Source organism: Rhododendron vialii, chromosome 2a (assembly GCF_030253575.1).
Source record: "Rhododendron vialii isolate Sample 1 chromosome 2a, ASM3025357v1".
NCBI classification, from domain to species: domain Eukaryota; kingdom Viridiplantae; phylum Streptophyta; class Magnoliopsida; order Ericales; family Ericaceae; genus Rhododendron; species Rhododendron vialii.
In genome coordinates this window covers 35,161,612-35,233,700 of record NC_080558.1, presented here as the reverse complement: position 1 = coordinate 35,233,700, position 72,089 = coordinate 35,161,612, and the positions used below count along the sequence as shown (strand labels likewise).

General features: G+C 38.3%; 3 protein-coding genes across 4 annotated transcripts in view; 1 reads left to right on the top strand and 2 right to left on the bottom strand.

Moving 5' to 3' along the window:
• The window catches only part of LOC131316107 (DEAD-box ATP-dependent RNA helicase 21-like), a 37,873-nt gene extending 15,285 nt beyond the window's left edge, over nt 1-22,588 (bottom strand). Inside the window, exons 1-4 of one of the 2 annotated variants that reach the window (XM_058345386.1) lie at nt 20,631-22,588; nt 20,172-20,267; nt 19,223-19,703; nt 18,820-19,130 (exon numbers count right to left, since the gene is read on the bottom strand). In XM_058345386.1, the coding sequence (XP_058201369.1) occupies nt 20,745-22,565 (1,821 nt within the window). In that variant the 5' untranslated portion in view covers nt 22,566-22,588 and the 3' untranslated portion in view covers nt 18,820-19,130; nt 19,223-19,703; nt 20,172-20,267; nt 20,631-20,744. Of the gene's footprint in view, nt 1-16,622; nt 19,131-19,222; nt 19,704-20,171; nt 20,268-20,630 lie in introns of those variants that run through there. The other variant, XM_058345387.1, reaches the window with a different exon arrangement.
• Nucleotides 22,589-39,344: 16,756 nt separating this feature from the next.
• On the bottom strand, nt 39,345-40,060 carry LOC131316463 (uncharacterized). Its single transcript, XM_058345843.1, has 2 exons — nt 39,605-40,060; nt 39,345-39,500 (listed from the first exon to the last, which is right to left on the bottom strand). The coding sequence occupies exons 1-2, from the start codon at nt 39,893-39,895 to the stop codon at nt 39,447-39,449; spliced, it is 345 nt and encodes a 114-aa protein (XP_058201826.1). The 5' UTR covers nt 39,896-40,060; the 3' UTR covers nt 39,345-39,446.
• A 5,037-nt stretch (nt 40,061-45,097) lies between these two features.
• Nucleotides 45,098-56,384, top strand: LOC131316416 (single-stranded DNA-binding protein WHY2, mitochondrial). The gene is made up of 9 exons (XM_058345768.1): nt 45,098-45,250; nt 46,543-46,608; nt 48,425-48,540; nt 48,648-48,745; nt 48,915-49,007; nt 50,822-50,916; nt 51,091-51,158; nt 54,314-54,402; nt 55,991-56,384. The coding sequence occupies exons 2-9, from the start codon at nt 46,568-46,570 to the stop codon at nt 56,108-56,110; spliced, it is 720 nt and encodes a 239-aa protein (XP_058201751.1). The 5' UTR covers nt 45,098-45,250; nt 46,543-46,567; the 3' UTR covers nt 56,111-56,384.
• The last annotated feature ends 15,705 nt before the right edge of the window (nt 56,385-72,089 follow it).

Sequence of the window (72,089 nt, the reverse complement as noted above, 5' to 3'; positions counted from 1 at the left end):
ATCAAGTGCTCATCGCACTCTTGAACCAAAGCACCAAAAAAATTACCACATTGATATCTTTTCTCCATCAGAAGAATTTTTTTTTCCCCAACGTCTTATCACATACATTTTCCTATCCTATAACGGAATTCAAAAGTCAACGTTCCACAAACTCACTCTTGCAGTCACAAACACGTATTTCCAACATTCTATTCACAATAATACCTCACTACAAAGATCTTTAAACAAGGACTACTTATTTCAACACCTAACTAGTACTCCAACAGAAATGGCCAAACAAGACAAATGCATATCTCAAAAGAATGCATTTTTTCATCAACTACCAAGGATTTAGAAACGACGCTCCATGGACAATGAAAAGACGATTATACAATGACTGCAAACAATCTGATAGCTCTATGTTCACAATATACTAGGTATATCGTAAGTAATGACCAAAAAGAAATCCTCAAATCACACAACAATAAATCTCCAATCTAAAACCAATCATCCCAAGGTTAAATTAAAGTTTACCGCCTGACAACCACGGATCAGAAGTATGACCACAAAGAAATCACTTCGAATACGAATATAAACCTTACCATAAGAAACTCAACTCACAATAATTCTGTTATGGCAAATCAACCCAACAATAAAAGCCAAATTTTAAATGAAAAACTAATAATTGAAAAAAGAAAAGTCAGTGTGTAACTTCCTTCCCCACTTTAAATCAATTTCGTCCTCGAAATTATTGGTAACCTCATGCATAAAAAGATGGGTATGCTCACGCATCTCATTTCTAGGCTTCCAAGTAGCTTCTGCCACCACGTGATTGTGCCACAATACTTCAACCATTCAAATCCTTTTTCTTTTTTTTTTGGCCAAGTACATTCTCCTTTGTGTATCAAAAAAAATCTCTGTAGATTGTCCATAGGTTAAGTCACGGTGAAAATAAAGCGTCTTGTAATCAAAACAGGGAAGGAATATGCACATATTTCACAACACTGATATATGAAAATATTTATGAACTCTAGCCAAACTAGACAGCAACACCAAAAGATGTCACCCCACCAATGTTGTCCAAACCCTAAAAGGCCCAACATAGCGATGAATCTATTTTTCCTTGTACGAAGTCGAATCACGCCTTACCAATGTCAAGAAATACCAAATCTCCTATTCTAAACTCCAATTCCTTCAACAATTAATATCCGCATAACTATATTTTTTTCATCTATTTCAGTTTCTATTGCATCAATAATCTTATCAACTAAGACGATCACCGTAACTTATGGTATCAAGTCGCCTAAGAAATTCCGAACCTCTAGAACTTATTTGTTGTCCATCGTCGTATGAAATTAAACAAGTTACTAACCTCGAACGCAAATGTCCCGACACTAACCAATATCTCAATTCCTTTGAGATATACGAAAATCCAAAAATATCAAACCAACCCAGTGCTCATCCCTATCTTGAACCAAAGCAACAACAAACTACCACATTGATATCACTTCTCCAGTAAAAGAATTTTTTTTTTCCCCAACGTCTTGTCACATATGTTTTTCTATCCTATAATGGAATTCAAAAGTCAACGTTTCACAAACTCACCCTTGTAGTCACAAACTCGTATTTCAAACATTCTATTCAGAATACTCCCTCACTTCAAAGATTACTAAACAAGGACTACTTATTTTAACACCAAACTAGTACTCTAAAAAGAGACAGATGCATATCTCAAAAGATATGCATCTATTCATCAACTCCCAAGGATTTAGGAATGAGGCTCCATGGACAATGAAAAGACAATTACACATTGACTACTAACAATCTAATAGCTCTATGTTCACAATATACTATATATATCGAAAGTAATAACCACAAAGAAATCCTCAAACCACACAACAATAAATCACTCCAAATAAATCACCAATCTAAAACCAATCATCCCAAGGTTAAATTAAAGTACTTTTACCGTCTGACAACCATGGAATAGAAATTTGACCACAAAGAAATCACTGCGAATATGAATATAAACCTTAACATAAGGAACTCAACTCACAATAATTTTATTACGGCAAATCAACCCATTTTAAATGATAAACTAATAATTAAAGAAAGAAAAGTCAGCGGGTAACATCCATCCCCACTTAAAATAAATTTCATCCTCAAAATTCAATACTAACCTCATGCAAAAAAAGATAGGTAGGCTCATGCATTTCCTTTCTAGGCTCCCAAATAGCTTCTCCCACCACGTGATTGTGCCAAAATACTTCAACCATTCAAATCCTTTTCTTTTTTATTTAGCCAAGTACATTCTCCTTTGTGTATCAAAAAATCTCAACAGATTGTCCATAGGTTAAGTCACGGTGAAAATAAAGCATCCTGTATTCAAACCAGGGAAGGACTATGCATATATTTCCACAACACCGATATATGAAAAATTTTATGAACTCTAGCCAAACGAGGAGCAATACCAGGAGATATGCCACCCTAATGTTGTCAAAAACTCTAAAAGGCCCAACATAGCGATGACTCTATTTTCGCTTTTACGAAGTCGAATCACACCTTTAAGAAATATCATATCTCCTATTCTAAACTCCAATTCCTTCAACAATCAATATCCGCATAACTCTTTTTTTTCATCTAATTCAGTTTCTATGGCATCAATAATCTTATCAACTAAGATGATCACCGTAACTCATGGTATCAAGTCGCCTAAGAAATTCCGAACCTTTAGAACTTATTTGTTGTCCATCGTTGTTTGGAATTAAACATGTAACTAACCTCGAACGCAAATGTCCCAACACTAACCAATATATTAATTCCCTAAAGAAATATGAAAATCCAAATATATCAAACCAATCAAGTGCTCATCGCACTCTTGAACCAAAGCACCAAAAAAATTACCACATTGATATGTTTTCTCCATCAGAAGAATTTTTTTTTCCCCAACGTCTTATCACATACGTTCACCTATCCTATAACGGAATTCAAAAGTCAACGTTCCACAAACTCACCCTTGTAGTCACAAACATGTATTTCCAACATTCTATTCATAATACTCCCTCACTTCAAAGATCATTAAACAAGGACTACTTATTTCAACACCTAACTGGTACTCCAACAGAAATGGCCAAACGAGACAAATGCATATCTCAAAAGAATGCATTTTTTCATCAACTACCAAAGATTTAGAAACGACGCTCCATGGACAATGAAAAGACGATTATCCAATGACTACAAACAATCTGATAGCTCTATGTTCACAATATACTATGTATATCGAAAGTAATGACCACAAAGAAATCCTCAAATCACACAACAATAAATCTCCAATCTAAAACCAATCATCCAAAAGTTAAATTAAAGTACTTTTACCATCTGAAAACCATGGAACAGAAATATATTCACAAAGAAATCACTGCGAATATGAATATAAACCTTAAAATAAGGAACTCAACTCACAATAATTCTATTACGGCAAATCAACCCAAAAATAAAAGCCAAATTTTAAATGATAAACTAATAATTGAAGAAAGAAAAGTCAACGGGTAATATCCTTCCCCACTTAAAATAAATTTCGTCCTTTAAATTCAATACTAATCTCATGCATAAAAAGATAGGTAGGCTCACGCATTTCCTTTCTAGGCTCCCAAATAGCTTCTCCTACCACGTGACTGTGCCAAAATACTTCAACTATTTAAATCTTTTTCTTTTTTATTTAGCCAAGTACATTCTCCATTGCGTATCAAAAAATCTCAACAAATTGTCCATAGGTTAAGTCTCGGTGAAAATAATGCATCGTGTAATCAAAACAGGGAAGGACTATGCATATATTTCCACAACACCGATATATGAAAATTTTTATGAACTCTAGCCAAACTAGGAGAAATACCAAAAGATATGCCACCCCAAGAATGTTGTCAAAAACCTAAAAGGCCCAACATAGCGAAGACTCTATTTTCGCTTTTACAAAGTCAAATCACACCTTACCAATCTTAAGAAATATCATATCTTCTATTCTAAACTCCAATTCCTTCTACAATTAATATCCGCATAACTCTTTTTTTTCATCTAATTCAGTTTCTACAGCATCAATAATCTGATCAACTAAGATGATCACCGTAACTCATGGTATCAAGTCGCCCAAGAAATTCCGATCCTCTAGAACTTATTTGTTGTCCATCGTTAATTGAAATTAAACAAGTAACTAACCTCGAACGCAAATGTCCCAACACTAACCAATATATTAATTCCCTAAAGATATATGAAAATCCAAATATATCAAACCAATCAAGTGCTCATCCCACTCTGGAACCAACGCACCAAAAAACTACCACATTGATATCTTTTCTCCAGCAAAAGATTTTTTTTCCCCAACGTCGTATCACATATGTTTTCCGATTCTATAACGGAATTCAAAAGTCAACGTTCCACAAACTCACCCTTGTAGTCACAAACTGATGTTTCCAACATTCTATTCAAAATACTTCATCACTTCAGAGTAAATTAAACAAGGACTACTTCTTTCAACTCCAAACTAGTACTCCAACAGAAATGGCCAAACGAGACAGATGCATATCTCGAAAGAATGCATTTATTGATCAACTACCAAGGATTTAGAAACGACGCTCCATGGACAATGAAAAGACGGTTATACATTGACTACTAACAATCAAATAGCTCTATGTTCACAATATACTATGTATATCGAAAGTAACGAGCACAAAGAAATCCTCAAATCACACAACAATAATTCTCCAATCCAAAACCAATCATCCCATGGTTAAATTAAAGTTTACCGTCTGAAAACCACAGATCAGAAGTATGACCACAAAGAAATCCCTCCGAATATGAATATAAATCTTACCATAAGAAACTCAACTCACAATAATTCTATTATGGCAAATCAACCCAACAATAAAAGCCAAATTTTAAATGAAAAACTAATAATTGAAGAAAGAAAAGTCAGTGTGTAACATCCATCCCCAATTTAAATAAATTTCGTCCTCGAAATGTATTACTAACCTCATGAATAAAAAGATAGGTATGCTCACGCATCTCCTTTCTAAGCTCCCATATAGCTTCTACCACCACGTTATTGTGCCACAATACTTCAACCATTCAAATCCATTTATTTGTTTTGGCCAAGTACATTCTCCTTTGTGTATCAAAATAATCTCAGTAGATTGTCCATAGGTAAAGTCACAGTGCAAATAAAGCGTATTTCAATCAAAACATGGAAGGATTATGCATATATTCCACAACACTTATATATAAAAAAATTTATGAACTCTAGCCAAACTTGACAGCAACACCAAAAGATATGCCACCCACCCAATGTTGTCCAAAACCCTAAAAGGCCCAACATATCGATGACTTTATTTTTCCTTTTACAAAGTCGAATCATGCCTTACCAATGTTAAAAAGTACCAAATCTCCGATTCTAAACTCCAATTCCTTCAACAATTAATAGCCACATAACTATTTTTTTTTCATGTAATTAGGTTTCTATGGCATCAAAAATCTTATCAACTAAGATAATCACCATAACTATGGCATAAAGTCGGCTAAGAAATTCCGAACCTCTAGAACTTCTTTGTTGTCCATCGTTCTAAGAAATTAAACATGTGACTAACCTCGAATGTAAATGTTGCAACACTAACTAATATATTAATTCCCTAAAGATATACGAAAATTCTAATATATCAAAGCAACTAAGTGCACATCCCTCTCTTGAACCAAAGCACCAACAAACTACCACATTGATATCACTTTTCCAGCAAAAGAATTTTTTTTTTCCCCAACGTCTTACCACATATGTTTTCCTATCCTATAACGGAATTCAAAAGTCAACGTTTCACAAACTCACCCTTGTAGTCACAACTCGTATTTCCAACATTCTATTCAGAATATTCCCTCACTTCAAAGATCACTAAACAAGAACTTATTTCAACACCAAGCTATTAATCCAAAAAGAGACAGATGCATATCTCAAAAGAATGCATCAATTCATCAACTCCCAAGGATTTAGAAACGAGGCTCCATGGACAATGAAAACACGATTATACATTGACTACTAACAATATGACAACTCTATGTTAACAATATACTATATATATAGAAAGTAATGACCACAAAGAAATCCTCAAACCACACAATAATAAATCACAACAAATAAATCTTCAATCTAAAACCAATCATCCCAAGGTTAAATTAAAGTACTTTTATCATCTGACAACCATGGAATAGAAGTATAACCACAAAGAAATCTCTGCGAATACGAATATAAACCTTACCATAAGAAACTCAACTGACAATAATTCTATTACAGCAAATCAACCCAACAATAAAAGCCAAATTTTAAAAGAAAAATTAATAATCTAAGAAAAAATGGTTAGAGTGTGTAACATCTTTTCCCCCTTAAAATGAATTTCGTCCTCGAAATTTAATACTAACCTCATGCATAAAAAGATGGGTATGCTCACGCATCTCCTTTCTAGGCTCCCTAGTAGCTTCTCCGACCAAGTGATTGAAACACAATACTTCAACCAATCAACTCCTTTATTTTATTTTTTGGCAAACTACATTCTCATTTGTGTATCAAAAAATCTCAACAGATTGTCCATAGGTTAAGTCACGATGAAAATAAAGCGTCTTGCAATCAGAAAAGAGAAGGACTATGCATATATTTCAACACCACCGATATATGAAAAATTTTATGAACTCCAGCCAAACTAGGCAGCAACACCAAAAGATATGCCACCCCACCAACGTGTCAAAAACCCTTAAAGGCCCAACATAGCGATGACTCAATGATCCCCACTGACGAAGTTGAATCACACCATACCAATCTTAAGAAATACCATATCTCCTATTCTAAACTCCAATTCCTTCCACAATTAATATCCGCTTAAGTCTATTTTTTCATAGAATTTAGTTTCTATGTCATCAATTTTCTTAACAACTAAAATGATCACCGAAACTCATGGTATCAAGTCGCCTATGAAATTCCGAACCTCTATAACTTATTTGTTGTCCATCGCTGAATGAAATTAAACATGTAACCTTGAACGCAAATGTCCCAACAATAACCAATATATCAATTTTCTTAAGATATAGGAAAATCCAAATTTATACAACCAACCCAGTGCCCATCCCTCTCTTGAACCAAAGCACCGACAAACTACGACATTGATATCTCTTCTTCAGCAAAAGAATTTTTTTTTCCCCAACGTCTTATCACATATGCTTTCTTAACCTATAACGGAATTCAAAAGTCAACGTTCCACAAACTCACTATTGTTGCCACAAACTCGTATTTCCAACATTCTATTCAGAATACTCCTTGACTTCAACGATCATTACACAATGACAACTTATTTCAACACCAAACTAGTACTCCAACAGAAATGGCCAAACGAGATAGATGCATATCTCAAAAGAATGAATTTATTCATCAACTCCAAAGTATTTAGAAACGAGGCTCTATGGACAATGACAAGACGATTATACATTTAGTACAAACAAGATTGCTCTATGTTCACTAAATACTATGTATATCGAAAGTAATGGCTACATTTATTGTTGTGTGATTTGAGGATTTCTTTGTGGCCATTACTTTCGATATACATAGTAATCACACAACAATAAATCACGGCAAATAAATCTCCAATCTAACACCAATCATCCCAAGGTTAAATTAAATTACTTTTACCGACTAACAACCAAGGATCAGAACAATGACCGCAAATACATCACAACAAATATGAATATAAACCATACCATAAGGAACTCAACTCACAATAATTCTATTACAGCAAATCAACCCAACAATAAGAACCAAATTTTAAATGAAAAACTAATAATTGAAGAAAGAAAACTCTATGTAACATCCTTCCCCCCTTAAAATAAATTTCGTTCTCAAAATTGGATAATAACCTCATGCATAAAAAGATGGGTATACTCACGCATCTCCTTTCCCTGCTCCCGGGTAGCTTTTCCCACCACGTGATTGTGCCACAATACTTCAACCAATCAAATCATTTTCTTTTTCTTTTATGGCCAAGTACATTCTCCTTTGTGTATCAAAAAATTTCAATAGATTGTCTATAGGTTAAGTTACGACAAAAAAAAAAGCATCTTGTAATCAAAAAAGGAAAGGACTATGCACATATTTCCACAAAATCGATATATGAAAAATTTTATGAACTCCAGCAAAACTAGGCAGCAACACCAAAAGATATGCGACCACACCAACGTTGTCCAAAGCCCTAAAAGGCCAAACATAGTGGTAACTCTATTTTCCCTTTGACGAAGTCGAATTACACCTTACCACTCTTAAGAAATACCATATCTCCTATTCTGAACTCCAATTCCTTCTACAATTAATATCCGCATAACTCTCTTTTTTCATCTAATTCAGTTTCTATGGCATCAATAATCTTATCAACTAAGATGATCATTGTAACTCATGGTATCAAACTGCCTAAGAAATTCCAAACCTCAAGAACTTATTTCTTGTCCATCGTTGTATGAAATTATATATGTAACTAACATTGTACGCAAATGTTCCAACAATAACAAATATTTATCAATTCCCTTAAGATATACGAAAATCAAAATAAATCAAACCAACCCTTTGCACACCCCACTTTTGAACCAAATCACCAACAAACTACCAAATTGATATCTCTTCTCCAGAAAAAAAAATTTTTTTGTCCCAATGTCTTATCACATATGCTTTCCTATCTTATAACAGAATTCAAAAGTCAATGTTCCAAAAACTAACCCATGTGGTCACAAACTCGTATTTCCAACATTCTATTCAGAATAGTCCCTCACTTCAAACATCACTACACAAGGACTACTTATTTCGACACCAAACTAGTACTCCAACAGAAATGGCCAAACGAGACAGATGCATATCTCAAAACAATGCATTTATTCATCAACTCCTAAGGATTTAGAAACAAGGCTCCACAGACAATGAAAAGACGATTATGCATTCACTACTAATAACCTGATAGTTCTATGTTCACAAAATACTATGTGTATCGAAAGTAATGACCACAAAGAAATCCTCAAATCACACAGTAATAAATCACTGCGAATAAATCTCAAATCAAACACCAATCATCCCATGGTTAAATTAAAGTACTCTTACCGACTAACAACCAAGGATCAGAAGTATGACCACAAAGAAATAACAGCAAATATGAATATAAACCATACCATATGGAACTCAACTCACAATAATTCTATTACGGCAAATCAAGCCAATAATAATAGCCAAATTTTAAATGAAAAACTAATAATTGAAGAAAGAAAAGTCTGTGTAACATCCTTCCCCCTTAAAATAAATTTCGATCTCGAAATTGTATACTAACCTCATGCATAAAAAGATGGGTATGCTCACACAACTCCTTTCTAGGCTCCCAAGTAGCTTCTCCCACCACGTGATTGTGCCATAATACTTCAACCAATCAAATCCTTTTTTTTTTGGGCCAAGTACATTCTCCTTTGTGTATCAAAAAATCTTAACAGATTGTCCACAAAACCGATATATGAAAAATTTTATGAACTCTAGCCAAACTAGGCAGCAACACCAAAAGATATGCCACCCCACCAACGTTGTCCAAAACCCTAAAAGTCCCAACATAGCGATGACTCTATTTTCCCTTTTACGATGTCGAATCACTGCTGACCAATCTTAAGAAATACCATATCTTCTATTCTAAACTTCAATTCCTTCTACAATTAATATCCGCATAACACTCTTTTTTCATCTAATTCAGTTTCTATGGCATCAATAGTCTTATCAACAAAGATGGTAACTGTAACTCATGGTATCAAGTTGCCTAAGAAATTCCAAACCTTTAGAACTTATTTCTTATCCATTGTTGTCTGAAATTATATATGAATGTATGAAATTATATATGAAACTAGCCTCGAACACAAATGTCCCAACATTAACCAATATATCAATTCCCTTAAGATATACGAAAATCAAAATATATCAAACCAACCCTGTGCTCACCCTTCTCTTGAACCAACTCACCAACAAACTACTACATTGATATCTCTTCTCCATCAAAAGAATATTTTTTTCCCCTATGTCTTATCACATATGCTTTCCTATCTTATAACGGAATTCAAAAGTCAACGTTTCACAAACTTACCCATGTAGTCACAAATTCATATTTCCAACATTCTATTCAGAATAGTCCCTCACTTCAAAGATCACCACACAAGGACTACTTATTTCAACACCAAACTAGTACTCCAACAAAAGTGGCCGAACGAGAAAGATGCATATCTCAAAAGAATGCATTTATTCATCAACTCCCAGGGATTTAGAAACGAGGCTCCATGGACAATGAAAAGACGATTATACATTGACTACTAACAATTTGATATCTCTGTGCACAAAATACTATGTATGTCGAAAGTAATGACCACAAATAAATCTTCAACTCACGCAACAATAAATCACTGCGAATAAATCTCCAATCTAACACCAATCATCCCAAGGTTAAATTAAAGTACTTTTACCGTGACAACTAAGTATCAGAAGTATTACCACAAAGAAATCACAGTGAATATGAATATAAACCATACCATAAAGAACTCAACTCATAATAATTCTATTACGGTAAATCAACCCAACAATAAAAGCCAAATTTTAAATAAAAAATTAATAATCGTAAAAAGAAAAGTCAGTGTGTAACATCCTTCCCCCTTAAAAATAAATTTCGTCCTCGAAATTGGATTCTAATTTCATGCATAAAAACATGGGTATGCTCACGCATCTCATTTCCTGGCTCTCGGGTAGCTTCTCCTACCACATCATTGTGCCACAATACTTCAACCAAACAAATCATTTACTTTTTTTTTTTTGGCCAAGTACATTCTTCTTTGTGTAGCAAAAAGTCTCAACAGATTGTGTACAGGTTAAGTCACGACGAAAATAAAGCGTCTTGTAATCAAAATAGCGAAGGACTATGCATATATTTCCACAACACCGATATATGAAAAATTTTATGAACTCCAACCAAACTAGGCAGCAACACCAAAAGATATGCCACCCCACCAACGTTGTCCAAAACCCTAAAAGGCTAAACACAGCGATGACTCTATTTTCCCTTTGACGAAGTCGTATCACACCTTACCAATCTTAAGAAATAGTGTATCTCCTATTCTAAACTCCATATCCTTCTACAATTAATATCCACATAACTCTCTTTTTCATCTAATTCAGTTTCTATGGCATCAATAATCTTATCAACTAAGATGATCATTGTAACTCATGGTATCAAGTTGCCTAAGAAATTCCAAACCTCTAGAACTTATTTCTTGTCCATCATTGTATGAAATTATATATGTAACTAACCTTGTACACAAAAGTTCCAACACCAACCAATATTTATCAATTCCCTTAAGATATACGAAAATCAAAATATATCAAACCAACCCTGTGCATACCCCCTCTCTTGAACCAAATCACCAACAAACTACAACATTGATATCTCTTCTCCAGCAAAAGAATTTTTGTTTTCCCAATGTCTTATCACATATGCTTTCCTATCTTATAACGGAATTGAAAAGTCAACGTTCCACAAACTCACCCATGTAGTCCGAAACTCGTATTTTCAACATTCTATTCAGAATAGTCCCTCACTTCAAACATCACTACACAAGGACTACTTATTTCAACACCAAACTAGCACTCCAACAGAAATGGCCAAACGAGACCGATGCATATCTCAAAAGAATGCATTTATTCATCAACTCCCAAGGATTTAGAAACGAGGCTCCATGGACAATGAAAAGACGATTATACATTGACTACTAACAATTTGATAGCTCTATGTTCACAAAATACTATGTATATCGAAAGTAATGACCACAAAGAAATCCTCAAATCACACAATAATAAATCACTGCGAATAAATCTCCAATCTAACACCAATCATCCCATGGTTAAATTAAAGTACTCTTACCGACTGACAACCAAGGATCAGAAGTATGACCACAAGGGAATAACAGCAAATATGAATATAAACCATACCATAAAGAACTCAACTCACAATAATTCTATTACGGCAAATCAACCCAATAATAAGAGCCAAATTTTAAATGAAAAAACTAATAATTGAAGAAAGAAAAGCCTGTGTAACATCCTTCCCCCCTTAAAATAAATTACCTTCTCGAAATTGGATACTAACCTCATGCATAAAAAGATGGGTATGCTCACGCAACTCCTTTCTAGGCTCCCAAGTAGCTTCTCCCACCATGTGATTGTGCCACAATACTTCAACCAATCAAATCATTTTTCTTTTTGGGCCAAGTACATTCTCTTTTGTCTATCAAAAAATCTTAACAGATTGTCCACAACACTGATATATGAAAAATTTTATGAACTCTAGCAAAATTAGGCAGCAACACCAAAAGATATGCCACCCGTCCAACGTTGTCCAAAACCCTAAAAGTCCCAACATAGCGATGATTCTATTTTCCCTTTTACGATGTCGAATCACTGCTGACCAATCTTAAGAAATACCATATCTCTTATTCTAAACTCCAATTGCTTCTACAATTAATATTTGCATAACTCTCTTTTTTCATCTAATTAAGTTTCTATGGCATCAATAATCTTATCAACTAAGATGATAACTGTAACTCATGATATCAAGTTGCCTAAGAAATTCCAAACCTCTAGAACTTATTTCTTGTTCATCGTTGTATGAAATTATATATGTAACTAACCTCGAACGCAAATGTCCCAACACTAACCAATATATCAATTCCTTTAAGATATACGAAAATCAAAATATATCAAACCAACCCTGTGCTCACCCTTCTCTTTAACCAAATCACCAACAGACTACTATATTGATATCTCTTCTCCATCAAAAGAATTTTTTTTTCCCTACGTCTTATCACATATGTTTTCCTATCTAATAACGGAATTCAAAAGTCAACGTTCCACAAACTCACCCATAGACAGTCACAAATTCGTATTTCCAACATTCAATTCAGAATAGTCCCTCACTCCAAAGATCAATACACACAGACTACTTATTTCAACACCAACCTAGAACTCCAACAAAAGTGGCCAAACGAGACAGATGCATATCTCAAAAGATTGCATTTATTCATCGAATCCCAAGGATTTAGAAACGAGACTCGATGGACAATGAAAAGACGATTATACATTGACTACTAACAATCTGATAGCTCTATGTTCACAAAATACTATGTCTATCGAAAGTAATGACCACAAAGAAATCTTCAACTCACACAACAATAAATCACTGCAAATAAATCTCCAATCAAACACCAATCATCCCAAGGTCAAATTAAAGTACTTTTACCGTGACAACTAAGGATCAGAAGTATGACCACAAAGAAATCACTGCGAATATGAATATAAACCTTACCACAAGAAACTCAACTCACAATAATTATACTACGGCAATCAACCCCACAATAAAATCCAAATTTTAAATAAAAAAAACTAATAATTGAAGAAAGAAAAGTCAGTGTGTAACAACCTTTCCCACCTAAAAATAAATTTCGTCCTTGAAATTGGATACTAACCTCAAGCATAAAAAGATGGGTATGCTCACGCATCTCCTTTCCAGGCTCCCGGGTAGCTTCTCCCACCAGGTGATTGTGCCACAATACTTCAACCAATCAAATCTCTTCTTTTTTTTTTGGCCAAGTACATTCACCTTTGTGTAGCAAAAAATCTCAACAGATTGTCTATAAGTTAAGTCACGACGAAAATAAAGCATCTTGTAATCAAAATAGGGAAGGACTATGCATATATTTCCATAACACCGATACATGAAAAAATTTATGAACTCCAGCCAAACTAGGCAGTAACACCAAAAGATATGCCACCCCACCAACGTTGTCCAAAACCCTAAAAGGCCAAACATAGCGATGACTCTATTTTCCCTTTGATGAAGTCGAATCACACATTACCAATCTTAAGAAATACCATATCTCCTATTCTAAACTCCAATTCCTTTTACAATTAATACCCGCTTAAGTCACTTTTTTCATAGAATTTAGTTTCTATGGCATCAATTTTCTTAACAACTAAGATGATCACCGTAACTCGTGGTATCAAGTCGCCTAAGAAATTCCGAACCTCTATAACTTATTTGTTGTCCATCGTTGTATGAAATTAAACATGTAACTAACCTCGAACACAAATGTCCCAACATTAACCAATATATCAATTCCCTTTAAAATATACGAAAATCCAAATATATCAAACCAACCCAATGCCCATCCCTCTCTTGAGCCAAAGCACCAACAAACTATACCACATTGATATCTCTTCTCTAGCAAAAGAATTTTTTTTTCCCCAACGTATTATCACATATGCTTTCCGATCCTATAACGGAATTCAGAAGTCAACGTTCCACAAACTCACCCCTGTCGTCACAAACTCGTATTTCAAACATTCTATTCAGAATACTCCGTGACTTCAAAGATCACTACGCAAGGACTACTTATTTCAACACCAAACTAGTACTCCAATAGAAATGGCCAAACAAGATAGATGCATGTCTCAAAAGAATGCATTTATTCATCAACTCCCAAAGATTTAGAAACGAGGCTCCATGGACAATGACAAGACAATTATACATTGAGTACTAACAATCTGATGGCTCTATGTTCACTAAATACTATGTACATCGAAAGTAATGACCACAAAGAAATCCTCAAATCACACAAGAATAAGTCACTGCGAATAAATCTCAAATCTAACACCAATCATCCCATGGTTAAATTAAAATACTTTTACCGACTGACAACCAAGGATCAGAAATATGACCACAAAGAAATCACCGCAAATATAAATATAAACCATACCATAATGAACTCAACTCATAATAATTCTATTACGGCAAATCAACCCAACAATAAGAGCCAAATTTTAAATGAAAAACTAATAATTGAAGAAAGAAAAGTTTGTGTAACATCCTTCCCCCCTTAAAATAATTTCTATTCTCGAAATTGGATACTAACCTCATCCATAAAAAGATGGGTATGCTCACTCATCTCCTTTCTAGGCTCCTAAATAGATTCTCCCACCACGTGATTGTGCCACAATACTTCAACCAATCAAATCCCCTTTTTTTTGGGCAAGTACATTCTCCTTTGTGTATCAAAAAATCTCAACAGATTGTCCATAGGTTAAGTCTCGACGAAAATAAAGCGTCTTGTAATCAAAATAGGGAACGACTATGCATATATTTCCACAACACCGATATATGAAAAATTTTATGAACTCTAGCCAAACTAGGCAGCAACACCGAAAGATATGCCACCCTACCAACATTGTCCAAAACCCTAAAAGACCCAACATAGCGATGACTCTTTTTCCCTTTTACGAAGTCGAATCACACCTTACCAATCTTTAGAAATACCATATCTCCTATTCTAAACTCCATTTCCTTCTACAATTAATATCCGCATAACTCTTATTTTACATCTAATTCCACTTCTATGGCATCTACAATGTTATCAACTAAGATGATCACCGTAACTCATGGTATCAAGTCGCTTAAGAAATTCCGAACCTCTATAACTTATTTGTTGTCCATCGTTGTATGAAATTAAACATGTAACTAACCTCGAACGCAAATGTCCAAACACTAACCAATATATCAATTCCTTTAAGATATACGAAAATCCAAATATATCAAACCAACCCAGTGCTCATCCTTCTCTTGATGGCTGTGTTCGGTTCATATTTTAGTTTAATTTTAGTTTAGTTTTCCAATCATTACCCTATTTATTTCTCCAATCATTACTCTATTTCTCCAATTATTACTTTCTCATCTCTCACTATCTATCTCCAATCATTACCCCTCTCTTCAATCATTACCCTATTTCTCTCTCCACCCACTACCAAAACTAAACTAAACTAAACTTCCAACCAAACAAAGCCGATTTCACTTCTCCGGAAAAAGAAATTTTTTTTTCCCAACGTCTTATCACATATGCTTTCTTATCCTATAACAGAATTCAAAAGTCAATGTTCCACAAACTCGTATTTCCAACATTCTATTCAGAATAGTCCCTCACTTCAAAGATCACTAAACAAGGACTACTTATTTCAACACCAATCTAGTACTCCAACAGAAATGGCCAAACGAGACAAATGCATATCTCAAAAGAATGCATTTTATTCATCAACTCCTAAGGATTTAGAAACGAGGCTCCATGGACAATGAAAAGACGATTATACACTGACTACTAACAATCTGATAGCTCTATGTTCAATAAATACTATGCATATCGAAAGAAATGACCACAAATAAATCATGAAATCACACAACAATAAATCACTGCGAATAAATCTCCAATCTAACACCAATTATCCCAAGGTTAAATTAAAGTACTTTTACTGTCTGACAACCAAGGATCAGAAGTATGACCACAAAGAAATCACTGCGTATATGAATATAAACCTTACCATAAGGTACTCAACTCACTCAACAAAGCGTATAAACCAAATTTGTAATAACGAAACAGCCCCAAAAGAATCCAAGCCTACAAGTAACCAAAGCTTTGATGATTAGGCAGCAATAAGTACTATCGGCCCAAATTTGATAACCCAATTTGTACAGTTAATCTTCTCACACTTCGGGGCTATTGATATTTCTTTTAGTTCCAAGAGTCTAATAACTCAATAAATCATGCTTTTAATTTTTTTTTTCTTTTCTTATCACATCCACTAGCCTTACAACACAAGCAATTCAAGTGAACTCTCACATCCATTACCCTCGTTACCATAAATAAATGTCCGCTCCAATTTAGGACTTGATATATTGAATAAGCTTCCCAAATCCAATCTCTGCCAGTGTCATGCAAAAAGAGTAGCGAGCCGCAATTCTTGAAGTCAAATTACTTTACTCCATCTTAATATGTTGAAGTCCAATATCTAGGTTCTAGCCATGAGATTCTCTCTTTCACATCCAACTCCGTAAAAGTCAAATTCAAGAAGTCATATAAGTCCCCCTCCCATAGTATTTTTTTTTTCTCGAATCATTCTACCATCCACAAGACTAAACTATCAGCAAAACCACAAAAAGATAAATTACTAACTGGAACAATACATAATACATTCAACCTCAAAACCCCAAACCTGTATTATTTAACTCCTTAAACCTCAAGATATCATGATGTTCGTTTCAGTGCCACAAGTCCTATGGAACAGTAAATATCGTTTTGTCATTGATCGGTTTTACTAATCAACTACACATCTTTACACCACACCATTCAAACAATTTTGTTGAATCATCCTCAAATCCGATCTTCACCAAAATCCAAACACATGATCAAATCCAGGTTGAGTTATCAAGTAACAATTGAGCCTCCCAAATTTCATTTTTCACTTCCACATATCAAACAAGGATCGTAAGACTATAGTCTTAGTGCGAGTTATTCTAACCACCTCAACCGAAGCCGTAGAGACACCAATGATACTGCCAAAAGCATATACGCTATGGTGACACATTCAAGGAAAATTTGACTCAACTTAACCACCTGCAAGAAAAACCGTGCATTGCTATATGTGTATCTGCAATATTATCAATCACAAAAATCTAGAGTCTTTAACTTAATGGATTAACATAATTAGTTCCCAATATCTCTTCTCAAATAATAGTGACCTATATTCCACAAGACCACCTGCAAACACCTAGCATCTCGAGGTCTAACTCCTTGTACTAAATATACACATTTAACTAAGTCGAATGCTCCAGTAAAAATTCTTCTAGTGAATACACAATGACCAAAAGTGAACTTTCCCTTTTGCACTAAAGAAGTCAAGACTCCCAAAATTAACCACGATAATAATCCATTATCACTTCGAAATTACTGATTCATATATATATATATATATATATATCAAGTCTAATCTCGTAAGTTTAACTCCACACAATCTTCTAGTTCCCAATATTTCCACAACCATAAGACAGTGACAACCATATAGTAGACTTCAAAATCACCACGATAACATTACATGCCTCCACCTAGCTGCTATATCACCAAAATGCAACCCTAAAATAATCCACTCCTATATTCAAGCAACACAAGCACTCACATCCTAACACACCATGGCCATTGCCAACCAATCGATCCAGCCCTACGTGTAATACAAAAACTTATTCATCTACTACCAAGATGTCAAAATTCATGAAACAAAATGACAAGAAAATCTGCCAATTTCAACAATAAAACCACTCCATAAATTACCTTAACGCGGGAGTCCTATCAATACTTACTACTATCCATCTCCAATAAACATTTTTCATCTAGTATTTCCTTTTATTGTGTATGGGTATTGATGGCATCTAAAAGGACATAACTCCATTAGGGTACCAAAGGAGAGAGAGCCTACCGATCGTACAAGCAAATCAAGAATCTCGACAATCTAAAGAAAGTTCCAAACGGAAAAACCTAAGTAGACACTCAACCAAGTAAACTGGGTCCAAAGTTCAATAACTAACTGAAGTAATCCCCTAGGTCTCATTCTTAAATCAATCTTTGAAACATACTGTCAAAGTTCTCTATGTAAGGACAGACACACACGACTCATAGCAGTGAAGTTACTACGCTCTTTCGGCAAGAAAAAAAGGCATGATGCCCCCAACTCTCACCCCTCTGAACGGTTTCAAACTTTCCAAATTATGGAAACACAAACCATGTTAGGTGAAAATTTTTGGACTACATACAATCAGCTCAAATTTAACCTCAGATGCTATAGAACAGTACTTCAAGATATACCAAAGTTAGAGATAAGGGAAACCATACCAAAACTTCAAAAATCCATGACGCCGGAAATGAAGAGCTATAAATCTCTCCCCCAAGAACATTTGAATGAACCTTTGCGCAGTGAGCATGATAAGACGACTTGGCTCAATCAGGGTCTTGCATTTATGAGCAAGAGGACCACCTGGCTGCATCACCAAATCTTGCTCCATATCCGCAAAGAAGACATCTCCAATCGCAATACATCGTCATTAGACGATAACTGCATCAGAGTCATGCCACAAATTGATAACTGCATCACTGCCACAAGTTGCAAGCATTTCTGTCTTCTTCCCGGTAGCCAAGGCCCAAACCTGCAGACTACGCAATAAGCAAGACTGACCTAAAAGCAAGCACTAAACAAGGAATGAAACCATCGCGCGGTAGACCTTTACGAAAAAAATACCTTCAAAAACTCAATTACAAGACCAATATGCACCTGTTCTAAGAATTGATAAGGAAATGCCATAAACTTCTAACCGGGAAAATTAAGAAAAATAATAAGAAAGGAAAAGCAGTTAGAGTTAGATGTTCCAGATACAACATAGTGAACATACAAATCAAATTTAAGGGCATGGGTGCAAGCACAAGCAATTCAGTCCTGTTCATTGAGAGTATTTGAGACAGAGAATGTATTTGAGCAACTTTGGGAAAGAGGCCTGAAGAAAACCCATGTCCTTAAATCTTAGCCTTCATCCAATAAACAAAGTAAACTCAATAAGAACTGCAATGTTTAAAGTGGTGCCTCGTGGATCTACTAAACTGGGAAACCCACTAGCCACTGCAAAGAAAACTATCATTCGGTACAATGGCCAAAGATTTTACATCCTTATCATGTGCTGCTACAATATCTTTTAGTTTTGAATTGGCAGATCATTCCTTCTCACCTGCAGACCATCCAAACTCCAGACCTTCAGAGTTCGATCACTAAACAAGAGGATAAAAGGAATCAAAACCGTGGAAACTGAATTAATATTTTCTCAAAATAAAGCTTAAGGGAGGAGAAAGGTTAATATACTCGAATCCCAGCACCACATTATGGCATTGGGAGTAATGATCCAACTTAAAATCTATAAGGTCCTAAATATCACTAGGTCAAGTTTTGTGTTAAAAGGTAAGAAGGTATTTCTTTTAACACAAAGCTAACTTTAAAAAGGACATATAAGTACAAAAACCCTCTAAAAGAATCCTTGGTTGTTCAAACCAAACTTGTTATAATTGAGTTTCCCATTCAGCTCAACTGCCAAAAACAAGTGCCTTTTATATGGCAAGACAGAGTCAAACAAGTGCTCAGGTGGACACTCTTTCAAGTTCAAGAAAACAACTTCAAAATAAGAGCCAAGGAAGGTCCATACAGCTTTGAAACTTTGCATAAGTGTAGGCTTGTCCACATAAAATGAGGGATTAATAGTCAACATCAACAGCAACAAGACCATAATTTCCTTGAGCACCTAGATCAAGAATATACCCCATAATAAGCAACAACAATTGGGACACATATTAGAACGAAGACCTAGAACATAAAAATATTATCCTAATGGATCGGCAAGTTCCACCACAAGTAAAGCCAACTAAAAGTAGGCTGATGAAAAAAGTAACAAACATACCCATGATGAGCAGAAAAAAAATCGAGAAAATTAACTATGAATTATATAAGGAAACATTCAATAATACAAATATACTGCAAGTTGATTGTTACTACTAGCATGGTAGGAGTGGCAGACAATATTTAATCAAATTGTTAAAACTACTTCCAGCAATTTAGAATTCACTTTTACTAGATGCTAGCTGATAGAATTTCAAACCAAACTCACTTCCTTTGTCTGCAGCAGCAACCTAAAACTGTGTGTCTCCTCTTCTAACCATAATACAGCACAGTCAGCTTCAATGACAAAACACGGTTTCAATTCCGTCTAGGTGGTCATCTGTCAGGAATAGTTGGTTCCTGGCTTGAATTTTGAAGCCTTGTGTCTAGCCAATTCAGAGGGCACGGGACTTTTACTTTGAATAAGCATCTGCCTGAGATCATAGAAGACATCAGCATCGTGTAAAGTCAAGAATGTTGTTGCAACACCTGTCTTTCCTGCACGACCTGTTCGTCCAATGCGATGGGTGTACTTCTCAATCTTGTCAGGCATATCATAATTGATTACGTGGGCCACATCAGGAATATCAATCCCACGTCCTGCTACATCTGTTGCGACCAACACATTATTTCTCTTGGCCCTGAAACCTTCAAGACTAAGTTCTCTCTGCTCCTGTGATTTATCGCCATGGAAAGTTGTCAGGCGATAGCCAGCCTTGTCCAAAGCTCTGGAAAGTGTATCAGCGCATCTCTTAGTATTTACAAACACAATCGCCGTCTTATCTCCTCCGAGTTGATCCAGCAATTTCTCCAACAGATGCAATTTCTCTGATGAATTCATCATGATTACGTGTTGGGTGATTAGATTTCCTGCACTACCAACGGTGACCACCACAGGATTCCTCAGGTACTTTCTAGCAAGTCGCTCCACAGCCGGAGGCATCGTAGCACTAAACATATAAGTTGTTCTGTAAATCTTCTTCTCATCAAGCTCTTCGTCTTGGTTCTTGGGTTTCAAATTGGTCGAAGGCATTGCATCCAAGACACCCGCAATCTGCGGCTCAAAACCCTCATCTGTCATGCGGTCAGACTCATCAAGAACAACATAGTTGCACCTATTCAAAACAATGTAACGTCGGTGCAAGCAATCAATAAGACGTCCGGGCGTGGCAATCACAACATCACACCCTTGTCTAATCCTAAACCCTTGTTCCTCGATTGACTGCCCACCAACAATTGAGACTACTTTGATGCCGCTCAGATAATGGGACAACTTTATGGTCTCGTCCTCAATCTGCTGGGCAAGTTCTCGAGTGGGGACCATCACCACAGCATAAGGCCCTTCCTCCGCCTCCGCCTCATCGTTCTCTAATTCCCTCGTGTTTTTCATAAACCCTCTACTCGCAACAATGTAATTCAACATGGGGAGAATGAAGGCAGCGGTTTTACCTGAACCAGTTTGGGCAATACCGATGACATCCCGCTGTTGGAGGCCGAGCGGGATGGCTGCAATCTGGATGGGGGTGGGGTTGTGGTATCCCGCCCTCTCCACAGCCCTCAACAGCTGAGGAGTCAGCCCGCTCTCGTCCCAACTCCGCATGGGCCTAGGAATCTTGGATCCTCCTCCCTTGTAGGATATGTTGAAATCCTCTCTGAAGATTCTCCAGTCCCTTTCCTTCATCTCTTCCACCTTCTTCTCGGACCAGTGGCGGAGATCAAAATCAAAGAGCTTCTTCCTCTTCCTCTGCTCAGGGCGGTCGATGCCTGCCAGATAACCCCGTCCGAAGAGGAGGGGAGCCTCCTCAAGGTGGTCGACACGGGAGGAGGTGTCGTCGGTGTTATCCCAATCGAAAGAGAAGCGGCCTGGCTTCGCCATGACCCGTTTCTTCGGTGGAATAATAATCTGCTGCTGCTGCTCTTTGATGGGCGGCATGGCTTTTTGGAGGTGGTGGTGTTCTGTTTGTGATTTATGTCGCTCCGCCACAAGCTTCTCCTCCACCCGTTCTCTCCGCTCCCCATCCTTCTGATCCCGTTCTCCGTGGTTCCGCCGCCGCATCGTCCTCCTCTTGGAATCACGGTGGTCGTCCCGTTCTTCTTCGGCCCGGGTTGCGAATTCTTCTTCCTTTCTCTGCCTTGTACTTCTAGGGACGAACACTGGCTTCATGGCGGAAGAAGAATATTCACTCCACTTCCGCTTTGTTCATCATTTTGAGAGTAATTTTTATTCTCTCCATAATTTTTAATAAATTTCTCTTTCTATTTTACTCCACTCAGTACCACTCAACTCTCAAAATTAACTTCCTAAAACTTCAACCAAACAAAGTAAATATCTCTCTAGGGACAAACACGGGCTTTAATTGACTTCCACGAATCTCTCCTTGGCGCACAAGGAAAAGAGAAACCCTAGTTTCCGTAGGAACAAAAGTAGTTTTTTATGTTTTTATTTTTAAAAGGGAAATTTCTGCGCTCGAAAAAACATTTAGAGTGTAGATTTCAAATCCTTTTCCTAAATTATATGAGATTAATTTCTTTACACCGTCGGTGTAAACATTTGTTTCCTCCAAATCAATTATATTGTGTCACATTAACTTCTTGATACCTTAACTTCATCATACCTTAACTTCTTGATTGCAACCCATTTGGTCTAATAGTTAATGTCATCTAATTTTTTGGACGAAAAATTGGGCTTATTACTTTTTAGGCCCCGTTTTACCTTTTCAAATAAGAACGTATTTTCAAATTTAAAAATAATGGACTTTCGAAAATGATTTTTCAATTTTTTTTGCAGGGTTCGATCAAATAAGATCCATATTGTATATTTTTTAATTTTAGTAAAACTATTATTTTTAAGTTTAAAAATTACAAATAAATACTTATTTTTTAAGGGGATAAACCAGAACAACACCTGTCCCCCAAAATATTAGCAAACTATCAATTTGGTCACCAATCTAGACATTTGTCCAAATTTTATCATCTAGTGCACATTTATTTCAATTTTTTTAAATTTTGAACATAGTTATTTACCATCCAATGCCCGTTTACATCAAACTTTTTAAGAATTTAACAAAAAAAATTACTTTTTAGATTCTTCTTCTCGAAACGGACCAATAGCTAATAAAAAAATGTCAAAACTAATAAATGCAAAAAAATCAAAATAAAGACAAAATTATAATTCAAATAACTTATTAAGCCAGGGCTACGGTTGATTTGGCCTACATAAATCGCTTTGTAACGACCCTAATTTTTTTTTCAATAAAATTATAATTTTAATAAAATTTCTTTTACTCGATTGTACTTTTTTTTTACTATTTTTTTTTTGTGTGTCGATTTTATTAAATAAATCTTAATTTAGTAAAATTAGATTTTAAGGTCTTAATAAATTTACGTACGCATATATGGAGAGAGGAAGCCGAGAATGAGATTTCTATCCAAAGAACCTATCATATCACTTCATCACTCACCACCTCTCTTACACATCTTATCTCTGTCCCATCAAATCAAATTAGAAAGAGGGAGAAAGTTACTGTCGAGAAAAGAGAGGGAGGGTGAGATAGGATTTCCACCGGATTTTACTCCTGCACCATCATCACCCTAGACAATCTATTGAGACTAGCTTGGTCAGGATTGGCAGAGAGATTTGCCGAGAGAGGAGAGGGTGGAAGAGATAAACTGCCATCATCAGATTTTCTTTTTACTTGCGCCAACACATCAACCCCTGTATAAAGTAGCTTTGCAAGCTAAAAAGATTTTTTTTTTTAAAATTTGAGAGAGTGAGGGGGTGTGTGTGTGGCGTAGAGAGAGAGAGAGAGTTATACTGCGGAAGAGGGGAGACAGGGAGAAGTGGGTTCTTATCTAAACCTCTCATCAATCATAACTAATAGCATATGTCACCCTATATATATATATATATATATATATATATATATATATATATATATATATATATATATCACTACTACAATAATAGATATGCGTCACACTAAAGAAATTCACAAAGATCACGGTTTTCAGTGAAAGCGTGATAAAAAGTGGTGCTTAAATTTTTTTATCTCAGTTTAAGTCCAAAGCTGAGATAAAAAGTGGGTTTTAGTGCGGAATAAAAGACCTCACTCTTGCGGTGAGATAAAAGAAAAACAATCTCACCCTTGTGGCGTGATAAAAGATTTTAGGGCGAAAAAAAATGAGATATAAGATCTCGCTCTTGTGGCGAGATAAAAGAGAAAAGACCTCATCCTTGTGGCGTGATAAAAAAGAGAAAAAACCTCACCTTTGTGGCGTGATAAAAGAATTTAGGGCGGAAAAGAATGAGATAAAAGATCTCGCTCTTGTGGCGAGATAAAAAAGAAATGACCTCACTCTTGTAGCGTGATAAAAAACTTTAGCGCAGAAAAAAGTGAGATAAATGATCTCACTCTTGCGGCGAGATAAAAAGCCTACCTATTTAGACGCGCAGTCTGAATTTTCACGTGGACGGGCTGGTACTCATTTAGGTAGACTTTGAAAAGTTATGTGAAAAAAGCGATGTCGTTTACGAACTTTGAAAAGTTATTTTTTTCTTTTTCACAAAAGGTAAGAAGATAAACTCTAATTACACTCATCCCAAAAAATCTTTATGTTTCATCTTCATCTTCACACCCAAAAAGATTGAGAGAGAGAGAGAGAAGGCAAATCCCACAATTGGGTTCCATCAGTGTCCAGTTGTTTCTTCGATGACGGGCAGACTGTTCCACTAGTGTTCGATTTTCACGTGGGCGAGCCGTGATCTTTATGGTTTATTGTAGTAGTGAAATTTAGTTATTTCGGATGTATTCCAAGTATATGTTTGACACATTAGGTAAAAAAATAATTATATTATTATGGCTTAACCTTATTTGAAAAAGATTAAAATCCAATTGAGAAACTACCATTGAAATTGAAATTCAATATAAACACAAAATCCGTATGAAATGGTTAGTTTATAAAAAAAAAAAATTCTAAAGTTTGCCTATAATGTTACAATTTATAGGTTGTGATAATTTTCATAAAAATACAAAGCACACACTACAATAAAAAACACTATTGTCTACTAAATTTACTAGCTAAAACTAAATTTTTCACCCCAATAAAATCTTTTGGTGATCAACAACTAATTTTGATTGGCAAAAGATCTATTGTCATATTTTTAAAATTTTTTAAACAATATTTATATATGTATTTTTATATATTTTAATATCATATTAATTGCATTTCAAAAAATTCAACAAATTTTAAGAAAAAGAAAAAGTTTTCTCAATTTAGGAAGTAAGTATAAATATTTTTGTTTTCCTAATATAACAGAAGTTCTTGGCTAGCTTAGTGGTAAGGGCATGAGAAATCAATTAAGGGTGCATGAGTTTGAAACTTGACAATGACAAGAAAAGATGGTCTAGTGATATAAAGAAAAGATCACGCGCAATGGTTTTTCATCTCAGTTTATGGTGGTGTGATCATTTTGAACTTTCAATCACGGTTATAAACCGTGATCTAAAGTGACATACAATCACACCCAGAAAAGATAAATGATCACGCTCAAGAGAAACAATCACGGTTTATAACTGTGATAAAAGAGAAACGATCACACCTTTTGGCCGTGATTGTTAATCTCTTTCAATCACGGTTTATAACCGTGATTACTTTCAATCATGGTTATAAACCGTGATCTAAAGTGACATACAATCACATCCAGAAAAGATAAATGATCACACCCAAGAGAAACAATCACGGTTTATAACTGTGATAAAAGAGAAACGATCACACCTTTTGGCCGTGATTATTTATCTCTTTCAATCACGGTTATAAACCGTGATAAAAGAGAGTGACTTACAATCACACCCAAATCCATCACGATAGCAGGAGTGTGATGAAAAACTTACAATCACGACTAATAGCTGTGATCTTTATGGTTTATTGTAGTAGTGTATATACATAGCTTATCATCCAAACTTCTAGCCCATTGAGTCTAGTAGTCCAGAGAGAGAGAGAGAGAGAGAAGGACCGGATGAGAGGGAGGAGAGAGAAGGCTAACCCATATAAATACCCCCTCCTTTCTTTCCATTTGGAGGACCACCAACCTTCTTCAGATTTTTCCTCTTTTGGAAAGAAAACTACTGTGAGGAATAGAAAAAGGGAGAGAGAGCTTAGACCCACTCTTTCAATTAATCTATTTCTTTTTCGTTTACCTTTCATTTTTTTTTTTCCTAAGAGGGAAAAGCTAAGTGTCCAGTCAAACTAAGGCTTAACGGAGACGTACCGTTTGCGACCCGATCCAACGCTATCGTAGTCAAACCGCTACTGCCAAGAAGTAAGGTAGAAACCTCCTATCTACTTACCTAAGTATATCACCAATATAATTTTTGTTAAAATGCCGAAACGAAGCTTTACCAATGGACGCATGTAAAAAAAATAAAAAAATAAAACACTACTAGTATGCTTACTGGAAAATCCAGAAATGTTAGTTAATTATGATTAAATTTTTGTTGTTCGTTACTGTTGTATTAGTGTTGATGTGAAAAGTTAGCTCTCAATAATCTTTATATAAAAAAAAAGGGAAGTCATGGAAAAAGAAGTCACTAGCCTACTGTTACGTTTGTGGTTAATATTAAAAGGCATGCTTAGGACTTGATTAATGAATTAGTACTTAATTGTTTTTGCATGACAAATTAACTTACTGTTGAGATGAAAAGAAAAAGAAAAAGAAAGAAAGAAAGAGAGACATAGAAATCGACAAATGCTAGGAATATTGCCAGTGTACTATGTGCCATGTTAACTTTTGAAAAGCATTAAAGTAGGACTTATTTATTTATTTATTATTATTCTCTTACATGATTTTAGCAAGCCTTGAAAGAATAATGTGTTCGCGAAAAAATGATGCATGTGTACGAAACACGAGAACCGAGAAAACGATATTCGAAAACGAAAAGAGCAAAAGAGAATTTTGACATGTGTAAACCTGGGAGACCGGAACGGCAGAACCAGAGTTTGGGTGTGCGTGTGTAAACCTGGAAGACCGGAACGGCGGAACCAGTGTTTGGAAATGTGTGAGTAAACCTGGAAGACCGGAACGGCGGAACCAGAGTTTGTAAATGCATAGTCGACCGTCATTCTGAAAGAGGGAGTAAACGGAACCAGTGCTAAAAGAAAGAATTGATAATAAATGAAATTGACGTTTTGACAGAGTACGATACACTATTCTGAACTCGACACTTTTATTTGTATGATATCTCTATTTATTGATTTGTTAAAGTTATGTTTGATGCCTTGTAAAATAGATATTATTTTTGATAAAGTATGGGACATAGGGGTAGGAGTTAGCTACTAAGCTTAATAGCTCATGGTGTTACTTTTGTGGCTCTGGCATTTTATGTCAGACTTAGAAGATGAACATGAGACGTACTATAATCTGGAGCAGTATGGAGCTGAGCAGAATATCGCTGAGGAAGACGGTCACCCTGAAGAGTAGAAATTTCCCATAGTACCCCTCCCTATCCTTGAATAAATGTAAACTTGATTTGAGAATAATTTGGGATGTAATGACTTATTATTCTACTTTTATTTATTAAATGTTTATGTTTGAATAAAATAGTTATAAATAATGTTCCCAAAAAGTTGGGGCGTTACACGCTTGGCTTGTTTTATTGTGTTTATTCAAAAAAAACTTTGCATTTGTTAGTTTCGTGTCAAATTTTTGTGAATTATTCAAAAAAATCTGCCTTCTTTGCATATTGTTATTTTTATTCAATAAATTTTGAGTTTGTACATAAAATTTTATTTTTCTGTTTCCCTTCATCAGATAAACAAATAATTCACAAAAATTTGACTGAAAATTAACAAATGATTTTTTTAAAATAAAGACAAAAAAAACTAAGTGGTTTTTGTAGGTCAAATCAACCATAGGTTTGGCTCAGTAAGTTATTTGGATTATATTTTTGCCATTATTCTAATTTTTTCGCATTTGTTAGTTTTTGCATTATTTTTATGGATTATTGGTTTGTTCGAGGAGAAGAATCCAAAAAGTAAAAAATTATGTTCATTTCTTAAAAGGTTTGAAGTAAATGCGCACTAGATGATAAAATATTAATTTCAAAACTTGAAAATTTTGAAATAAACGCGTGATGAATGGTGAAATTTGGACAAATGTCTTAATCGGAGACCAAATTGGTAGTTTGCTAGTAGTATATTGGGGACCAAAAAGGTAATAAGCGCCAATTTTCTGACCAAAAAATTGGATGTCGTTAATGACTAGACCAAATGGGTTGTAATCAGGAAGTTGATGGATGAATTTAATAGTTTAAAGACAAAGTAGACAAAACATGTATAGTTTAGGGGATAAAAAACATTAAAAAAAACTCCTAATCAAGAAATTATGATTTATGAAGAAGAAAATAAAATAAAATAAAAAACTGATAAAATCCTTAAAAAATCTAAAAGGAAATAAATTCATGCCAAAACAATTGGCATTAAAGAAAAGAAAGTTTCCTAAAATAAATCCCTAATTCTTGTAGAGCAAGAATTCTAATAAAATAGGAAATCAAAATCAAATTAAATAAGAAAAAGATAATGATTCTAACCTAAACAATAAATACTCCCAATTGGAATCTTATTCGAATGAAGTTAAAATAAAGGAGAAAATTTTCCCCTAGGCTGGATACTTGTAAACCTAAAATAGTCAATTCTTTTGTATTTTAAAAGTTTTTACTTTACATCACACCTAATTTACCCTTTTAGTCTATTCATTTGATTGTTCCTATCATCATTCCTATAATCTCATTCCATCAATATCAAGATTCAAATAATTCCATCATAATATTCTATCCAATTTGCTATTAGAGTCCCCGAACATTTGCTTGTGCTATTTCACCTGTTGTCAGTTTAATGTTTAGATTACAATGAAAATTTTTCAGTACACATAGAATCTATCCATAATCAAGCCGCAATTTTGTCCGGTTTAGTTTGGTTTCGGTTTTATTATCCTATTAGTATCCAAAATTCCAAACATCTCTGCAAAATATGAAACTGCAAATGGAGTCGCAAAATTGCTCATAAAAATATAACTCACAACTTCATCCATACTTCAAGTCTTGAACCAAAATTAGTAGTACAAAATATTTCAGACTTTCATATCATAGACTATCACCATTGAAATGGTTCATCAAAGTGATTACATAAACCAACATAAGGAAATAGGACATGGAAAAAGTCTGAAACTATGAAACATGACCTCAATCCAGCAATTAACAGCCCACAAAAAGTCTTGAAAGAGAATAATTCATAAAGGATAAAAAAAACAAAGAAATAACATCAAAATACATTCCATCAGTACAATCAAAACAATTTTCAGCGGCATCAATAAGTCTTCCCAGCAGAACCTTTAGATCAAAAATTCAATAGTAGCATGAGAGAGAGAGAGAGAGAGAGAGAGAGAGAGAGAGAGAGAGAGAGAATTAAAGTAGATTTTTGTTGTTTTGGGGAAGAGAGAAGGTGGAAGGGTTTTGGTGGGAAGTTGAACATGGAAGTGCTTCACTCTCCATGGGAAGTGGAAAGGATTGTGGTGGGGAAAGCAAATTGGCTACTGGAACATATTCTTCAAGTACTAGGGTTTGCCAGTGCCTAAAGGCACAAAACAACGCATTCTTTACACATATTAAATGAATGATTTTCCCTGTTGTTGACCACCTCGCCAACTAAGAGCGTTCAGGCACGAAGAAAATATCCCTATTGTTCCCGTGATATATAGCCCCTAGGGTTTGCCTGCACTAATAAAATAGATACCTATGATTATTTGTCCCCGATTTAGATGTTTACATTCTATACGCGTTATGGAAAAACCTATTTTTGAGTATCAAGCCGGCAGTTCAATGTTCAGACAACAAGGAACCGGGTTTTGAATCTCTTATAGAGCCGAATCTCCCCATTTCTAGCCTCCCGTGCTTCCAACCAACTCTATTGCCTTGGACCTTATTCTTTCATTTTTTTTTTCCGATCATGTCTTTGGATCTCCTACTTACTTGAAAAATATTTTCCAACTTTCTCATGTATATAATATGCAACAGTAGCCCTTTTTTTGCTTTTGGAAAGTGATGTGAATACATCTCAACACAACCCATGTATGTATTTTTTTCTTTTTATCAAAGGAAAACTTATTTTCATTCATGAAAAGTGTCCAACTACATGCACTTACAAAAGAATTATGTTACAACCCAAGAAGCAGGAGATAAGCAAATGGCACCAAACTAGGAGGTCTCATTCGTTTCATCTAGACGAAGAATTGAATGCAAATTGTGCAAGAGATAAGTTAAATACTATGGTCAAGTCGAGAACCACACATGATAGAGAGAGGAATGCTTTGAGTAATATGGTCATATCGAAATACTCTGGTCAAATCATATATAATATGATCATATCAAAATTTCCTTATTACGTACTCTTTCTATAATATAGATGCCCAAATCATGAAATCAATTATGGCATTTCTTTGGTCAGTAAAATTTAATTAAAACTTACTCGTATTTAGGTAGTCATATAGGATAGGTAGGATATACTTGCATGTACAATTAGCACTGAATTTAGGTTTTGGAAAAGGAAACAAAATTAAATCAAAAGGAAGGAGATATGTTTAGTCTTCTCCCATATCAGAAAAATGTGTAGAACTTAAAAGGAAATCATCTTTAATGCTAGCAATAGGTCAATTTATAATTTGGAAGTTTGGAAAACATTTACATTACCATAGATTTATAAATTAGGAAATATTCATTCGATCTGACTGCTACAAAGTTAATAGGAAGTATGATCGAACGGTTGTAGAGGGTTCTCTATTTGTATGAATAGACATTTTAGTAAAAAACCGATTTGTTTTATAATATAGATGTACGACACATTTTGTTTTTATTTAGCATGTATATAGCCATAATAATTCAGCTCCAGTTCGGTTCGAACCGTGATCTTATATAAAAATCGACCAATCCGTATGTACCAGTTCCTAATTTTTTAGAACCAAAACCTACCCATCAAACAGTAGTGGGACCAATCCAAAAGGCACAATTTGGTTCGATTCAATCCGGCTTACCCTTTTTTTGGGTTTTTTGCACACCCCTAGTGATGAGCTTCCATCAAATCACATAAAAATTTAACATTTAATTTGTGTAGGTTTATGGAGCCCGAGCCAATAACAACTGATGATTATCCACAAATCATGCAGTCATTGTTTGCAAATAGGTTTTCTTTTCGGGAATTGCCTTTCCACCAAAAATTGGATTCAAAGAGGAAAAATTATTTTTACATTTCACAATTTAACAAAGTACATGAGGAAAAATGATTTTTACATTTCACAATTTTACATCTATAAAATATCGAGAAAATCATTAACTACTTTTACGGTGTTACGATTTTTGAAATTAACACTCCTGGCTTGCATTTTTTCCTTCATCTGCTATGAAAGTTTCCGGTCATGAGGACATCTCCCTCCCTTACCAAATTTTCTTCCAATTACGGGTTGTTTGGCTGGTGGATATAGAGGTGGATAAGATATGCGGCATGATTACTTCTCCTCCTCCTCCTCTTCTCTAGTCTTTGGCAGAGAAAAACCCTACCTAGATTTCGCCCTTGATTTGCCAAGATCAGATTTGTAATTCACCCCGCGGATGGATTTGTAACGACAGGGTACCCCCCTGTCGTTGGTTATGCGAATGGGTTAAATTACTTTGTTGCCCTTGCTTTTTCCTTTCTTAGGGGTTGTGGTCCATTCTCTCATCCCACAAATGAGACTGAGAAGAAGAGAGAGAAGTGAGAAAAGAGATGAGGAGGTCATCGATTCGTATCCTGGTGACTCCACCGCTGTACGTCGATGGTTTCAGCTCTCTACCTCATCTTCCCCCTTTGTACTCAAGTATTGTTGGCTTCTCCATTGTTGTACGGAATAGGTTATGTCGATTTTCTCTTCCTCTTTTGCAATATGGTTAAGCCCTAATTTGCGAAATGGTGGCTCTGATTTTGACAATTTAGAAAATGTATTTAAACTGGTTTAACCTTTGGTTATGCGATATGAGTTAGACCTAATTTCTGATTTTGCCTAATTTTTGAGTTAGCCCTAATTTCTAATTTGCCCTAATTTCTTATTTGTGCTGTAATTTATGACTTTCCCTAAATTAGGATCTTGGTTAGCCCTCCAACATGAGGGAGCTACTATCAGGAGGCAATGCAAATAGACTTCCTGGACTGAAGTAACAGCTATCGCTGTCTATGGAATTCTTTGTGTTCATAGATACCCTTCGTCACCCTTTTCGGGATCTTCATTGTTGTTTTTGCTCCTGAAAGATACATGGTGTTTTTCAATATATTTAGTAAAAGCAAAAAGGGCTCATGCATGAAGCTGAGGTTAAAATCATGAGTTTTCTTTGTTGGTTGTATCTAAATATACCGAGGAGTTGTAGGTTTATGGATTCAGGTAATCTTTTTAACCCTCCAATTCAAACTCAAAGTTGAACATAGTTTCTGGTGGAAACCCATCACCTAAGTTTTGATTTTTCTTTCTTTGTGCAATAAAATCTGTACAAAGACAAGATTGGTGATAGGATCGTCACCCACACACGCACGATATATGAGTACAAACAGTAGCTTACCGCCCACTGTTGATCAATGAAACTTAGAGCATGTGCATATGTGGTGCAAGGTATGACATTTTTTGTAGCACTTGATGCATGACCCATGAGTGAGGAAATAAAAAAGATTTTGACCTCCTTGTTAAAATGATTTAGAAAGAAGTTCCAAGTATGGTTATTCTCTGGGGTTGAAAGCTGTGTGTGTGCAAACTATTTTTGTTTTAGATTATCTCAGTTTGGCAACTTTTTTGGGCAGTTTGTGTGGGTTATGTTGGCTTTTTTTTTGGCACTTTGTCGGCAAAGTTAGTTGTGTGTGTGCAAAGTGAATTGTGTGGGTTTATGGTTTATTTTTTCATGGTATAAACTTTGGTAAAATTGAGGTTATTTTATGGGCCGAAAATATGCTATTATGTGGCTAGTTTTATGGGCAACTTTCACATGAAAAATAAGGTTATTTTGGTTGCTGTTTGTGGGCATAAAACATGGTATATGCATGTACACATGAAGTCGTGTTGTTTTCTGGGTATTTAGTTTGCCTAATTTCAGTTTTGACTCCATGTAAATTGTGACCTTTATTTTATTTGGCCTAATATAAGTTGTGCCCTAAAATAGATGGCAAGAATAACAAAACGTGAACGAAGAAAGAAGCAAAGCGTGAGGCATTAACACTTCTATGTGTCGTCAATAATGTTTTGAGCCTGTATATGCTAATTATGGACTTGATTGGCGAAAGTGTTCGACAAAGGCCTCGTTTGCATCTGAATCCTAATGTTTACTAACACCAAATAGATGCACTTAATAGGTTGGTATGCGGGAGTGACACAAACAGTCACAATCAATTGAGGGTAAATAGGTATACCTTCATGAGTTTGTGTCATTTACTTGAGCAAAATGGACTAGAGGAGTCTATGAATGTCGCTCTTGTGGAGAGAGTTGCGATATTTTTGTGGATTCTTTCGCACCATACAAAAAATAGGCATACAACTTTCCAATTTTGGAGATCAGGGGAAACAATTAGTAGGCATTTCAATGCTATTTTGCTGGTGGTGTTGCGCCTTCACAATGTCTTGTGGCATCATCCAGAAGCTATTCCTGCTAATGAGCCGGATGTTAGGTGGAAATGGTTTGAGGTACAGATTATCTAAAGTGTTCAATTATTATAATGCAATTATTCATTCTAATCTAATAAAATAAATCATTAGTCTCTCGTAGAATTGTTTAGGGGCTTTAGACGGTACCTTCATACATGTCCTCCCCCAACCGAAATGAAGGCACACTTTAGGTCAAGGAAGGATGACTACGCGACAAATGTGTTAAGAGTTTGTAGTCGAAATCTACAATTTATATATGCATTGTCTTGTTGAGAAGGCTCCGCCACAGACTCAAGAGTGTTTTGAAACGCCTTGGTGAGGCATGACCGGTTGAAAATTCCACAGGGTATGTCACCTTGTCACCTTTCCATTAGTCAACATACGTCCACATTTGTGTAAACGTACTCACCTACACCTACGTATGTCATTTGTAAGTCGTTGCTACCTCGTCGATGCTGGTTACATTAATGGACTAGGATTATTAGCACCGTTCAGAGGTCAACGATACCACATAAACATTTGGAGGCAAGTACACGTGCCCCAGAGCCGAGAAGAATGCTTCATGTGAAGCACTCTGTCGCATGCAATGTTGTGGAGAGATGTTTTGGGGTGCTTAAGATGAGATGGGGAATCTTGAGATCCTACTCTTTCTATCCCATTAGGACTCAATGTTGCATCGTCACAGCATGTTGCCTCCTCCACAATCTCATTAAGTGTACAATGACAATGGATCCTGTTGAGGCTGAATACATAGCGTGGAAGCAGCAAAACCTACATAATGTGCCACTTGAAGAGTACATTACAACTATTGAAACATCAACCGAATGGACCCAAATGAAAAATAACTTAGCAACCTAAATATACAATGATTGGTTAGCTCATCATGGGGCTGGCCAATAGGATATCTTTAAATTGTGTTGTTTCTTTGTTTTAAGTGGATTTGTTTTATAGACTTGTTGAACAATTTTGGCCAATGTTGATACATATCAACTATTTCTATGTAATAACAAACTATTTCGTGAGTGTTTGCCCTATGTTAAATTGTTATTGTCATTGAAATCAGGTTAGCTAACATAATGGAAGGTCAAGGAACTTCCAAATCAAAACAAACCAATGCCAAGGAGGGGCAAGAAAAATAATCGCATAGGCTATGGACTCCTAAGGAAGAGGAGGCCCTACTAGAGTGCATGTTGGACGCGGTCTCGGAAAAAGAAACATGGAAAGCCCATAATGATTTCAAGTCAAGCTTCTACGTTGAAATTGAGAAAGGCTTGCAAAAGCTATTGCCCGGGACCACTCTCAAAGCTCAACCAAACATAGAGTCGAAGGTCAACTATTGGAAGGAAAAATATGGTCATATTGCCGACATGATACGGCTAAGTGGCTTTGCGTGGAATCATGCAACTAACTCCATTGAGGTGGATTTAGAGGACGTGTGGAAGGAATATGAGAAGGTAACTTCTCTACTCATTCATTTAAACCTGCCTTGACATTGTTGTTATCCTTCAAAATTAGCTTTAACTACTGCCCTCCCATGTAATGCATGCCATTGAACATGTGCAATTCAATCCCAAAGTGAAAGGCATGAATGGGAAGGCTTTCCCTATGTTTGAGAGTTGGCAAATTTTATTTGGGATTGATAGGGCAACGGGTGATTTTGCGAAGGATGCGGTGGACTTAGACAATTGTGACCTCGTTCAAAGCCCAAACCCCGATGAATCCCAAACATGGATGAGTACTTGGAAGAGTGTTATATACCTAGGTTTGCAAATGGTGAGGCAATATGGACAAATGATACTTTCGTTGAGCTATCGTATGGCTCCACGACTGCAAATCCCACAACTCTAATAAACAATGCCAACACTCCTACAAGCAATTCCAATGCCAATCTCAATGCAAATGCTAATGCCAATGCCAATGTCAATGCTTGTGCTAAAGCCAATCCCAATGCTCGTGCCAATGCCAATGCCGCCAAAGAAGAATGCCAAAAAAGAAGCGGCCATACCTGAGGCATTGGGGAATTACATAAGTCAAAGCGCTACGGTAATGGAGAAGATCGCGGATGCCATAGGCTATGACAAGCAACTATCTTCCAGAAGGGAGAGAGTGTTTGACGAGTTGCTCAAGCTTGACATGGATGAGGATAATAGGTATATCGTCAACACCATCATCGTCCAGGCGGAAGATAGGGTGAACACGTTCTATGGCATACCCGCTGAACGCAAACAAAGATGGGTGGAGTTGGTATCGGCGGGGAAGTTTTGTGGGAAAGACAAGTAAGGATGTCATTGAACATCATGGGCCGTATGTGAAGAATATCATTCCTTTGTTTTGTGAATGGTAGGAGGCCCTTTTTGTGAATCGTAGCAGTCTCTTTAAAACTTGTTTTTGGTAAGGGATTAGGCTCTTTAAAACTGTATTTATAAAGGATGTCATTCCTTCTTTTTGTAATGATGCAGTAGACTATGATCTTTTTAACTGCATGTAATTGGTAGATTATAGGGCAATGATGATGATCTACGAATAAGGCAAATGTTAGCCCAACAATGATGACGTATTTAAGGTAATGATGATGCTATGACAATTGTGACCAAACTTGTACATGTTGGTATTTCTTTTGGTAACTATTAATCTATTTCTCTTGAATTGGTGGTTATGATTTATATTTGCAACACATGCATGACAGTTATTGTTGTTACGATCGCATGTGGCTATGTTGGCATTTATTCATGGCTATGATGTATTTTTACCCGAGCCAAACCTGATTTCTATGATGTTGGCATTTATTAGTAGCTATGATGTATTTTTACCTGAGCCAAACCTAGTTTCTATGATGTTGGCACCTGGTTTCTATGATATTGGCATTTATTAGTAGCTATGATGTATTTTTACCTGAGCCAAACCTGATTTCTATAATGTTGACATTTATTAGTGACTATGATGATATATTTACCTAAGTCAAACCTGGTTTCGATGATGTTGGCATTTATTAGTGGCTATGATGATATATTTACCTGAGCCAAACCTGATTTCTATGATGCTGGCATTTATTAGTAGTTATGATGTATTTTTACCTGAGCCAAACTTGATTTCTATGATATTGTCATTCATTAGTAGCTATGATGATATATTTACCTGAGCCAAACCTGGTTTCTATGATGTTGGTATTTATTAGTAGCTATGATGATATATTTACCTGAGCCAAACTTGATTTCTATGATGTTGGCATTTATTAGTGGCTATGATGATATTTTTACCCGAGCCCAACATTATGTATGTGTATATGTGGAAATTGAGAAGACATTATACTAGTGTGTGTGTGTGGGGGGGTGTGTGTGTAGTCCAGTGTGCAAAGTGCAGTCCCATTTGTGGTTTTTGCTGGTCGCTGGACAGTGTAGGTTTCTGGGTAGTTTTGAGGATGGTCACTAGACAGTGCAGTTTTGCTAGTTTCTGGCCTGCTTTCTGGTTGGTTTATGGGTCGTTTTTCTGTAGGTTTTTAGGCTGTTATTTTGCTGGTTTTTGAGTTGGTTTATGGCTGGTTTGTGAGCTGTTTTTTTGCTAGTTTGTAGGTTATTTTTATGCAGGTTTCTGGGCTGTTATTTTGCTAATTTTTGGGTTGTTTTCTACAAGCTTTGAGCTAGTTTTTGGTTGGTTTGTGGGCTGCATTTTTGCTAGTTTTTAGGCTATTTTCTATAGGTTTTCAGGCAGATTTTTGCTGGTTTTTGGTTGGTTTGTGGGCTCCTTTTTTGTTGGTTTGTGGGCTGTTTTTATGCAGGTTTCTGGGCTGTTATTTTGCTGGTTTTTAGGCTATTTTCTGCAGGTTTTCAGGCTACTTTTTTGCTGGTTTGTGAGCTATTTTTTTGCAGGTTTTTAGGTAGGTTTTTGCTTGTTTTTGGTTGGTTTGTGGGCTGCTTTTTTGTTGGTTTGTGGGTTATTTTTATGTTGGTTTCTGAGCTGTTATTTTGCTGATTTTTGGGCTATTTTCTGCAGGTTTTCAGGCTAGTTTTTGGGCTATTTTTTTGTAGGTTTTTGGGCTATTATTTTGTTAGCCTATTTTCTGCAGGTTTTCAGACTGGTTTTTAGGCTGGTTTTTTGTTGGTTTTTGGGCTGCTTTTTGGCTAGTTTGTGGGCTATTTTTCTGTAGGTTTGTGGGCTGTTATTTTGCTGGTTTGTGGGCTGGTTGTTTGCTGTTTTCTAGCCTATTTTGTGGGTAGTTTCTTGTTATTTTTTGACCATTTTTTGAGTCTTATTTTTGGTGATTTTGTTGTTGTATTCTTGCGTGTTTTGTAGTTGTTATCTATGCAGTTTTGCTGATAGTTATGTCGCTGTTTCTTAGGCAATGTTGGAGCTTGTTAATTGGCCTTAGTTATGCCATATTTTGAACCTAGAATTATTTCAGTTCTGGCATAGTATCATGTCTAGTTTTCTGGCTGAAATTAAACTTATTTCCCAGACTATGATGATATGAAAGCAAAATTTCAAGGCAATGCATCATATTGGCAGGACAACTTATGATGGTCAATGGTTTAGTCACCGTTTGACATCATAAGTTGTTGCCAAGTGGTGCACTATGTACCGGTTAAAAACATATCTGAGCCATCGTACATATATATACCATGTTAGTATTCATTAACTGTAATGCGATAATCGGTGTTTTCAAATTGATTTTTCAATGACAAGTCAAGATGAAAAATACTATTGGGTGGTTTTCGTCGGTTGTAATCTGGAAATCTATACAAGTTGGAAGACTGCAGAACTACAGGTTAATGGATACTCGAGGAATTTGAAAAAAAGATACAACACATTGGACGAAGCGGAAGGAGCATTGTTACAGTTCCACGAGGAAATATAAAGGCTCATTCAAATGTAGTTAGTCCGAACCAAATATCAATCAAGTGATGATACTTCCACATCTGCAAGTGGTTTGAAAGTTCAACATCAAACTAATCTAACAACATATTTTGTTCTAATTTTTTTGTTAGGTTTCATATGTTGTATTTTGTTGACACATCTATTAGATTCGGAATGAAGTTGTAAGTTTAATTTCTCTATTTTGGAAATGAAGACTGTATATTATGTAGAAAATTTATTCCTCAAATATTAATTATCACAACTAATTTATTCTTCAAACATCCCCTTTCAAGATTGCATTTTTAACACAAGCTTATAATCTCAAATAAATCTAGACTGCTTGAGATACCTTACAAAGGTACAAAGCAACGAATTTATTAAATATGGGGAATTGCATGTCCAATGTAAACCTGAGGAATTTATTAAACATGGGAAATTTATAATCTCAAGCATCCAACGTCAACCTTTGAAACGTACGAAGTAATGGCTCCATCAATTAAACATTGGGAATTGCATGTCCCTCATGTTTCTAAATTGTCGATTCACCTACAAACATAACACATGGAAAATATGACAAATTATTCATAAACAAGAGTATATAAATGTTCATTAAAAATAAAAGTACTTACTTTGACAAATTCATTTCAAACCTCATTTTCCACCGCCAATCTGTTTTCATTTTCGATCCAACCAAACCCGGAAATCCGAAGCATGTCTTGTAGTCGGAAACAAGTTGCCTTCCAATACTTCATCTTTGTCTCGATATGAAATTTTGTAATACCACCATGGGGAAAAGAAGCTCGCATTTGAGTTTCCAAAACTACGAACGAGGCCGGTATGAAGCATCCATTCTCATTTTGCCAAATTCCCACATCTACTGGGCTCATAAGATTTTCTAACAACGTCTCCTCCTCCTGCTCACTCCACTCCCGGCGTGCCATTGAAATGAAAGAAAAAAAATGAGAATATCAAACTAAAAATTAAAATGGAGATGATATGTGGAATGAGATGAAGAAAAAAATGAAACCTATTTATAGAAAAAATTTGTATATGTTGGTTTGTTGAACTTACTACCCACATAGTTAAACTACCACTCACATGATCTAACAACCATTTACCTCCCATTCAACTATGAAGATTTAAAAAACAAAAAAAAAAATCTATTTTTTATATAATTTTCATAATAATTGAATTATTTTACAAATATTATATCATTTAATCCGTTTTTCCTTAAAAAAAATATTAAGGTTTAAACATGTTAAAGATAAATTGATTTAATTTTATCCAATTTTTTTTGATAAATATGTATTTATTTTAGTTTTAATTAAATTAACCTATATTACCCATTAAATTAATAAAATGAGGTCAATAAAGTCATTTTACATCTTATCCCATCATATCCACCTTCCAAATCCCTCTTCCAAAAAAACCATCCAAACACTAGATTACAAATCTACCCTTCTCAGAAGGTGGGTCCACCCTCCTTACATATCCACACTCCTTCTATATCCACCCAAAATCATATCCTCCATCCAAACGGGCCGAAGTTGTTATATGTAGCGTACTTTTTTTCAAAAATAAAAATAAAAAACCTAGAACAAATATTTAAATATTCCATACAGAGTACATATATACACACACACCAATTCTCTTATCGGGAATCCCTGATTTTGCTTACCGTCCGCACCTCCCCTTTCCTGATCAAATTGTGACGATTCGAACCGCTCAATATGTTCAGAATGTGATTTTAACGGTACCCGCTAGAAATCGGCCAAAAAAATGACTGGGAAGAATTTGATCCGGTGCATTTTGTGTTAAAATACTATAAATGCATTTTTATGAAAAACTGTTGGGAAAATGACGGCTAATGACGTATTTTGATAATTAATATCCGCCAAAGACATTTTCAGCATTAACAAATGTTCTCAGCATGTCCTTGGCGGGTATTAATTATCAAAACACGTCCTGGGCCGTCATTTTCCCAAAACTATTTGGATCAAGCCCTTTCCGGTCATTTTTTTTGTCAATTTTTCTCAAGTATTCTTAAAATCCCGTTCTGAACATATTGAGCGGCTCGGATCATCGAAATTCGATCTGAAAATAAGAGGTGCGAATGGTAACAAAATCCGGGATTCCTGATAAAAGCCGGACTATGTGTGTGTGTGTGTGTGTGTGTATTGTCATTTTTAAACCTAATCTACTCTAGATTAAGGACTTGGGGACGGGGAGGGGGATGAGTGCTTACGGGAATCGAACCCTGCCCATGTGCATGGGAGTATAAGGGACAGTGCTGGCCCCGACATTTGGGTTATCAAGTCCAACCTCATGCTTTGTTGCCCACTTATTATTAAGTCATACAAAATATATATAATAAAAAAAACATACAAGTACCACACACACAAAAAAAAAGAAGTTACATCTTCCTTTAGCTTGAATAATATCAAAAAAATCAACATCAAAATGTAACCCCGGTTATAGTGCTTTATAATTAGCAAAATCCGATTAAAAAAAAATAACTGCCCTTTGCATTTTTTAAAGCAAATTTGTCAATTGAGTCATCGTATTTTACTTATCCATGAACTCGGGGTTCGTTTCACTAAGTTTTGGTTATTTGGCTTTTGTGATTTTTACTTGATATATGTGACAAGAATGGCCTGTCTCAAAAAGCGTAAAAGTTACACACAAAAAAAGAAGAAGAAGCCCCAAAATGCTCTTAAATGGAATGACGCCTCATTTTCAATTGAGATCATAGCCAACCTATTTAATTCTCTTGCAAAATGGTAGTGCGAAGGTAAAAGCAAAAACTATGTTAGCTCGCTTAATTTTATTTTAACTACGAATTTTTTTTAATCAAATGTAAGAATATATCATTACTCCACTATTGTGTTTGTTAAATCAAAAATTTTCAACAAAATAATTTAGGGTTTTGTTTTTTGTAATATTGTGGGTTGGGAGGAAAACAAAAAGAAGTAGAACAAAAATAGAAAAATAAATTGTGAATTGGAAGGAAAACAAAAAGAGATAGAACAAAAAAAAAAAAAAGTACATGCTTTGGGCACAGCACCACCAAGTAGATGCCTTGAGGCAAATATTGAAGCTTTTTTATATTTATATCTATAACATAATTTTGTTTTGTTTTGGGATGCCCCAGCCCAGGGGGTTGCCCAAGTCCGAGGACTTGTGGGGCTTACCCCTAATTGGCCCTAATAAGGGAGGTACCAACTGTTTTCCACTCTACTTATCATAGAAAGTACATAGCACATTTTGAAAATGTGCGTTATCTATCCACTATATCTATACTTTTTACAAAAGGTTGAAGGTTGAGATGTTTGTCTACATTACATAAAAGGCAAAAATAACACACTTGCTCTTAAAATCCTACTGCTCTTGGATTAGCATCTCTCTCTCTCTCTTGGACTTCTTCAAGCTCCGTATCTGATTCTTAAAGTATTCTCTTGGGCGGAGCTATGTTGAGGCCTGGGGGCCCTGGCTCTAGCTCTTCGTTTAAATTTTTTATTTTATACATACTTGATTAGTATTGATAATTATTTGTGTATAGTTGTTTATAATATTAATAATTTTGGTCCGATTTGATATAAAATCAGTTATTTTATATTTTAATTTCTCAATTTTTTTCATAATAAAAAATGAGCAATTGATAGTTGAATTAGCCTAAAGAATCATTTCAATGTACAAATGTAGTTAATCGAAAAGCAAAATACCTTAGGATATAATAAGTATATGTTTCGATAAAAAATATATGTCTTTTAAGTCGGCTCTTCTTGAGTCAAAATCCTAGCTCCACCACTGCTCTTGTACTCTCTTTCCTTCTTTTATTCCTCTTGTAAAAAAGTTTTAGCGCTGCAAATATGTCGAATGGAGTCAAGTTTTACATTGTTTAGGTTCATTCGTTAAGTGAAAAAACAAACTCAAGCTCGAGCTCAATAAAACTTTGACGAGCCGAGCTCGCGCAGCCAGAGCCATGATTTTGTACATGAAGGTGGCCCCCCCAAAAATCAATATTATATACTCCATTTGTCTCAAAAAAGAGTGTCCAATCCGTGAAGTTAAAAAGTTATATTTTTATTCGAACGAATTTAAAATTGTTTTCAAAAAATTAAAAAGAACTCATTGATATTTAGTATCTTGCAGATTTTTTTTTTAAATTTGTTGAACCAAAATGTACGTTTTTAAGTTTTCATTTTACAAATGGGGACAATTTTTTTAGGATGGAATGAGTATTTAATATCAGAAAAAAGTTTGGGTGTTATAAAATAAATCAGACATAATACACTAGAATACAAGCTTCGATCTATAGGTTAAGATAACGTTCCAGTTTTGGAAAGAGTACTTTTTTTTTGTCTAAAAACAAGACTTGTTCCAGATTTGTGAAACTTCCTATTTTTTAAATTTGTTAGACAACACTCCTGCGTGAAATGACAATACTACCCTTTCCCCATTTTGTCAGCATTCAACGGGGGTGTTTGGTTCCCACATTTTCAACTTCTCATTTTTTATTTTTTACATTTTGATTGTTTGGTAGCCCATTTTGGAGAATGTGTTTTCAGTTTTTGGTTCTCATTAATGACTTTTTAGATTTTCCTTGTTTGGCACCTACTTTTGAAAATGAGTTTTGCCAAAATAGATTCACTGATTTTCCTTAACCAGGGCAAAAGTGAGAAGCAGGGGGAAAGGTACTTTTTGCATTAACAGGTTTTCCCATTTTAGGTAAAATGACCAAATTACCCTCATTGATTTTTACAAAATACAAGTTTACCCACACTAAACGTTAACTTAACTTACCGTTTTTTTTTAATTTGGTTTTAGGGCTCTTTTAGGGTACTCATTGAAATGCTTTAGAGCCAAAAATTATTATGATCATTTAGGATAAAATGATCAAAAAATTAAAATATTTGCATCGGTTTAAACGGATTAAAAATTGGAGTAATTAATTTTTTAACCATATATTTTTAATATATATAAAGGGTGTAAAAAGTTTTGTGTGTGCTGATACATTTAAAAAACGAAAAAAATTAATCATACATCTTTTAATATAGTAATAAGAACCAAGGGCAACATGGTAAAAAATCAACCCATAATTCATTTTGATCATTTATCTCCCAAACACTACTCTTCTAAAATGCATTTTGTACATATCATCCAAACACTCACCAGGATTCAAAATACATTTTGACCATAATCTAAAAAGTCAAAAAGTCAAAACGCCAAAGATGAGAAGCCAAAAAGTAAGCTTCCAAACATTCTACCAAATTCAAAATACATTCTGACGAAAAAGCCGAAAAGCCTAAAAGCCAAAAATGAAAAGTCAAAAAGTAAGCTCCCAAACACCCCCAACAACCCAACCTAGGGTGAAGTGGAAGGACAATATGGTCATTACAACACTTACCTTTTCAAAAAAGAACTTTGCAAGGTGAAGTGGAACGGATATTCCTTTTTTGTAGTGTTCATGACCAAAAGAAGTACTTTTCTAAAAAGAACCTAATCTCGAACAGCATCATCATCCCATCAGCTGTAGAAAAACAAAACTAGCTATTAAAATTCGCGGGGATTGCAAAACCAAGTAGCCATTTTTTTGGTAGAAGGTTCAATTCATTTATTAAACGAGCCCAAAACTGAGGCTCATGTTAGCTTCGTTTAATAGACAAATTGAATTCGAACAAACTTTTACCGAGTTGAACCTCAAACAATTTACAAATGAGACGATTCATTTGGAGTTATACGATTCGGGCTTATTTGACTTATTTTTTTGTTTTTATTTAAAAAAATTTACATTTGTTAGTTGAGAATTATTGTTTCCTCACGAGAGAGGAATCTAAAAAGGAAAAAATTACGATTGAAATCAAAATTTTTAAATAAAAACAAAAATAAGTCAATAAACTATTTTTTTTATCTTTATTAAAAAAAATTATGTTTCGATTGTAATTTTTAATTTTTTAGATTTCTCTCGTCATGACGAAGTAATAATTTTCAATTTTTTTTTGAAAAACTAACAAATGTAATTTAAAAAAAAAAAAAAACAAACCAAATAGCTTATTAGGCCGAACAAACCAGAAATAAATATTTTATACAAGGGGCTGATGGAAGAGATTTGTGGCAAAAGTGAAAGAAAAATAGACAGATGGAGCTACAATATAATTAGAAGCGTCTGTAAGACTCCGTTTACATACGGACGGCGCGATTCGTATTTTCTCTCTCCTCTATACAAACGGCTCCCTTCAGCTCTCAAGCCCTAAAAGAAGTCTCGCAAGCGCTTCCACCGCCATCGGCTAGATACGGTGAGCTTCGCTTTTTCCTTTATGCATACCAACTGTTTGATTTGATTCCTTGACATTTGAAATACTCCTTCAGCACTGTCAATATGGTGTAGCAGTTTTTTGTTGGTGAGGGTAGCACCGTTTGTTGTTTATCGAAGGATACGTCGACCGATAGTAGCTTACAATAGTTTATCATAAGTCGGAACTTCCTCGTTGTGAGAGTGATTTATTTGTGTATTAAGATTAGCAATGCTGAGAAATTGGTTTCTTCAAGTGCTGAACAATCTCTTTTAGATGACTTTGTTATTTGGAACCTATGGAAAAGGAAAGAAAGGAAAGGAAAATATATATTTTTTTCAACTCCCCTTGTTAGGTTTAGAAATAAAGAGGAAAATAAGAAATCTAAGTTTTGTGAACAGTATATTTTCCTCACACTTTCCTCAACCATTTTCCTTTCTTTTCCTTTTCTTTCCACAAGTTCCAAATGGACCCAGGCTTTGTTTGGAACGCGTGGAAAAGAAAGGAAAATTTAAAAAAATAAAATTCTTTGCCTTGTTTGATTTGGAAAGAAAGTGAGAAGAAAATAAGAAAATGAAGTTGCAAACACAGTACATTTTCCCTTACCTTTTCTTCACATTTTCCTTCCACTTTCTTTTCTTTTCTTTCTTTTCCTTTCCTTTCTCTAAGTTCCAAACAGACCCTAAAATTCATTGACGGAAACATTGCCAAAAATATGAAAGTACTTCCTGATCATGTTTCTTGGCTTTTGTATTTTCTACAATCTTATTGGACTTATAGCCAATTGGTAGTATTTCTACATTGGAATTTGTCATACATGCTTCCAGATAAGGAGGTATTTATATGATAGAATTAGAAGCGACTGATGTAGCACTAAAAGATTACCTTCCGTTCACTGTATCTTGGTGCCCGCTTGGCATTGATTAGAAGCTGTAAATTCAAACAAATTCACACTATTAGGACACTTTAAAGGCCAGTATTGATATAACAGAATAGTAACGGAATAATATTGGGGGGATTTTTCATCCATTGCTCTTCATATAGGTAGTTTTTGGTTGCTCATGAAGAGACACAAACACACTATAATGTGAGCCTACAACTACCTATCGAATTTGAATTTAAGGATTATCCTTCTTCCGCAATGAATGTCTTGTTTGGCGCTCTAAACAACATACATTGATCGGGAAAACAAGGTTCACAAGACAGATTTCTCAACTTTGAAACCCTCTATTTAGACTCAATCTGAGAAAATATGAAGTACTAACTATTTTTTTTTTCCTATTCTTCTTTTCAAGATTTGCTGGCTTAAATTATTGCCTGATGGCTTCTCTTAGGATGATTGTTGGCAAGTGGCAACTCAGGTTCTCTCCTTTTTCCTTTCTCATTTCTCTTTCCACTTACTGATTGGAGTCATGATTGGTACTGAACAAATTGTGGCACTAAGAGGCCATTTTTTGTGTGCTCAGTGCACTTTTTCTTGGTTTGCGTTGCATCTTAAACAATGTATGAGTTGGTGCAGTTTCTCATTATGTGGAATTTCCATCAAAGTTTATGATTTTTGGTTGTTTTGTAGTGAGAAAATGCTATAAAAAGTTAAAATGATATATTTATCTCGGATATGAAGTTCTTTGTTCGAAAATTTTATGGTACTTTCATATTTGCATGCTTATGTTTCTCTTAGTATATTCTGCTGCGTCAAAGTGTGAGTTATGTTATATGAACATGTTCATGCAACTGAACTTCATTTTTTTTTATGAAAATCGAAATTGATAGAATAATTAGATTAACACCTCTGTATGATTTCCAACTTTGTATATCATAATAATATAGAGATATGTCAAATTCTGAGATCTTTGTTAATCACATGTTAGCAAGGGTCCAAGAAGTTTCAATTACATATTTGTTTCTTTGTTATAGACACCAACGAAGTGTTGAACACGTCACAGAAAGAGTGTTGGACACGTGTAGTGGTAACGAATTGGAAGGAAAGAGTGCATTGTGATGGTTTTTCCTTTTTTATTTTATTTTTGAGTGGTGGGTAAAAGGAAAGAAGCTTAAGTTTGTTTTTTTCAATCAAAATTTGGGAGAGTAATGTTAACGAATGGGAAGGAATTCAACGAGAGGATGACCTTTAACCTACACGAGTATCAGTGGCATTTGTTATCTGGTAAAAATGGGAACCAGTCAAAGTCAAATGGGAATATCTCACTTCGTGTCTCTTGATTGTTAGAAGTGAAAGGTAATTCATTTGAGAATCTAAAAGTGCATTCCCAATATGTGACTAGTGTAGTTGGGGATATGATCATTCATTTGTCACATATGTGAGTGACGGATTCATATTTTAAAGAAGCAGAAAAATGGGAATTTCAAGTCCTCCCTTTCTACTAATGTTGGTACCCATTTGAATTTTGTCCTATTTGTCTCAGCTTAAGGTATTATTCAATTTGTTCTACTGCTTCTTTTCGGTGTTCTAAAAGTCCCCGCCTAGGACCGATTAGTCCCCGCCTAGGCGCTAGGCGGGAGTCCAACGCCTAGGCAGTTAGTCGATTAAGCGGCCGACTAGTCGCCCGCCTAGATGTTAGGCGGCCGATTAGTACCCGCCTAGGTGCCAACTTGGGAGCGCCTAGCGTTTTTAGAACCTTGCTTCTTTTGCTCAATTGGTAAAAGTCACATAGTGGTAGGATCTAGGCGTTGATTTGGATATAGCATATTTTTATTGGTAAGTTGCAGACCCTAGCTTTAGTAGTTTACTATATGCATTTGCACACTGTGCGTGTCTTTGTTTTCTATACTATATTTTTACTGTGAATGGTACTTCGCATGGAGTAGAAGGACTTTTTATACCTTGTTGACGATTCAGTATAGAGGATGTTTAGTTTATTTATTGATCCTTGTCTTTTACTATAGAAATTGATGTTTATGATATTCTCTAATGCAGTCATTAAGTGTATTTCAACGGTATGCTTGATACTGTGTCACGTCGTGGGCAATTATCGTTATCTGATGTAAAAGTAGTGATAGATTTTGAAATAGTTAAACGGGGTTGTTAACAAGCAGTCTACTGATGGAGAACACAGTATTAAGTCAGTGAATACATTAAATTAGGCCATACTGAGATCTTTGACCGCATCCTACAACAGGCTTTGAAGTTTTGTATTGAATTCCTTTTCAACACAGGAATCAGTTGTCTAAAAGAAATTCATTGGCGAAAGATGTGGGAGAGGCTTTTTCATTACATGATGGGATGTTCCGGGCGGGCATTTCAACTGCTACAGAAACTTTTTCCGCTCATGGTATTCATGTTTCCGTCTCTCTCTCTCTCTCTCTCTCTCTCTCTCTCTCACCATCTGTTGCAGTTTAATTGTTAGTCTAATATTTATAACCTTCTTTGAGGTTTCAGGAAAATTTGCTGGTGGAATAGTTGCACCTTATACAGTTTACAAGGGCAAAGCTGCACTTTCTGCTGCCCCTGTTCTCCCAACATTCAGTAAACTGGATGTAAGATTGTGTTTCCTTTCCACAAGTAAATTGTGTAGACATGTGTATTATCTATGTACAGAGAGACTGGGAATACCTAGGCAATTGGATGACAGTTCATACTCATAATTTAATTGCAAAGTTGAGTTATGCTTTCCCTCATCTGTTATTTCTGTTTGATCTTGCGTAGTCTGGAGGTCTTAAAGTTCATCGCCGTGGCACTATTATGTTGACGTTTTGGCCTGCTAGTGGAGAACGCAAGTATGACTGGGAAAAGAGGCAGGTAAATTTTTTTTTTTGTTCCTTTACTGCATCCTTAAGAACTCGGTATTGTGGGGTTGAGCAATGTTACTGTTGATCCAAATGTGGATCTTTTAAGAGGCTAAGTTTTTTATTCTCAATATCAATCATTAAATAAATTCGTTCAATGATTATTGTGGGATTTAAACCTACCAAATAAAATCTAAATTAACTTGTGTTAATAAATGGAGAAGTTTAGGGCTCAAATCCTCTGCGAAGGCTACAACCCCAACGGTCTCGTCTAGAAGAATCGTATGATTGGGAATCAGCATTGCCTATCTTCCGTGTGCACGGGTTGTCTTCAGAGTTGACTACAACCCGTCTTGTCTTCACTTTGTTTCAAATGCATAGTTATACAATTGCCATCAATGTGGTTGTAGTAAGAATTGAAGACAACCATATTCATAGATGCAAGTATAATTGCGTTAAAGGGAGAGTCAAATGTGAAAATAAGTTGGGCTTCCCATCAACAGTCAACCTCTACTCCGGCAGATGGCATGGCTGCTTGGGTGGATTTGGGCAGTGAGCCTGCATTCTTCCACTGTGTGCTCCACTTGTGTGATGTGAGGGCCTGCTTGGGCAGCATTTTTTAGGATGTTGTGATCTCTTTCACAATGCATTCGGCTTACACGGTCTCAATTCAGTCACTCCTTTAGGCTTATACGGCTCCAATTTAACACCACGTTGCATTCCAATGGCTCGAGTGAGTTGCAATTATGAAAACCTTATATTACGCTTCAAAAAACAAAGGTAGAAGGCACGACAAAAGCATGTTAGAGGGCCTATTCAATAGGCTAAGAAAAACAATAAAGCATGTTAGAGGTCCTATTCAATAGTCTAAGAAAAACAAATTAAGCCAATGACATTGAAATCTTCTTGTCATCTTTCTGTACAATCCCCTCCCACTAATACTATGCTTTTTTTATCTCTCTCTCTCTCTCTCTCTCTCTCTCTCTCTCTCTCTCTCTGTTGTTGATCAATGGTCATTTTTTCTATCCTTTTAGGGATTTAATTAGGTAGCCTTAGATCCCTTTACTTGTTCGCTTTCTTCTTTTTAATCTATCAATTTGTTGGTACTTGTATTTTTTTTTCTTTCCGTCTTTAAGGTTCTGCTCTCCTCTGCCACTACAGAGTACAAATACTATGCATAGGGTTGAAGCACTCACTTTATTTTGGTTCTTCCTTTCTTTTCAGTTTTGTTTATATTTCCCAATCAAACTCTATTAGAATCAGTTACCAAAGAAAACACCTATCTACAAAGTTTTCCCTTTTTTCCTAAAGTCGCCACCTTTCGTTTTACGGATTGCCAAGCTTTTGCTACCGGGTTATTTTGTGTAATGTGTACATTGACACAGTTCATGTTGTTAACTTGTTATCACTTCTGTTTAGTATAGTTGTGGCTCATTGTGCCTTTCTTAGTTACGTTTCAGTCATTTCAATATCATTGTACTCATACATTTTTGCTCTTTTAGGTACAATCTTACGATCCTTTCTCTTAGCCCACCCCCTCCCCCAGTTATCCAATGTAGGATCACGATTTTGGCAACCTAGTTGGGCCATGTTTTGTACATTTCAGCTGCCTCTAAGTTATCATATTCTCGTATATGAAAACTGTCTGGTTGTCATATCCTAGAGGCGCTTATGGATTTGTTTAAGCCACATTTTAGTTAAATGATCATTCTTACTGGATATGTGCTGATTTGCACTAGTGGTTAAAAGACACTTTAGTGAGGTGATTTATATTTTCCACCCCAAAAGATCTGAAATTTATTTGCCTACTGCATTTACATTCTGCAGAGGTTTGCCTTGTCTGCGACGGAGGTTGGGTCTTTGATAAGTTTGGCTTCTAAAGATTCTTGTGAATTCTTTCACGACCCGTCAATGTTATCAAGGTAATTGTTGACAATTATGTGGATGTAGATCTAATATATGTATCTGCATTTTTGTTTGCATTGCAAAATAATCAAATAGTGCTAAAGTCCTGTGTGTCTGACATAATCTTTCTTTTCTAGTCGTGCAAACGTTTTTACTTGTTTTCTAACTTAACTGGTGATTTTATGATACAGTAATGCAGGACAGGTTAGGAAGACCTTATCAGTTAAGCCTAATGATAGTGGCTACTTTATTTCGCTGAGTAAGTGTTTCAACCAAATGATGCACATGTAGATTAACATATACTTGTGAGTAGTGTATTCTATCTACATCTTTAGTAGTGTATTCTATCTACATCGCGTAGGGGCTCACCTTTTTTTTGGCTCCCTGCGTTGTTTTTGTTGCGGGGGTGGATGCCCGCCAGTTGGTCAGCTCTTCCCAAGATTGTGAAGAAAAAGCGAAAGATAATCGCTCAATTCAATTCTTGAAGAGGAGGATAAACATGAGTGCAAAACAACTCAAGGCTGAAAGATGTCCCCTATTAGGAGAGTAGATCTGCCCAAATGCCAGTGTACATATTTATGTAGCTGCATTCGTACACTGGACTCACCAAGAAAAAACTTTTCAAATCTCTTCATATACACTAAAAGGAAAGAATTAGAGAAAACAAAATCTCCAAGGACACCAGAAACTCTCAACGACACAATATCCGAAGGCAAAAGTGAAATGCAGAAATTATGGAAATTTTGCTTATAGAGTAAGCTTTTGCATCCTACTAATTAAATGACAACTACTGTTCCCCAACTGGACAGTTCTTTGTCATTGTTGGCTTCTTGCCAACCTTGGTGTTTTATTATCTCCCTTCGGGTCCTTGCGGCATATGATTGTTGGAGTTTGATGTTGCCTCTTTGTGGGTTTGCTCTTCTCCGGCTTGATTCCTTGTGCTTTGGATCCTTTTAATCTTTGTAATTTGTTTTCAAAGGTTAATAATTTTTTTGCCTTTCAAAAAAAAAAAATAAAACTGGACAGTTGTTTTGCATGATTGCAAATGAAGAATTAAACCACACGGTGCATCAACCATTGGAACTTTATTTTACATATATGCAAAATCTCAAGTTCTCCTGCCCTGTATAAACTCAAATAAATCCCCGTGCAAAGATTTAGAAAAGCAGCCCCCTTAGTAAGTTGAAATAATAATCAAAGAGCCAATTGGTCTGAACACACTTTTCATACAAAAAGCATGTCAATTCCTAAAACTATCAAAAAAAGCATGATGCTATTTTTGTTGTCGTTTTTATCTTCCAATAGATGTAAGTTAAGCATTAGAAATATATATTTTACTTGTTCCTAACTTTCATTAAAAAACTTGGGAACTAAGTAGTTTTGATAGATCAAAAAGATCCAAGAGCCACAATTGTTAATTTCAAATACATAGAAGTTCAGATACAAAACCTGGAGCATCCAAAGAGTATCTGATGCAAATATCTGATCTGATACACCAAAAATAAAGAATAACAACACTTAAATTATGGATATATTTCAGAGACGCACCCACGAGCATTCGAGGAGTATCCGTATGCCATACGAATACTATACAGACTCGAATACCATCCAAAATTATCAGTGTGCTTCATAGTTTGGGGTTTAACTACCAATAGATGTGAAGTTCCTGCATGTCACAATGTTTCCCTCCCCAGCCACTTCTCCACAGTAAAAAGTTCTCCTACTAGATTTGGATGCTCAAATGTTACAAGGCTCTAATCACCTTTGAGCTCACTATTATATCACCACAATCAAATGGATGTGTGCAGCTTCCTTGAGATCATACCAAAGGCATGTAGATAGTCAAATTTCTCAGAAACTATATTCTAGTTCAGGGTGGTGAATTATGGTTCATTCTTTTCTTCCATGATGACAAGTATATTGGCAATACAGGACAGTCAGGAGGAGGAATATGAACAAAAATATGCTTTGTGGAATATTCTAGAGAATGAATTGCAGTCGATTCGCTTCCCTATCGGTACACCTTTCTAATGAAATAAACTTGTGAACAATTGAGTTAGGGATGTCAGATTCAAACAAAAATTCCTTCCGCATGTAGATGTTGTAATTCAACTCATAATATGCTCAAGGAAATTCCAAGATGCAAGGAGTAAAGCAATTTGTCTCGAATTCAGGACTTAACCAACATAGGTGATGGGACCATTCTTTCTAATTTGGACTGATTTCTAATCCAATTGATTACCTTGTCCAGTTTTGTCTAGTTTTTAAAAAAAATTTCAAATCATGGGGGGTAGACCATAGTTGTAGGAACCTCCTATTGGGGTGGCAAATCCCCCCTCAGAACCTCGCTCCCGCACTCCCAACTCCCAAGTCAGTCTCTCCTATGAACCTCGTTCCCATTGAGAATGGAACCCACCACCTCTGAGGTATATAAATCCCAAAAGACACAAAAGTACAAGATATAAAGCAAAAGCAAATATGAAGTAATGATAAAGTACAAGAAAAATATTAACTCAAATTTGATCAAGTTCGTAGTATAAACATACTATTTACTCATATAGGCTCGATCTTTATTTGCAGTTGACACGAATTAACGTTTTATAACATTTTTTTGTTATATATTCGTTTGTATAAATTACCTAAACGCTCACCCAGTACTTCCCAATTTCCAAACATGGAGCTTCTATGATCCTTGCCTCTGCCCCCGACTCAAAGAAAGTGGCATCGTGATATAGGATGATTATTAAAGAACATTAAAAAGATAAACCTTACAATCCACACCTAATGAACCCTAGGAATTCACGAGTGGGGTTGTAACGGCATCCACACCATACTCAAAAGGAAACAATTCCATTTTTTAGACTCATTCAAACAATAACCCTAAAGTCCCTTAAATAGACTCCTCTAAAAGATACCAATAAGATAAAGATAAAACTAGCCTAGAAATACCTCCTAATAGATAAATCAACCAAATCCCTAATCCTAGATATATGCCAATTACACAAATTATATATCCCCCTCGATCAAATACAAACAACTTGTCCCATTCCCAATCACATCAGCACTCACATAGCCTCGAGGCACCTGTTCTAGTGTTGCCAGACTCTATAAAGTCTTTGAAGTGGATTGTAATATTTCAAGAGTTAGAATTGGGTCTGTTCTGAGTCAAGAAGGTAAGCCAATTGCATTCTACAACAAAAAGCTTCATGAAACTCGGTTGAAGGTATTCTATGTACGATTCTGAATTCAATGCAATCATTGAAGCTTTGCGGGAATGGTACAGTATTTATTGCTAAAGGAATTCTTTCTATACACAGTCCTACAATAGTGGAGTTATCTTCCTTTTTGTGTCCTATTAGGAGAGTAGATCTGCCCAAATGCTATTGACCACACATAAGTCTTTTTTCTTTGCAGGTGTGGTGAATAATATTCAAAAAACAAATGATCGCTTTTCAGTTCCTGTCACTTCTGCCGAATTTGCAGTGATGCGGACAGCTTTCAGTGTATGGCAAACTGTTCTCTTGCCTTATTTATCAGAAAGCTGGAATACTGCTTGTGTGTTTTACTTATTATGCTTATACACATTGGGAATATATCTTCACGTGGTGAATGTGGATATTTCCTATTGTTTGATCTGGATGAACAGTACAAATCAGATTATCTTGCTTTTTTGCAAGAAAGAGAAATTGGTTCTCCAGGGCTTAAAATGAAGGGTTTTGCAAAAAGATAGGATGTGTATGAATAGTTGTTGGTAAAGTGGAACCTATGCTACCAGAAACAGAAAACGCTAACTACGTGTTGGAATTCTTTACTTCAAGTAATATTTATGTCCTGCACTTTTGGTAATTCTCTCATGTATGGAATATTTTTCTTCTTTGCTTCTTTGATAATAACTATTTGGACTAAGGAGGAGTTATGTTCCAGTTTTTCGTTTCCATGTCCCCAGAAGACATGGGTACTGATTAGGTTATCTGGACGAGAATTTGGCATGCAGTGCAAATGTTCGCTTCTCTCTCTCTCTCTCTCTCTCTCTCTCTCTCTCTCTCTCTCTCTCTCGTTCTATTAGTAAAGGAATGAAAGAAACACAACAATAGATGACACCATGAATATCCCTCTTTATTGACGGAGCCTGATTGCTTTTCTCATACAGAAAACCATTCTAATATGTCCGTTCCCTGTTGTTTAGAGTTGAAAGGGGGCAATGCAATGGAAATGTGGATCGGAAGTTGCAAATGTACTCTTAACGATGTACTTTTATGTCAGTTATCTATAGTGTTCTAAAACTCGCTACTCGGTAGTCGCTCAGCCAGGCACCTTGGAGCGAGTACTCGGCGAGGAATACCTTGTTTTAGAACATTGGTTATCTGATTTCTGTCTAGTGCCTAAAGAGAACAAACGTTTGTTATATGCTTGCATGTGCAGCCTACATGATTTTCTATTCTGTGTACTTTTTTAATACATGCAGCCTACTTGAAATGGATGTGGAATGCTATTCATTCTTGTTTGTGAAAGTTGTTGGATATAACTATGCTTCTCTGTATTTAAGTGTGGTCAATTGCATTGATGCTCAGCCGACATGCCTAATTGGAATGCGTGACACGCCTGAAACAGAAACACGGCCGGACACATCAGGTGGCGTGTCCAATTAATTTGATTAATTTTTACCAGACGTGTCTAATTACACGCACGTCTTAAAGTTACTATTCCAAGTTTCTTATCCACACACATGCAGGTTAACTCTAAAGTACAGATGTACTCTCCATTTCGCTTGCTCACGCTCCGAAGAGAGCTATAGAAGTATAACAATTAGTTAATTCGACTGTTTCCAAGTTTCTTATCCACACACATGCAGGTTAACTCTAAAGTACAGATGTACTCTCCATTTCGCTTGCTCACGCCCCGAAGAGAGCTATAGAAGTATAACAATTAGTTAATTCGACTGTTTTTTGGACGACTGTTGTGTCTTGAAGTAGTGGATCAATTTTGGATGAGTGTTGGCTTGAAGTATTGGATGAGGAAGTATTCGGAGTCTGTCTTTCAATCGTAATTTTGCTTGCCTCATTAATTTACATTTACACTTTTCTTCTGCAGTTTGCTTTGCCCCACCTCATGGGCTGGGACCGGTACACCAGCCTGCTGCCAAAAAACATGTCTGAAAGTCCATTGAAGGTTTCCTCTCCGCTTTTGATGGATTCGGAATGGGACAGATGAAGTTGTTCTTCTCAGTAAATCTGCCGTTGATGGTTGTCTTCGTGATCATTTAGGAGATTCTGTGGGAATGTGTTGCTCAAAAATCCTCTTGTTTGTAAGTATTCTAGAAGATGGATATTCTGCTTTGTTCAACTAATGACCCTTGAGGAATGTGTAAACGAAATTCTTGTTCTTTTCTATTGCTTTGTTGCTTATGTGGGTTGGGCTGCCCTAAAAGAAATCTGGATGTAGAAGTCACTTGTTTCGTCTCAAAGATTTTATGATCTTAAATCCACCCCTCTGCTTCAAGTTTCTGGCATGATGGAAATATATGCTAGTAGTATTGTTTGTTGTCACAGGAAGGTAGACGTGATATACCCTCTCGTAGAGCATCTTCAACCCATGTCTCTCAAATAGAGATTCAGAAGTGTATATAGAGAATACTACTATTCAATGCAACTTAAACCCAAAATTTATCAATATTTTCCACTTAAGCCCGTGGTAGCAACAGAACCGGGGAAAGTAAACATAAAAGACATTTCTATTAGTATTTTCTATTAGATTAGTATTCGTTAGTGATTCCAACTTGGTGAATTTTTTCTTGCGTGATGAACTATTCGTATCAGCCCTACATTTTGTCTTTGTGGATCGACTCTTCAAAAAATTCAAATGTATAACAAGGATCTTATTTAAAGGTTTCATGTATATTCCTGTCTAATATGATTTTTTGATGAGCGAGTCTGTAGATGTTATCAGTACAGAATGAAACAGTAGAAAGTGCAAATAGAAACGAGTCTTTTTTTTAGTCAGTCTCTAGATATTGAGATTCATAATCAAGTCTATTTTGGAGGCTCATTTTTAGAACTCTGATGGAGTGGGGTGACAAATCTATATTTAAAGGTATAGAGTGTAATTGGAGATGCTATCAAGCCCACTAGGTGTAGCTATATTTCATGTAGGTACCCAACCTACTGAGTTTTGCTTCGACAGTATGACTCGGATGATTCTCAGTACTATTCAGATTAGTGCCAACTGTTGCACTAGTGTTTGAGTATTGTGTATTATAAGTGTGAAGTGAAATAAAAATAAAGTTAAGAGTAGCAGAGTTTGTAACTTTACTTTCAGTCATAGTTGCAGAGAATAAAGAAGTTTGCCCATCGTCAATTTGTAAAGTAAAGTCAGTGGTCTGCAAACTCATTGTAAGGGATCTATGTATCACTGTATCCATGCGAGTATTCCTGATTGTATCATTTCCATATAAAAAATAATTAATAAAACGAAACAATTACTACTACTCAAACGAATAGTGATAAGTATTTCAAGTATCGCTCAGGGATTATAAGGCTGAGTTACAGTAATTCCAATTAATTTCTATATTAATCCGATAAAAACTTTGATAAATTGTTGGTTTCCTAAAATTGTTAAACAGTAATTAAAGCGATTAAAAACGTAGAAAAGAGTTTACGAGAAAAAGTTAGGGTTTCGAATCCACTCTTCCCTCTTGTAACCTAAGTATGTTTCAATTATATGTGAACTATTCGAATCAATCCGGATATTGTAAACCGTAGCTATATCTCTCAAAGATAATTTATGAATACCAACCAGCATGGACTATCTCCGCCTAGCACGAATCGTCTTACTAGCACGAACTGTCTCGAATCAAGTATGGATTATCTCATTGGCACGACACGTCTTACGTAGTATAATCCATCCAACTAATTATCACAAAATTATTAAAATCCATTGTATGAACGTGCACGAAATCTAGAAAATTATGTGCAAGATTCGATGGGAAGAATAATAGTAATAAAATCCTTAAAATTTATACAACCATGATTCGAATAATAAAACCTAAATCAAAGCATAAATAGTGTTACTCGGAGTTCGAGTTTTATCTACACCCTGAAGATGAATTTAGCCGATCATCGGAAGAAGTGAATCAGATGATTTTTCCACTCCAAGCCGCTGCTTCGTTGCTCGTCCAATTTCAAAACCCACTTCACGTTCCAAAGCCGACTCCGAAGTCGGTGTGCAATTTTGCTCATATAGATAGGGTTTTATGGTTTAATTACATAGAGGGCCCTTTGGACTTCGTATAATAATAAATCGGCAATTCAACTTTGAAGCATTCTGCGCTTTAACCCCAAACTTCCATTGAATCTTCTTTTTATTCAATATTTTGAACAATGAGCTTGATCAACCTATAAACAAAATAAAAGCAAAATAAATATCGAATAACAAATATAAATGACTAACAAGTGTAGTTTGAAGAGCCAAAATATCAATATTCCGACACTTATCAATTCCTGTAGCCATTTGGTCATGTAGTTTGCTTTATGCTTTTCCAGAGGCTTCTCCTTTACCTATAAAAGGAAGAGGCTACCCGCAGTTGTAACTCAAACTTGTGCAATAAGAGAATAAATTCTTTTCACCATCGGTGTAAACAATTGTTTTCTCTAAATCAATTACATTGCGTCACGTTGCAAAACAGTGGTCCCAATCAATAAAACATGACGACGTGACGCAATATAATTAATTTGGAGAAAATAAATGTTTACACCGGCGGTATAAAGAATTTAATCTCGTGCAATAATAGTCTCCTGTGTATTTTGTGATCCTCTCCCTTTGCGTAATCAATGAAGGGCACATAATAAAACATATTGACTCCTTTTAATTTATATTAATAAAGCAAATTAATTTATATTACTCCATTTTGATGGAAAATGTGAAGACCAAAGTAGAGTAATACTCCTACTCCACTTTGTATTTTTTAGAAGATAAAGTTTTTGATTAATGGACAAAAATAACCCCAACTTTGTCGGTTTCAAGTTGAAGAAGCACCCAGCAAACCAAAATAACAAGATGCAGATCAATCGTGAAACTAACTTTAAGAAATTGGGTAGCGATAATGCCAAAATAGTTTTTGTTGGCATCAAAACTCCAGTGCATCAAAGTCTTGTACACACTGCACATGATCCAAACCTTTTGTGCACTAAAATTTTGGCAACAACAAAAACAGTTTTGACATTATTATTTCCCAAAGAAATTTTTTTCCCTGTATATGTTCTCCATGAGTTTCTGAGCATGACTTCAGCAAAATTAATTATCAAACAAAAAAGACAAAAAAGAGGGCTATCGTGTGAGATGCAAACCCGAACCGATACTCGAGGGGATACCATAAGTAATCCATAGGAGATTCGGTTTTACGTGAGCCGCACTATACTCCCAACATTAGACTACTGAATGAATTAAAAAGGCAAAACTAGTTATGTGCCAAAACTCATCAAAAGTGCGAGGCTAAATTCCGGAGTTTCCTTGTATTGACAATTCTGCATGACAAAACACATATCGTTGTCAAGTTGTACTTTATTTTTACGTTAGCGCCAATGCCACGAGTAAATTCTTTAGTGCCACGACAAATGGACTGGATTGGCTATTATGCCCTTGATAGAGAAAGAGGAGGCACGAGTCTTGTTGGCTTTTTCGATTTCCTCTTCCAATTTGTCTTCTACTACTTTTATAGAGCAAAAACCAATCGGCCAAACACAAATATTCTCTCTCTCTCTCTCTCTCTGTTCTCTCTCTCTCTCTCTCTCTCTCTCCATTTTTTCCATTTCTTTCTGTAGGGGTTCGATTTAGAGGGACTTGACCTGAGTTAGTATTCCTCTTCCGTTGGTCCGTTCACCCGTCCCTGAACCTGCAACAGGTCACTAGGGCTGGAATTGCCCAGTGACCCTCCGACGATCAAGTTAGATCTCAGAGGAGGATATAGATCTTGGGTTAGGGAAAGATGACATACCTCTTTAGGTTAGAGTCCCTTTGTATTTATAGACCTAGGTTTACTTGTCCTCCAAGTTAGCGCGTGAAGGATACGCTCAGGTAACCGTCTCGGATGACATCATAGATGATGGATAAGGCGGTTACGGAACACATGGCCAGACCTGGCCTAGATGATCCTATCTACCACGTATCGCTCTTGGTCCCCTCTTGTTATGCTACATTCTTTCAAGAAACCATAACGGAATGTTTGCTTTGGTAATTAACCGAGGCGTTAATAGGAGGTTCAATACCGAGCGAGTAACAGAAGGATATAGGTTGTGGCCCGCCTGTATAGTCCTATGGATCATGCCAACATGAGACCTCGGCTAACGATGGTCTGGCCAGGTTACCGAGGCCATAACCGAAGCCTCCACAATAGCCCCTTAACTCCCTGATGCATCGGCTTTTTGCTTCAGGGGGTTAATCTTTTTCGTGATCCATTATGCTTTCGACTCTCAATACCCAAATCGCCGAAGAGAAAAGCGACATCGGAGACTATCGGATCGCCATTCCCAGCTTTTGATGCCACGTGTTAATCATCGCCGAGATACATGAGTCAACAGTTGTTTTGGCATGTGCAACACCAGTTGATTGGTACGGACCGTCCTTTCGGTGACACGCGTCAATAACCCAATGGCTCAGTGATTCGGCGTTCTGACCTCGGTGCAGAACTTTCGACCTTATCCGTCAGATGGTGCCACGCGTCAGAGATCCAACGGCTCGATGCACGACGCTTCGTTTCCCGCGCGCCCCCTCAAATTACCCGAGTATATAAGAGAGAAGGGAAAGAGAGGATGATAAAGCTCTCCCGATTTCGAAGTCGAACTGCCGCCGCCGTTGCCTTCTACCTTTTGATCGAGATTTGGAGCGTTTTGGACGCGGATCTTGACACGAAACCCAAGTATGACGATCTTTACTTGCTGGTTTCCATGTTTCGATCATTTTCTTCAAGTTTTCTGCCCTTTAATCCACATTTTTATGCGTTATGGCTGTGCCGCCGTTCGCCGCTGTCTGTCCTACAGCGGCGCTGGGCGTCTCCAACGTCTTGCTCTTAACCTTCCCGAGGTCTAAATTCAACCCGAGGGCCATATTCATCCCGAGGCCAATCTTCGACCCGAGTCCATAGATATAACCACTGGCCTCGGAGACCCTTCCCGGAGAAGGGTCCCCGGAAATCTACCAAGGAGCGACGACCATTCCGTCCCATTTGCTAGGTCATGTTGCTTTTCCCTGGGCACATAGCTAACGGGTTTTTGCACACGTTTTTTTTTTTGCTAGGTAGGGCGAATGGTTGTTGAAGTCTCCTCAGACAGTTCCAGCAGCTCTTCTTCTGCTAATCTTGAGGAGATCTTTGAGGAGTGTCGTGCCCAGGCTTTTTACCGAATCCCATTGGACGCTATTGAACCCTCGGACCCTCTTAGAGCTTCACGTCCAGTCACAGCCTTCGTTCCTTGGGAGATGGAGATCCCCAGTACATCGGGCCACGGACCGGGCCCATTTGCCGATGCCCCCGAAGAGGTTCGGGGATGAAGGAGGCCGATGAGGCCGTGTCCCTATTTGAACCAGTATTTCAATGGGACACCGGCTGCCTACGCCAAGTTCAAAAGAGTTTACAGCATCCCTCCGGACGTAGAGATTCGGCTGCTTCCTGACAACAATCCCAAGACCCTTCCTCACCGACCAGGGGAATTGATTTTTCCCTTGATGTCAATCACCGAGGGAGGGGTTAGATTCCCCCTTCATCAATTCGTACGACGAGTACTCCAGACCCTTTCTCTTACCTCCTCCCAGCTCACAATAAACTCTTACCGAATCATCAGCAGCGTCATCGAGCTGAGGAGGCAGTTCAACTTGACCTTTGGGGTCGAGGAGCTCTTCGGCGTATATCTCATGGGAGTCAACCGAGAGAGCAACCGATACTACCTCTCATGCAAGACGGGATACGACACGTTCCTTGTCAACCGTCTCCCCGACTCCGGGGAGTGGGCGAACATTTACATTTCGGTAACCGAAAATTTTATGTTTGGACCCGGGGAGAATGCGGATACCACTACCCGAGTTCAGTTTGGGACCGGGGCTCCTGGTTGGTAGAAATTACTCTTCGGTAGATGCTTTGTATGTTTTTGTTATGCCCGGCATACTTATACTGATTCCTTGTTTTGGTCGTCTTGCAGCTGAGGGAATTGTTCAAGAGCTTCGGGAAAGAGCTAACCGGGCCCGAATTACAGCGGCCTACGCCATTCCCATAACAAGTCGGTACGCACCAGAGCTGCTCGGGTACATCCCAACTTATACGGGCTTTTTGAAGAAGAAACTGAGGCAGCAGAGGGTCCCGAGGGCAGGCCGAGGACGAGGCAGGGGGAGGGGACGGGGACTAGGGGAAAGGGGGAGAGGAGAGGCTGCGGTTGAGACCGAGGGGAGTGACTCCGGACCTCAGGGGATCCTTCGCGAGGAGATTGACCGAGATTCCCGAGAGAACCGGGCTGAGTGAAGAGATGGCGGGTCCTGGAACTAGCGAGGTGCTGAATCTTAGGCGCCGGAGGCCGGCGGGTCGGGGCAGGGGAACAGTCCCCGGTACGCTAGGGGCCGGGACTTCGAGGGCGACTCCTGTTTCACCACAGGAGCCCCCGGAAAAGAGGGCTCGGCGTGAAGGGGGGAACGGAGAAGGGGGAGATCAGGAGACGATCCTGATCGAGGAAGAGCAGGGAGAGCCCGGAGGGGGGATCAGTGGAGTGGAGGAGGGTTCCTGGGTCAATCCGAGGGAACTCCCCTGGGCTCCGGAGTTCCGCCACTTCGCCAGTCGCCAGATCCATCACGCCGACAGTGTCAAGAACCTCGGGGTAGCCTTCGGGATGCTCCGGGGAAGCGTTCTTCCAAGGGATGCCCGGGCTGTAACGGGCTTGACCAAGGACATTACGGCCGAGATAGCTCAGGCCCTTTTCAATGTAAGTTAATGGTTTGTGTCCTGCTCTTTTCAACCTGAATGTTTGCACTTGGTGAATCCCTTTTGGTCTTTGTTTGCAGGCGGGAGCTCGGGCGTTGGCTATCAATGACCGGTGTAAGGCGCAGGAGGAGGAGACCGAGAAGCTGAATCGGGAGTTAGCCCGGAAGGAGGAAGACCTCAAGTTGGCCCGGGAGACTTGCGAGCTGTACCTGGCAGACTTCCAAAGGTGTGACAGGGAGAGGGTGCAGGCAGAGGGCAGGGCCGCCAAGGCCGAGGAGGATGCCAGCACCCTGCGAGTCACCCGGGCCACAGAGGTTGACTTTGCGAGGAAGAGAGGCTACGATGAAGGTTGGGACGCAGCCGAAGTAGAATATAAGAAGCAGGTTCGGGAGATCGAGGCTGAGCTGCATCGGGACCGTTTCTTGGACGGTCTTCGGTATGGCCATGAAGCCTTGGTGGGGAAGCTCAACCTCCCTGAAGACTCCGAACACTTCCCGAGGCGCCTCCCGAAGAGCTTGTCCTTCCTGAGGAAGAGGAAGAGGTGGTGGAGCCCGTGTCCGAGGACTAAAACCTCGGGAACCAAGCCGATCCAAATGCCCTTGCGTCCGAGGACCAGCTCGACCCCAACGCTCATGCTTAGGATAGTGTCTTCCCTTCCCTTTATTTTTGAGATTTCATGTCTTTTGATTTTGTAGCTTTGACTGGACGGCTCCGGACATTTGGAGTTTGCCGTTCCAGGACTTGTAAATATTTGATATTGAAGCTGTACCTTTTGGTTTATGATTTGATGCTATAACTTGTGAAGCTTTGTGAATGAATGCTTTCTTTTCCTGAATGTTTTCTTTGAAATGCTTGTCTGAATGGTTTTACTACTTGGGTGATGATGCCCCTGCTTCGGTGAGATTTGAAGAGTTGTAAAACAAGTCTAACCGAAGCATTAACCGAAGAAGTTTGCCAAGCATAGAAAGGATGTTTATTCAAGGAAAATTGATCTGATCCGAAGCCCCTGCTTTTAGGAGGGTGGGTAGGCGCCGAATTATGGAATTAGAAGCAAGCATCTATTGAATTTTGAATTTTCACGCTCCTACTTGTAAGCGGGAATAAGCCTAGCGAGGAGTAGACGCGTGAGGTGGTGGTACTGCTTGGGGACGTAGGCCGAAGTCGCAAAGGGATATGGCATCGGCCAAATGTTCGGGACGCAGCGAGTCCGAGCAGTGGGAGACTTTTGGTGAGTCGGAATAAGGGGCTTGGGAGGAAGCCGAGTATCCTTAAAGCGAGTGACCAGAAGTTCAAACGACCGAAGAGGCCGGGGTGACTTATTGGGAATTTTGTCCGAGGATATCACCTCCGGGCGAACAATATCCCTGAAGTCGGTGTAAAACGGTCTGGGCAAGAACGGACTGAGTGTAAGTAAGTTAAACAGCAAAGGGTACAAGTAGTGCTAAGGGGAGAGAATTCTCATTCAAACTTGTTGGAGAGCCGTCATTACATAAGCAAGTTGCCTTTGAAACTTAAAAGAAAATGTGACATAAAAGAGATGAATTGGGCTTTGGTAACCGAGTGCTTATCCATAGAACTTCTTCAGATTGTTTGCATTCCATGTTTTAGCAATGGGGGAACCATCCAGTTTCTCCAATTTGCAGTTTCCTGAGCTGAGGTGCTTGAGAACTCGGTAGGGGCCCTCCCAATTGGGCATTAGCTTTCGCTTTTTGGACTTCTCGACCACTTTTTTCCAGACGAGATCGTCAGGCTTGAACGACCTAAGGCGGACGCTTCGGTTTTAGCCTTTTGCAACCTCTTGTTGGTATGACGCGAGCTTGATCCTTGCGTTGTCACGTTCTTCTTCGGCTAAGTCGAGGTCCGAAGCAATGTTGTTATTGTTCACCGACTCATCAAAGTTTTCTGTACGCATTGTCGGGAGTCCGATTTGGAGAGGGATGACGGCCTCCATTCCAAACGCCAAGGAGAAAGGAGTGCGACCAGTGGATCGCCGAGGCGTAGTACGGTAGCCCCAGAGTACCCTAGGTAGCTCTTCGGCCCACTTGCCTCGGCGTGATTCGAGTCGTCGCTTAAGTCCATATGAAATTGCTTTATTTGCAGCCTCGGCCTGTCCGTTACCCTGGGGGTAAGCCGGAGTGGATGTATCCCATTTGATGTCGTACTCGTCTAATAGGGCTTAGTATTTCTGTCCGATAAACTGCCTCCCGTTGTCTGTAATAATGGCGAAAGGAACACCGAAGCGTGAAATGATATTTCGCCAAACGAAACAAATGACGTCTGCTTTTTCAATAGTTACCAAGGGTTCGGCCTCGATCCATTTCGAGAAATAATCTGTGGCGGTTAGGAGGAACTTAAATCCTCCTGGGGCAACGGGGAGCTTACCGACGATATCCATGCCCCATTGGGAAAAAGGCCAGGGACTTGTGAGAGGGCTAAGATCCTGGGCTGGCTGGTGGATTATAGGGGAGAACATTTGACATTTCTTGCAGCGTTTGACGAACTCTTCAGAATCCTTCTTCATTGTCGGGCACCAATATCCTTGGGAAATGGCTCGGTGAGCGAGGGATCGCCCGCCGGAGTGGCAACTGCTGTCGCCGGAGTGGAGTTCTTCAATGATGCCATGTACTTGGTGTGGGTGTGCAACTAGTAGATATGGACCGGTAAATGATCTTCGGTAAAGCTTCCCGTTTGGACTGAGCCAGAAAAGAGCGGCCTTGTTTCGGAGTCGGTGAGCTTCCTTTTTATCAGTGGGAAGGGAGTCATCTCGCAGGTAAAGGACAATTTCGTCCATCCAGCTCGGGCCAAGCTCTATGTTGAGTACCTCCTTATCTAATACTTCAAGCTCAAAACTGGGCTTGTCAATAGAGTTGAAGGAGATGGAACGGTGACCTGTAGATGAGCATGCCGAAGCGAGCCCGGCAAGGGCGTCGGCGTGGGCGTTTTGTTCCCTGGAGATGTGCTCGACTCTGATTGCTTTGAAGCGTTTAATGAGCTGGACTGCGGCGCTGAGGTAGGTACGCATGCGGTCATCCCGAGCTTCATATTCCTCGGAGAGTTGGTTAACCACCAATTGGGAATCGCTGTAAACCACGAGTTCTTCGATGCCAATTGCTTCGGCAGTCTTGAGTCCCGAGATGAGTGCTTCATATTCGGCTTCGTTGTTAGAGGCTGGGAAGTTGATGGATAGTGAGCTTTCGTGCAGGACACCGGAGGGCGAGAGGAGAACGACGCCTGCACCTGCGCCTCGGCTGTTGGAGGCACCATCGACGTACATTTTCCAAATGTCACCGTGAAAAAGCTGCCAGGCTGTGCTAGGGTTGGCCTGGAGTACTACCTCGGTGTTCGGGGTTGGAGCCGAAGCAGTTGTGTTGGGCGGCGTAAGCTCGACGACGAAGTCGGCAAGCACCTGGGCTTTTATTGCTGTCCGGGGCTGAAAATGGATTTCAAAATTGGCAAGCTCAACGGCCCATTGTGAGATTCGGTTGGAGAGGTCGGCCTTCCGGAGAAGAGATTTGAGGGGGTACTCGGTCAGGATGATGATGCGATGCGACAGGAAGTACGGGGCAAGCTTTCGGGAGGCTGAGATGAGGGCGAGCACGAGCTTCTCCAGGGGGAGGTAACGTGTCTCGGCAGGAGTCATGGTTTTGCTGGAGTAATATATTGGCTGGTGCTCCCGGTCCTCTTGGCAGACGAGCACCGAGCTTACAGCATGCGGAGAGACAGCTAGGTAGAGGAACAGGTCTTCTTGGTTCCGAGGGGTGACGAGGAGTGGAGCCTTGGAAGGATACTTTTTAAGTCGTTGGAAGGCTCGGTCACAGTCTTCTGTCCAATTGAAGCTTCGTCGGCTGCCTTTTAGGAGTGCAAAGAATGGCTGGCATTTGTCCGAAGAACGACTTATAAACCGATTCAGGGCTGCGGCCATGCCAGTCAAACGCTGAACATCGCGCTTGTTGTGGGGAGCCGAGAGCTGATCAATAGCGAGAATCTGGGAAGGATCGGCTTCTATACCGCGTCGAGAAACGAGATGGCCAAGAAATTTGCCGGAGCCGACACCGAAGACACACTTCTCGGCATTGAGGCGGAGCTTGTGTTTCTTGAGTGACTCGAAGACGTCGGCGAGGTGAGTTAGATGATCACTGGCGCGCATGCTTTTGACCACCATGTCGTCAATGTAAGCCAGCATAGTGTCGCCTAGTAACCGCTCGAACATCTTGGTTATCATTCGCTGGAAAGTGGCCCTGGCATTTTTTAAACCGAAGGGCATAAAAAGGTAACCGAAGATGCCGTGGGGGGTAATGAAGGCGGTGTTCTCGATATCGCCTTCGCTCATGGCAATCTGGTGATAGCCCCGGTAGGCATCCAAGAAGCTGAGTCGCTCGTGTCCGGAGGTGGCGTCGATACGAGGAAGGGAAAGAAGTCCTTTGGGCAGGCGTCGTTGAGGTTTGAGTAATCGACGCAGACCCGCCATTTGCCATTCTTTTTCTTGACTACAACGGTGTTGGCCAGCCACTTGGGATACTGGACTTCTCTGATTGCCCCTGCGTTCAGGAGTCGGTTGACTTCTTCAATGACGGCCTCGGAGTGAATAGGAAAGGACCGTCGTGCCTTCTGTACGACCGGTCGTTTGGCTCTGTCGATGTTGAGCTCGTGACAGATGAAAGAGGGGTCGAGCCCGGGCATCTCATATGGGGTCTAAGCGAACACTGCGATGTTTCGGTTGAGAAAAGCTACCGTCTCATTCCGATCAGTATCACTAAGTGAGGAACTGATAAGGAAGAAGCGGGGGCCATCTTCGGTTATTGGGATGGTGGCCTCGTCTTCTCTGGTCTTGTCGTCGGGGGGTCAACCGATGTCTTCCAAAACTGGGACCTCGGGAACTTCAATGAGATTAACCCAGGGGGTCTGTTTATAACTTCGGACGGCGTTGACGTAGCACTTCTTTGCCGCAGTTTGATCTCCGTACAAGTCTTCCTGGTGCCCATGAATACCAATGAAACGGACCACTTGGTGATAGATGGAGGCAAATCGCCTTAAGCTTATGCAGCCAGGTGCGCCCGACAATTGCGTTGTAAGGGCTAGGAACATCGACTACCACAAATTCCGTTGCAAGGGTCACCGAGCCGGCGCGGACTGGAAGAGTGATCATGTAGATGGGCCAGACCGGTGCTCCGTTGAAGCCGATAAGAGGAACTTCGGAAGGACGGAGGTCGGTGTCGGAAATCTTCAGATCTTTGAACAGAGAGTAGTACATGACTTCAGCCGAGCTGCCCTGGTCCACGAGGATGCGACGGACGTTGAAAGTTCTGATGCGTAGCGTGACTACGAGGGCGTCGTTGTGGAGAAGCTGGATGCGGTCGAGATCTTTCTCGGTGAATGTTATTGTCCATTTGGAACCATCATCGGTTCTGGGGCGTTTCGGTTCGGGACCGACCAACATGACCTGTTTGGAGGAGGAGGCCTCGCTCAGCTCGTCCCGGATGATTCGAGCGGCCTCAGAGTTTAGAGGACCGTGAATGACGTGGATCGTCTGGACCTCTTCCTCGGTGTTTGTTTTTGTCCGTTGTGCCTGAGCCGTTGTCTTTTAGTGATCAATGAAGTTGCCGAGGTGGCCATCCGCAACAAGCTGCTCCAAGTAGGCCTTGAAGGGCTTGCATGCTGTGGTGAAGTGACCCTGCTCGTTGTGGTAACTGCATCGGACGATGGGATTCTTGATTTTCCCATTTTCGGTCCCTAGCTTTTGATTTTTGGGAAGGAGAAGAAAGGCTGATCCTTCACTTGATCGATGATCCGGTAGATAGGAATGGTGAAGACGGTTTTCTCGGCGTTGAAATCACTTGGCTTCGATCCCCTCTTCTGCGACTGCTTGATGGTGTTGACTTGTTTCTTTGGCGTTGGGACAGGTGCCGAAACCGGTGTGGATACCGAGGTGTTTAACGTCTTTGAACTCGTAGGCTTTTCAATACCTCTCTCCGCCTTGGACTCGATGAGCTGACACCAACCCTCAATGCGAGTCATAAGGTCCTTCATAGAGTTTGGCTTATGGCAAGCGAGGTCGTCATAGACTTGCTCGTCCTGGGAGGTGAGACCGAGCTTGAATCCTTGGGCTGAGATGACGCCATCGCAACCCTCTATCTCATTGAATAGTTCCCAGCAACGGCCGGCGTACTGCCGGAGCGTTTCGTCGTTCCTCTTGCGGAGGGCCAAGAGGGAATCGATCTCCTTCTCGTGCTTATTGTTTGTTACGAAACGGGCCATGAAGGCATCACAGAGGGAATCGAACGAGGAAATTGACCGAGCCTGGAGTTGATTGAACCAGGTGAGGCCCAGGTTGCCGAGGCTTGCAGGAAACACTTTGCACAAGAAGGCATCGTCCGAGGGTTCGTTCCGAAGAAACAAAGACATGACAAGCTTGTACTGAACCAAATGAGTGTACGCCTCGATCTTGCCGTCGTATTTGGCAAACTTGGGTTGGGTGAATCCCTTGGGGGGGGGGGGGGGGTAACTGAGTCAATTTCTCTTGTAAAGGGGGAAGTCGTGAGTCGTGTAAGCCGTGCGTCGCGATGAGGTCGGATCGAACGGTCAGGGCCGTCTGGACGCTTAGTCGCTGTACACTTCTTGAGGACAAGTTTGTCCAATCGTTCATGTTCCTTTCTCCTTGGAGCAACACTAACCGACTTCTTGGGGGAGCGTTCTCGGTGGTGATGGCGGTAGCTGTCCCGAGCAGAAGGCTCGAGGTGCTCAGTGGCCGGGCTCTTGCTGTGTGCGCCGTCGGGGTGCGAGACGATAGGACTTCTGGCTCGGGGGCCCTTCGGGCGCTCGCGGTATCCCCTAGTCTGGAACTTTACAAGGTCGTCATCTCCTCTGGCCGCCCTTGTGAGGCTAGGGGTAGATTCCCGGCCTGTCTTGCCCACTCGGACCGAGTGGGTGGAAGAGGCAGAGACGCTCTCAGCATCGAGCCTTTCGAAGGCCGATGGTCTCCTTCGAAGCTGCATAGGGGAACGGGAACGGTCCTTATGCGATGTGTCCTTTGTGGCTCGAGCGTCTGCCGGTCTTGGTGGCTCGAGACGATCCTTGACTGAGGGGCGGGATCTGTGCTCCAGCAGGTGACCGACTTCGCGACTGTGAAGGGGGGGGGGGGGGGGGGGGGGGGGGGGGGGGGGGCGGCCCTTCCTTCCGCCGCGACTCCCGGAGGAATGAGATGGAGAGATTTGGAGGAGGTGCTTGATCTCTGCCAACTTGTCTCGGACGTGTCTGTCGCGGTCCATCACTATCGTGAGGTCGTCGATTTTCCGCTCAAGATGGCGGATGTAGGAGTGGAGCTCGGAGGATGGGCCTGCGTCTGGAATTGACGCTCCGGCGCCAACTCCGACGGAAACATGGGTCTTTCCAAGGGCGGTTGCTCCGCTGGAAGCCAGGCTGTGGTCCACGAGGGAACCGAGCCCGTGGGCGGTACCACTGTGATGCGCGTCGTCGATCTCAACCATGTTTGATTCAGGAACGCTAAACGGAGCAGAAAGGGGGAAGTGGGTGTTGAAAGAGTGGCTAGTTCCCCAGCAGAGTCGCCAATTGTAGGGGTTCGATTTAGAGGGACCTTGACCTAAGTTAGTATTCCTCTTCTGTTGGTCCGTTCACCCGCCCCTGAACCTGCAATCGATCACTAGGGCTGGAATTGCCCAGTGACCCTCCGACGATCAAGTTAGATCTCAAAGGAGGATATAGATCTAAGGTTAGGGAAAGATGGCATACCTCTTTAGGTTAGAGTCCCTTTGTATTTATAGACCTAGGTTTACTTGTCCTCCAAGTTAGTGCATGAAGGATACGCTCAGGTAACCGTCTCGGATGACATCATAAATGACGCACTGGATAAGGCGGTTACGGAGCACATGGCCAGACCTGGCCTAGATGATCCTATCTACCACGTATCGCTCTTGGTCCCCTCTTGTTATGCTACATTCTTTCAAGAAACCTTAACGGAATGTTTGCTTTGGTAATTAACCGAGGCGTTAACAGGAGGTTCGATACCGAGCGAGTAACAGAAGGATATAGGTTGTGGCCCGCCTGTATAGTCCTATGGATCGTGCCAACATGAGACCTCGGCTAACGATGGTCTGGCCAGGTTACCAAGGCCATAACCGAAGCCTCCACACTTTCATTCTCCACTTGTGCGCTTCTCTCACTATAAAGCCCTTCGATTCTATCCCTGATTGGGAACCCATGTTGATAATATTCTCTCTCTCATCCATCAATTGATTCATGGATACATATATAGAGAGGGAGAAAATAACAGATTTACTTTGATTTAGACAAAAGCAAGATGAATTTCCGATGTACCAAAAAAAACAAAACAGAAGGAAGACAACACATCCCATTTTCCTCTCTCTCTCTCTCTCTCTCTCTCTCTCTGTCTCTCTCTCCATGTTGATTTGAATAAATGGATCCATGTGAATAGAGACAGAGATTGATAGCTATAGTGGGTTCAATCGATTTGGATACTAATGGCAGCAATCACTAAAATATCGACTAAAGAAGATGGTTTTATTCGTACTCGAAGGCGGAGAGGTTTGGTCGGTATTCAATATGGTCGTGAATCATATCCAGATTATCCACTGACCTACTCCTAGAAAGACTTGGAATCGGGGGGAGAAAGAAGAGCACAAGAGAGAGAGAGAGATGGGTTTTGCTTATAAAAAAAAAAAAAGGACGGGTATTGCAGAGAGATGGAGAGAGGCAAGGTTAAAATGTTAAGACCACGAGAAGCAGTCATGGCACTAAAGTAAAGTATCGTGGCATTAGGCGTGTCCTATTAGTACTTTTTAGTGTGTGTATTTTAGGAAGTGAAATAGAATCAATGTGTAATGAAAAGAGCGGACGAGAGTTAGGTGTTGCAAGTGTGCAAGTTTTCAGCAAGTGGCTCGAGCCACTGTCTAGCCCATGTCCAGCCCACGGTTCTGGATAAGCAAGTGGCTCAACGATTGGCTCAAGCCATTGTTGTGCGGTTCTGCAGCCCTATTTAAAGAACAATTAGGTTAGAACATTGTGGGACAGTTAGAGAAGCCGCATAAGCTTTGTTTGGAGCAAGAAAACATTGAGATCTTTTTACTTTGTTTCTTGTAGACTGTAGTACCCCTGAGGTCTAACGATCTTTGAGCAACAACTACAACTCTAAGAAGTTCCTACAAACATTGATTTTGATTCGCTTTCGGTGGATTTCTGGAAGAGTATTGGAAGGGGCGGCAG

What these genes read in the sequence shown, in the direction of transcription:
- LOC131316416 (XM_058345768.1), top strand. Translation starts at nt 46,568, where the DNA reads ATGGCTTCTCTTAGGATGATTGTTGGCAAGTGGCAACTCAG. An exon ending in GTTGGCAAGTGGCAACTCAG is followed by an intron (nt 46,609 to 48,424) that starts GTTCTCTCCTTT and finishes TTTTCAACACAG; the next exon opens with GAATCAGTTGTCTAAAAGAA. An exon ending in CAACATTCAGTAAACTGGAT is followed by an intron (nt 48,746 to 48,914) that starts GTAAGATTGTGT and finishes GATCTTGCGTAG; the next exon opens with TCTGGAGGTCTTAAAGTTCA.
- LOC131316463 (XM_058345843.1), bottom strand. Translation starts at nt 39,895, where the DNA reads ATGGCACGCCGGGAGTGGAGTGAGCAGGAGGAGGAGACGTTGTTAGAA. An exon ending in GATTGGCGGTGGAAAATGAG is followed by an intron (nt 39,501 to 39,604) that starts GTTTGAAATGAA and finishes TTATGTTTGTAG; the next exon opens with GTGAATCGACAATTTAGAAA.